Consider the following 72,089-nt stretch of genomic DNA (forward strand, 5'->3'; position numbering starts at 1 on the left):
CAAGATGCACTGCAGCAACTCACCAAGGCTCCTGCGACAGCACCTTCCAAACTCACAACCACTACCACCTAGAAGGACAAGGACAGCAGATAGGTGGGAACACCACTACTTGGAAGTTCCCCTCCAAGCCACACACCATCCTGGCTTGGAAGTATATTGGCCGTTCCTTCACTGTCGCTGGGTTAAAATCCTGGAACTCCCTCCCTAATAGTGGGTGTACCTACACTGCATGGGCTGCAGTGGTTCAAGAAGGCAGCTCACCACCACCTTCTCAAGGGCAATTAGGGATGGGCAATAAATGCTGGGCCCAGCCAGCGAAGCCCACATCCCTTGAATGAATTAAAAAAAATATATATCACCGTGTGGTTTCAGAGTTGCTCTGTTACAGTAAACGCTCAAGAGTTCCCACAGTGAAACACCCCAGATTTATTGTTTGCTAAACAGTTTGGATAAGAAATTGGCATCAAAAGAAAACAGAACTCTGCAGAAGGGTGGGGGGCCTGACGATGTGCTTTCCCTTGCTATCGCTGCTGAATTTTTTTAGAGTTTTCCGGAATCTCAATGTTCCCAATAATAACGAGTCAAAAACTTTATAGATATTTAATTACCAGCTTATGATCATTCTCGGTAATAATTTCACCTTTGCCGCAAAGGTGATTGTTATTATATTACAGAAAAAATCACCGGATCACTCCCGGGTGGTGCACCCTTTAATTCTGGCACTTTGCCCTGAGTTTGCCTTTTGCTGTTTGTGCTAATGGTTTTGGGATGTCCTTCCCCAGTGCGGCACTGGGATCAACGGGGAACGGAAAACCCACACAAGGGAACTGTTCTGAAGCAGGATTGGCAGCAAAGTTCCCCAGCTGAAAACTGCTGAGCGGCTGCCGTTTAACAAGGTTCAGGACGGTTTATCGTGGTGTTCCAGCTAATGGTTCTCCCCCCCCGCAACCAGCGTTACTAAAACAGATTGTCTAGGTCTTTATCCTGCTGTTGTTTAGCTTGCAATGTGCAAAATGGCTGCCACATATTTCGGCGATGCATGTACCTCATGAGTGCTTCATTCGCTATTGGAGGCCTGCATGTCCCGAAGTCACAAATGGTGCTATATAAATGCATATCTTTCACTAGGGATATGTATGACTGTCACTTAACTTTTCCTTTAACATGGTCTTTCACTAGGGTATGTATGACTGTCACTTAACTTTTCCTTTAACATGGGAAACCTAATAGAAGTCAAAACTAACTAACGGAGGATGACTGATGTTAGACACAGCAAAGTGAGGAAGTGAATGAAGATTTGGAAAGACTGTTGCATTGCCCTCCAACCCCGCCCTGGGGATCAGGAGTGCCAGAACTTTCCATTAACAGTGTACCAATCCTCAGTCAGCAATCGGTGGTATTGTCTAGACTTGAAAGGCAATATAAATGCCTTGTTATTTTTTTTACAGAGGTGAGAGTGAGTCACTGGACAGACCTCAGTTTAGACGATTGAGCATGAATTTGGTGACTTGGCTTAAATTGGCTGTGGGATGGCTGCAGAAGAGGGTAGCAAGTGTAAAGGGCATGAGCAGAAGGCCAAGTAGAGGTTTAACTCAGATACCTGCTGACGGCACTGCTCGAGCAGAGGGAAACTCTTTGGGCTTTACCTGTGGAAAAATAAAGACATAGCCTACACTTCTATAGCGCCTTTCACGACCTCAGGATGCCCCCCCCAAAAGCTGTTTCTAGCCAGTGAGGCACTTTTTGAAAGTGTGTGTGGACTCTTGTAATGGAGAAAATCCTGCAGCCAACTGGCGGAATGTTTTCAAAGCTTCGAGGGGGAGGCGAAGTAAGTTCCACTTTACTTAAAAGACGCGTCGCCACAAGAGAGCCGATGCTTTTGGGATGATATTGAAGATGCCGGAAGATAATTTTAAAAGCAAGGAAATACTTCGGAGTGTGCAAACAAACAAAAAGAAAGGGAAGTTTTGGAATTCATTCAAACTCGAGTAAGGATAGCTAAAGGCAATTTTTCAACTGGTTCTTGTGATAAAAAACACTTCTAACAAGTTTCTAACAAGGAAAACGCTCCTAAGGCGTTACATTCCATTCACTTTCCTGTCTGCCTCAGAAACATGGACAAAAAATAAAGACCTGTGGAAGAAAAATGGTCGAAGCCTTTGAAATGTGGATGCTGAGTCGCATGCTAAAAAATTCCACATACGGACCATAAGGCAAATGCAGAGGTGCTGGAAATCTCAAGAGCACAAAGACCTCTAAACATTGACTCCCAGAAAAAAAAAACATGTCAGTATGTCGGCCATTCGATTAGAGCTGAAAAATTACAGAGCTCTCTCTCTCTCTCCTAGAGGACAGGAGGGGTCGACCTATAGGTGTAGTTGGATGACGGACGTCACAGAGTGGTTGCAAATGAGCTCCGCTGGATGGTGAGGATGGTGCAAGACTGATGAGTGTGACATACCACGAGAGATCTCCTGGGAGGAGTGCCTACAGCAGAGACAGATAGAAAGAGGGTAGCACATTCAGAGTAAGTCATCATCTTAGCGACATTAGAAACAATGGTCGCCGCCATAAAACCTGACCCTTGAAGCAGAGGCATTATCTATTTGTTATAGAGTTGATTTTCCAGGCAACTTTCCTTGGTGGAAACGTTGAACTTTATTTACAAGACAGCAACAGCAGCTACACGTGTGCATCCAACTCCATAACTAAAGAAGAACTCTCCCCTAGAGGTTCACGTGCCGCTAACTGATTGGTTAACACAGATCATGTGATCTTACAACACAGGATTGTTCTTAAAGCTACAGTCCTATGTTTAACAAAACTATAATTACTACACTATAACTGTGATGTAGTTCTACCACTTGAACAGATTTGTTTGGAGCATGGGAATATTTATCATTAAAATAACCATTTGAAACCAGAAAGTGCAGCACGATGATTAGCGTTTTATCACGGCAATAAAAACACGGCTGCTAATTCCTTAGCAAGTGAAGCAAACCTGCTGTGTGAGATATTTCTCCTAATATCATTTCTATGATTCAGTAAACTCTTTTTTTGTGAATTCTAAATTCTTTAACATCTATGAACTGAATCGACTGTCAACAACCAGCAGACTGCACTGCTGAGGATGGTTTGAAGTTTTAATTTATCATTTTAAACTGTAGTTACCAAATAGTGTCTAAAATTAATCCTTGAAAATGCGGTTTCGAAGTTAACTCTGGTTAAGCCATTGAACCACCCAGTAAGGAGAGTGGTGTTGCCATCGATTTGATTATTGACTTGACTTAATATGTTTTAGTCTTTTTTTCAGGATAATACGATTCAAGTGAAAAAGATTGGGAGCCACAAATTAGATGTTAAAGAGCGGCAGGTTACAGACCCCTGCTCCATCATTCAGCCTGCAGTTTCAATCGCTTGGCATCGACAAGGATACAAGTACATCAGGAAGGATTCAGAGGAGAATGTAATGCACTCAACGTGAAATATGTGTGATTATAAACTATTTATTTTAAAAGGATTAACATCCTCTTTGCAATATTGCATGGCCAGGAACCATGTAAATAAGTTCACCGCTAAATATCCCAGCCTCAGCTGGTGTTCATCACCCCACTCAGATTTGTTAGAATCAGTGATGTGGGAATTAAGGAGTGTCTATTTTTTTGGATATTGGACGGGGTGGTTGAGCGTGATGCGGTGGGCGGGGTGGCATTGGTGGTGGTTGGTGTTGGGGGTGTGAAGGGTGATATGAACAAGAATGGTGAGGCCTGAGCGCCCACTGGTGAAGATCCAAGGAAGTGAGAAGATAGATTGTGTTGTGGTTATATAGCTCCATTTCTAGGACAGTACTCCCACTTCAAAACCTGTCGCCCTTGTTAATGTAGCTTGTCTTACTGAAGAAAGAAAAGGTTTTCTGCCATACTTTTAGGCCTTAATAGGCTGTGTATGGAAAGACTGGTGAAAGTGAAGAGTTCCACAGTTATCAGTTAGAGGAGGAGACAGTGAGCTGTGTCTCGATTTTAAAAATATAGAAGATGGAAACTAAAGAACTTATTAAGACTTCTCAAAGCATTTTACATCCACTTTTGAAATGCAGTCGCTGTGGTAATGGAGGAAACAAGGCAGCCAATTTGCACACAGCAAGCTCCTACAAAGAGCAATGTGGTCATGACCAGATAATCTGTTTTAATGATGTGGATTGAGGGATAAATATTGAGCAGGACACTGGGAATAATTCCCCTTGCTCTTCTTTGAAATAGTTTTGTAGTACCCGTCACCGCCACCTGAGGGCAGACTGGACCTCAATGTAACACCTCATCCGAAAGATGGTCCCACTGACAGTGTAGCACTCCCTCAGTACTGGCACTGGGATTTTCTGCTCAAATTACTGGAGTGGGGTTTTGAAGTCAGAACCTTTTAACTCAGATGTGCACGTGTTACCACTGAGCCATTATAATGGTGCAACTGATTTGGTGAACCCATTGGGATAACTTTGGCTCATCATGTAAGATAGATGACATTAATTCAGCCGTCCATTCTACATTGCTCCCAATTTTAATTTGCACAGAAGCCGAGGGAAATGAAAGTCACCAGCGATATATATCGAGCTGCTGAATTGGTACCAGCACAGGGCACCTTTTCCCAGTTCTATGGCTTTGTGGCGTGGTGTGTTGGTTAGTTGTTAATGTGGATCGAGTGACCTCTAGAGCAGGTTCAGAAGTATGGGTTACCATGGAGGTAATGCAAAAGTTTATAGGGATGGAGAAAGCAGGCTAACCACCTCACCTTACCAAGTCCAAAAGTCATGGGCCGGGGTTAAATTCCCTGCCCTGAGCAATGGGTACACGTTGTGAGTTAGGTTTGTTCTAAAGGGAATATAACAAAAGAATATTGTAAATTTAGCTTGGCTTACTTGGGAGTATGGATGGTGTCAGGGAAAATGAGTTCCGCTCTTTAAAGCGACACTCTCACCATGATCAAACTTCGTTATATTTCGCTGGAGGAGGTGCGTGGGATGGGTGCATCGTTTTTTTTTTTAAATCACATTTGGATAAAAGGGATTTAGGCGAACATTTTTCCACATGGAAACACTTTCCTAAATGTGGAGGAGCTGAGAGAGGCCCAAGCTCAGAAATCACCAAACCCTAAGTGAATCGGCACAAAAGACAGTTAAATGGGTGAAGGGGTTTTTGGCCTTTATCTGAGGGATGGGAATGATGCTAGAGTTATAGGAAGCTCCTGTTAGACTCTACCTGGAGCCTTCAGCTGGGGGGGCACCATTCTTCAGAAAGGACATGTTGTCCCTGGAGAGCGGGGCAGCAGCTGACCAGAATGATACGGGTTCTGAAAGTACGAAATTATGAGGAGAAGGTACATAGACTAGGCTTGCATTACTTTGAGTATAGAATATTAAGGGGTGATTTAATTGCTTAAGGCAATTAAAGGATTGATAGGTGCGGATAGAGGGAAACCATTTTCTCTGGTGGGGAGAATCTAGAACAAGGTGAGGTGGAATTGCCTTAAAATTAATTCAGGGGTGATGTCAGGAAACACTTCTTCAGGCAAGAGGCAGGAGATGGTGGCATGGTGGGGATAAAGCTGGGCTAGTGATCCAGAGGCCCAGAGACAAATCCCACCACGGCAGCTGGTGGAATTTAAGTTCAGTTAATAAACCTTTAATTGAAAGCTAGTCTCAGTAATGGTGACCACGAAACTATCATCCATCATTACAAAAACCCATCTGGTTCACCAGTATCCTTTGGGGAAGGAAATCTGCCGTCCTTACCCGGTCTGGGCCTACATGTGACTCCAGACCCACAGCAATGCGGTTGGCTCTTAAATGCCCTCTGAAATGCCCCAGCAAGGCACTGAGTCCAAGGCAATTAGGGATGGGCAACATATGTTGGTCTTGCCAGCGACACCCACGTCCCATGAAAGAATAAGGGCAATGGAAATCTGGGATCCTTTTCCCTTTAACAAAGCTGTGGGGGTTGGAGGATCAAGTTGAGATCAATAGATTTTTGCTGCTTAAGGGTGATAGGGGTTGTGGAACCAGGACAGATGGATGGGGTTATGATACATGAGCCAGGATGGTAGAACAGACTCGAGGGGCCGAATGGCATTTTCCAATTCCTACGTTCCCACATTCCTATATGTGTCTAATGAGTTCGAGATGACAGCATCATTTGAAAGTGGATTAGTCATGCATTTAAAAAGGAAGAATGTTAAATGATTTGAGCAAAGTGCAAAGGAAATAGAATTAAAGCCGACAGCTGTAGCTGAAGAGTGAGGACCAGCAGCAGCATGTCAGGCAGAATGGCCTCCACACCTGTGCTGTAATGTCTATAGGGCAGGAGTTTTAGTTCGGTGGCCGTCGCCGATTGGCCCCCGACTGCCAATTAACGGCCGGCCGGCGTGAAAGGCACGTTGAAAGGCTCAGCGTTGCGGGGGTGGGAGGTGTAGGAGGAGGGCGAGCGCTGAATTCAGCGAGGGCACGGGTGGGGGAGCACTCACAGAAAAGCTCCCTGAAGGCAGAGCGGCTGCCTCAGGGAGTTGAAGAGCTTAAATGCCAAAAATGAAGATTGTAAAAACCAGGGTGGGGGTGGGGGTGGGGGTGGGAAGGGGGGAATGCCCACGCATCAGAATCAGTCACCGGAACATATACCGGATGCAAATTCTGCCCAAACATTTTAATTTTTAAAATTAATATCGGAAACCTCATCCCGTGCTTGGACGAGGTTTCCTCAAAAAGACAAAGGCTGCCAGGCCGATTTGCCCACCCGGCCGATTTGTCCACTCAGTAACCGTAGTGTTGGACGGGCAGTGAAAGGTCACAGTTGATGAATACGTTAATGGCCCTAACAGGCCTCTTAACTGTCGGCGGGCGCACTGCTGACTCGCGCGCGCCCATAGACCGAAACATCGTGCGAGTGCGCGATAACTTTGGGACACTTGCTCGACACCATCGCCCGCTATTTCACGCCTGAGCATGTCGGGCGCTGCGCCCCCACACGCTCGAGTGAGAAGTTCTGCCCGTAATTCTCTGATCGCTTGTCAATACTGGCACTACCCCTATTGATGCGATCTCATTATCAACACCAAAAAGATTGCTATGATGAATGCTTTGCTATTTTAAGGATTAGCAATTGGAATTTAACTTGCAGAATAAGTTTATAGGGACAAGAGGTTGGAGGACTGGTGGCCCCGTTCAATAAGGTTAATTTTAGCTTTCCACTCTGGGAGTTAGGTTGGTGAAAAAAAGTGTCCACTGTTTAATAACCGAAACAAACACTACTGCCTTTTACAACTTAAGATGTTCTAAAGCGCTTTATAGCTAATGGAGTACTTCTGAAGTCTAGTCACTGTCGTAATGCAGGAAATGCACCAGCCGATTTGTACAGAGCAAGATCCCACAAGCAGCAATGTGATAATTTTAGTGATGTTGGTTGAGGTTTTTTTTTAATTCATTCACGGGATGTGAGCGTCACTGGCTAGACCAGCATTTATTGCCCATCCCTAATTGCCCTTGAGAAGGTGATGGTGAGCTGCCTTCTTGAACCACTGTAGTGCCTGTGGTACTGGCTAGACGAGCATTTGTTGCCCATCCCTAATTACCCTTGAGAAGGTGGTGGTGAGCTGCCTTCTTGAACTGCTGCAGTCCATGTGGTGTAGGTACACCCACAGTGCTGCTAGGGAGGGAGTTCCAGGATTTTGACTCAGCGACAGTGAGGGAACGACCGATATATTTCCAAGGTAGGATGGTGAGTGGCTTGGAGGGGAACTTCCAGGTGGTGGTGTTCCCATGTGTCTGCTGCCCTTGTCCTTCTAGACGGTAGCGGTTATGGGTTTGGAAGGGGTTCGACAGGTTAACTTTGTTTTTCTCTCTCCACAGATGCTGTCAGACCTGCTGAGTTTTTCCAGAATTTTTCTGTTTTTGTTTGACATTTTATAGTTATAAGGGGCACTCTGAGCTTGATGGTTAACATTAATAGGGGCACGTTGTTTTGATCTTTGCTCACACGGGATGCAGATAGTGGACAAATCTTCCATTCCTCAGTAAAGTCGCTCCTTGCATCGATAGGCATAAAACGCACCACCCAAAAATTAACCATGCACCCTCAATCAGGTTTCTAGCCCTGGAGCCTCCAGGAATGAAGGATTAATCATTGGGATACTGCTGCGTAGGAAGAAAAATGAACAGAGTAACCGAAACAAATTGTAATTTATGAAATAATTTGTTTGTTTAACCAGCTTTAGAAGAATTGGAGACTGGGAGAAAGGAGGTTTGACTGGGTCAAGGAACATCCAATCAGATAATGAAGATTGTGTTCATTTTCCAATTACCTCCACTTTCCCCATTCCCCGTCAGGGTATTGCCCCTTGAGCCCCACATTCCCTTCCCTGCCAGGGTGTGAGGGTGGGATTCCTGGGGGCAGGAAGCCATGTGTAGACACTTCAAGGAATATATCAAATCATAATTGTCGACTCAAGCCCTGAATCATTCGGGCATAGAGTTGGATATTTGACTAAGTATGTTTATTTGCCTTCTCTAAATGGCCTGAAGTCGATGTTGAGACAGACTTATGTTGTTCCCAACCTAAGTAACTGCCTCTGGGAATCATATAATTCTATTCTACTTCTTTGGCTTGGTATCACTGTTTGCTAATTTGTGTGGGTCTTTCATCCTGCAGCCAAAGAAACTGATTGAACAAATTTGGAAACTGAATGTGACAGAGCTACATGCACAATGAGAGATCCAGTGTTGATTTTGACACCAACAATTTTGATCACTATATTAGGAGGGGAACATCTTTGTACAGCTTCTCTGTTTGACACACTGAAGTAAGCTCAGAACATGGGCTTCACAGGGAACTTTGTATAAACAGTTTCATTTAAATTGGAAGTATTTCAAAAATAGACAAAAGCATTGAGATAATGCTTTAAGTGTCCAATTCCAATAAGAAGGATCTGTTAATGTTGATGGTAACTTGTTATCATAACTTTGGAATTTTGTCGAATAATTCAACACATATAATCCTCTAAAACTGGCTGCCTAACTTGCAAAAGTTTGTGGAAGTTTTTAAAAAATTCATTCATGGGATGTGGACGTCACTGGCTGGGCCAGTCTTGAGCGTTTGAAACTTCCATAAACTCTTTAAGATGGAGTCATTCTCAAGCTGAGACCTGCATGCGAATCAACTATGGGCTATGTGAAGAGTTTCACAGGACATTTTATGTAATGTTTCCAAGCATCATCTTAACTCATGAGAACCATTTTCCAGCTAAGGGGTAGAGCCTGAATTTCATCGGGAAATTGTTGAAAGTTCCATAGTTTCCGGTTTATTCATTCTCAGGGTGTGGGCGCCTGGTGAGGCCATAATCCCTGGTTGACTTGAGAAGGTGCCAGTGGCGATTCTCCGTGAAGCAGAAAGCCTCTGCTTCCACCGCCTTTTCAGGAAGAGAGTTCCAAAGACTCATCTGAGACCCTCTGAGAGAAAAAAGTTCCCCTCGTCTCTGTCTTAAATGGGCGACCCCTTATTTTTAAACGGTGACCCCTAGTACTAGATTCTCCCACAAGAGGAAGCATCCTCTCCACATCCAAAAGCTCTTCCCTTCCTTAGAGGGCATTAATGAACCAGATGGGTTTTTACAGCAATGATGCTATGTACATTCTGTGACTAGCCATCAATCCCTTTATTAATTCACTCTCGGGGTATGGGTGTCAGTTGCAAAACACTGACGACAGAAATGTTAACTTTGTTTCTCTCTCCACACAGATGTTGCTTGACCTGATGAGTATTTCCAGCATTTTCTGCTCCGTTTATTCCCCAGCTCCTGCGTTATTTTACTTTTGTTTGAGGTTGATTCGCTGAATTCCTTCGAGTGAATCATAGAAATGTACTGCATGGAAGGAAGACATTCGGCCCATCGTATCCACACTGGGTGATAAGTAGCTATCTAGCTAGCTCCACTTTACAGCTCTTGGCCTGTAGGTTGTGGCATTTCAAGTGCATGGCCAATGAATTTTTAAATGCTGTGAGGGTCTGTGCCTCTGCCGCCTTTTCAGGCAGTGAGTTTTAGATCCTCACCGCCCTCTGGGTGAAAAAAAATTGAATCCCCTCTAAACCTCCTACCTCCGGGTATTGACCCCTCAATCATCCTTACATACGAATATATGAGTTAGGAGCAGGAGGAGGCCATTCAGCCCCTCGAGCCTGCTCCGCCATTCAATAAGATCGTGGCTGATCTGAACCTAACCCCAACCCCACATTTCTGCCTACCCCCGATAACCTTTCACCCCCTTGTTAATCAAGAATCTATCTAGCTCTGCCTTCAAAGTCTCTGCTTTCGCTGCCTTTTCAGGAAGAGGGTTCCAAAGACTCATCTGAGACCCTCTGAGAGAAAAATTTTCTCCTCGTCTCTGTCTTAAATGGGCGACCCCTTATTTTTAAACAGTGACCCCTAGTTCTAGATTCTCCCACAAGAGGAAACATCCTCTCCACATCCAAAAGCTCTTCCCTTCCTTAGGGGGCATTAATGAACCAGATGGGTTTTTACAGTAATGATGCTATGTACATTCTGTGACTAGCCTTCAATTCCAGATTTATTAATTGAATTTAATTTCCACCAACTGCTGTGGTGGGATTTGAACACATGTCCCCAGAATACTAACCTGGGCCCCTGGATTACTAGACCAGAGGCATCACCACTACAATACCATCACCCCCAAGGTGAAAATGGTCTTCTTATCCACTCTATCGAGACCCCTCACAATAAAAGCTAAACCAATTTCTGCCTGGGACAAAGGTCACTTTGACTAAAGTTAATTAATGGCTCTAATCTGGGCCTGGGCGATCCCCTGGATTAGTTTTGATCTCCTAAGGGGCAGTGGAGGGATTTCCCGATTTCCTTCTCTCATCCTGGCCTGGATTTTGGTCTGGTTCTTTGCCTCTCCCAGGAAGGCTTTTGATGGATTGGGGAGTCTATATATCGTGATACAGAAGGCACTGCAGTTGTGTGGGATAGGCTGCAGGGAGCAGAGCATGTTTTCCAGTCTGTTATTGTTCAATTCCACCTTTAGAAATAGTCAGTAGGGACTGTTGTGATATTGTTGCAGTGTGAATGGTCATGGATATTAATTGTATGTTCAGTTGCATTCAGCCGGCAGGTATTAACTGGGGAGTCACTTGTGCTGCTATATACAGAAACAGGCTGAAATTGTGGCTGGATTTGGAGGTACATGTTTGCAATGTGTGTCACTGCAAATAAATGTTATAAGTGTGCAATGTTTAGGCTCCGGTTTTATCTTTCCCTGTCTAGTTATTGTGAATAGAACCATGGGATCTACCTTGGCCTGTTTCAGATGGACTAGATTAACTGGGAATACAGAACCCTCAACTCACATTGCTTTTGAGACCGATATCTCAGTTCCTGCACAATCTCACACCCAAATGTGACTTACATTGACTCAGCCGTGCACGCCAACTGATGAGGTGTCATTGTTCCATAAAATGGTCACCCCTGGTGAAACTTGGTTACGTAGAAAATCCACAGTAAATCACAATCTGTGTATATGCTATTTCCATTAGCCTCCAGATCAATAACAAGCCTTGAAGACTGAATTATACCAGCAATAGCACATACACACAGGACAACAATTTACTTCTGTCTAGAGTGGGGCTTGAACCCACAAACTTCTGACTCAAAGGCAAGAGTGCTACCCACTGAGCACAGCTGACACCTTAACAAGCCAGGTGAATTCACCAAGAAACGTGTCACAGGTAAGGCCATTACTGCTTTCAACAACTATCCAAACAGGTGTCCCCCCCTGGTGGAGATCCCTGGATGACAATCGGGAGCTACACTTTTTAAAAAAAATGTTATTTTCCCCTCTTCACTCAGTGTTCATTTGTAGCTTCTCCACTTGGAGTCCAGTGCAGTCCAGGGGTAGAATGCTGCACCTTCTGCTTGGCGTTGCTGGGTGCAGTGAAACATGTGGACTGCATTGGCGCACTGAACCAATGAAAGCTTGGAGTTTGAAACTGGCCAAAGCAGAATGCAGCTGGCTAAAATCAGGGCATCTGTTTATAAAAAAAAAAATATGGTATGGCAAGATCCCAGGGACAGATATATCTTCAAATAAGTATTTTGCCAGTGCTTAGAGCCAAGAGGTTTATAAAGAAACCCTTCCAATTTCACTTTATTGGTTCGAGGAATCATTGTACTGACAAATTTACAGCACATCTGTAGTCGATGTAGATGGTCCTTTGGAGTCGATTGGTTTGCATTCCATGATCTATTTTTATGGTTTAAGGGTGGAAACTGGGCAAATGTGCCAGAGTGAAGCAACTTGTGGGAGGTCTGCATACAAGAGGGTGGAGTCACAGTCCTGGAATGCCTGAACTCTGAACTGAAGATCCACCTTGGAAACAGACTAGCGCCAACACGGAACGTGTGAGGGAAATATCATGACTTTGGGTAATCTACCGTGTTTCAAAGGCTCTTGTTGTCGCTGAAGCGTTTTATTTGCCATCGGTGCAACAGTCAGATTCTGCAGAGAAATAGAGGTTGCAGCATATGACACCCAGCACATTTCAAAAGCGCTACATGTTCCATTAGCGTCTAGGAATCCTCTTGAGCCGCCAGCAAATAAAGATTAATATCCAGGCCACAGCTGAGAGCAACATTCAGGAGAAGAATGATAGCAGGCATTAGAAAACGGGCCTTTCTTTCATTTCCATTGAAAGCTTTGAAAGTTTCATTTTATCATTGTGATCTGGAGCTCGGTCGGTCGCACTCTTGTTCCTGAATGATAAGGTTCCGGGTTTAAGCCTTACACCAAAATTCAAGGCTGACGCCCCCAGTGCAGTTGAGGGAACAACGCACTGTCGGAGGTGCTGCCTTCTTGGATGAGACAATAAACCAAAGCCCTCATCTGCTTGCTTGGCTTGGCTGTAAGAGACCCCACGGCACTATTCCGAAGAAGAACAGGAGAGTTAACCTCCAATGTCCTCGTCAATATTTATCCCTCAATCAACATCCCCAAAACAAGTTATCTGCTCATTGTCATGTTGCTGTTTCTAGGATCTTTCTGTGTACAAATTGGCCGCCATGTTTCCTACATTACAACAGTGACTAGAGGCGGGATTTTCCGGCCCCAACACCGGTGGGACATCGTGGCGGGCGGGACGGGAACATTCGGAGAGCCATTGACTTTTAACGGCTCTGCGAATTTTCCCGTCCTGCCTGTCAAGATGGCCGCTGTTGTTGGGGGTGGGGGGGGGTGGGGGGGCGGAACATCCTGTCCAATGCTTCACAAGTCCTCCAATGGCTGTAAAGCGCCTTGAGACATCCCCGTGGTTGTGAAACACGCTATATAAATGCAAGTCTTTCTCTTTCTATGTCTCAAAACATTGGAGATGGGCAACGTGGCAGGGATGACACAGTCAACAATTATCCAATTGGGTAAGAAAGAGTCTGTCAGCGTTCCAATTGGTGGGGAAAGTGTTCAACAATGATGGTGGATTCTAGGCGATCGATGAGGGGCATGCGGGGGTGGGGCATTTGGAGACAGGGATGCACATGATCAAATTTCCAGGAATTGGTCCAGTCAGAGTTGGTGACCCAATGTCCAATGAGGATGGGCTGTCTTTGTGCTCCTTAGCAGTGGTAGCAAACCACAGGAAGGGCAACAGCCCATCAATGTCATATCTCAAAGCTGGCTCCTCCTGTCAGGTTGAATGGCATGAATTTACTCTAGTTACTCATTCTTGGGATGTGGGCCTCACTGGCAATACCAGCCCCTAGTTGCCCTGAGAAGATGGGGGTGAGCCGCCCCATGAGCAGTTTTGATCCAAATGACAGGTTTTGCTAGGCCACTTCAGAAGGCAGTTCAGAGCCAACCACATCGCTGCATGCCTGGAGTCACCCATAGGCCAAGCTGGGTGTGTTCCCACCCCGAGGAGGGACCAGTGAACCTGTCGGGTTTTTACAACAAGCCAAACGGCTTCATGCTCATAAAAGCAAAATACTGCAGATGCTGGAAATCTGAAATAAAAACGGAAAGTGCTGCAGGAAAATTCAGCAGGTTTGGCAGCGTCTGCGGAGAGAGAAACAGAGTTAATGTTTCACGTTGAATTTGACTCTTTGTGGTCAGTTCCACTGATTCCAAACTTTTCATTTTTATAAACTGAATTGATATTCGCAAATTGTCATTTGAACTTATGCTTCATGTACTATTGGTTTTATACATTACGAATACACTCCTAACCTGCATTTAAAAAAAAAATCATTTATGTGATGTGGGTGTCACTGGCTGGGCCAGCATCTATTGCTCATCCCTAATTGCCCTTGAGAAGGTGGTGGTGAGCTGCCTTCTTGAGCCGCTGCAGTCCATGTGGTGTAGGTACACCCACAGTGCTGTTAGGGAGGGAACTCCAGGATTTTGACCCAGCGACAGTGAAGGAACGGCGATATATTTCCAAGTCAGGATGGTGAGTGGCTTGGAGGGGAACTTGCAGGTGGTGGTGTTCACATCTATCTGCTGCCCTTGTCCTTCTAGATGGTAGTGGTCGTGGATTTGGAAGATGCTGTCGAAGGAGCCTTGGTGAGTCGTGCTGTAGACCGGAGGACCCTCAACCCACCAAAAGTACTCTAAGCCAAGCCCTACAATTTGCAGAGGCTGCCAGAAGGTTCTTACTCAATGGGGCACAGTCTGAATGACATTCCAAATTAGATGGCCAAACCGATACCTGAGAATTAATGTAAAGTTTTGATGAGAGGTCATTGACCTGAAACATTTGGCGGGATTTTCTGGTCAAGCCAGCAGCGAACATCATCAAGGGCGGGACAGGAAAATTTGGAGAGTGGCCAAAAGTCAATCGACGATGCCTGCAACTGGAGGGGACCGGAAGATCCCGACTAGTACACTCTGTTTCTCTCTCCACAGGTGCTGCCTGACCTGCTGAGTATTTCCAGTGTTTTCTGTTCTTATTTTAATTATTGTGAATGATCTCATCTCTGACTGTGAAAAGTGTGACCCTGCGAAAAACAAGTTTCTTATAGTTTGAGGTCTTTCCAGCAATGAAGAGTAGGATTAGTGTTGGTATTTTAAATTTCCAATGTTACTGGGAAAACTGCACAGGCTGTGGGAACTACTGTCTCTTTACACGCAGAGTTTCAGAGTTCTTTTTCTGTGAAGAAGTGCTTCCAGTAGATGTTAGAAAAGATTGCACTCACTAGACAATATACTCAAAATTGTGAGATACTCTTCATTTATCACTGCACATTGCTCCCCATGGACAAGAGATAAAACAGGCAAGAAGACTCAACCATGGATTACAAAAGAAATTAGGGATAGTGTTGGATCCAATGAGGAGACGTATAAAATTGCCAGAAAAAGCAGCAAGCCTGAGGATTGGGAGCAGGTTAGAATTCAGCAAAAGTGGACAAAAAGATTGATCAAAAAGGGGAAAATGGACCATGAGAGTAAACTTGCAGGGAACATAAAAACTGACTGCAAAAGCTTGTGTAAATATGTGAAGAGAAAAAGATTAGCGAAGACAAATGTAGGTCCCTTACAGTCAGAAATGGGGGAAATTATAATAGGGAACAAAGACATGGCAGAAGAATTGAACACATATTTTGGTTCTGTCTTCACAAAAGAGGACACAAATAATTTCCCAGAGATGTTAGGGAACAAAGGGTCTAGTGAGAGTATTAGTAAAAAAATGGTGCTAGAGAAATTAACAAGGTTAAAGGCTGAAAAATCCCCAGGGTCTGATAATCTACACCCAACGTACTAATGGAAGTGGCCCTGCAAATATTGGATGCATAGGTGGTCATCTTCCAAAATTGTATAGATTCTGGAGCAGTTCCTACAGATTGGAGGGTGGCAAATGTAACCCCACTATTTAAAAATGGAGGGAGAGAAGAAAGGGAGACTTACAGACCAGTTACCCTAACACCAGTAGTGGGGAAAATGTTAGTCTATTATAAAAGACGTGGTAACAGAACACTTGGAAAGCATTAACAGGATTAGACAAAGTCAGCATGGGTTAATTAAAGGGAAGTCATGCTTAACTAATCTACTGGAGTTTTTTGAAGATTTAAGTAGTAGAATAGATAAAGGAGAACCAGTGGATGTGGTATATTTGGGTTTCAAGAAGGCTTTTGATAAGGTCCCACATAAAAGGCTAGTAGGCAAAATTAAAGCACATGAGATCGGGGGTAATATACTGGCATGGATTGAGAATTGGTTGACAGACTGGAAACAGAGAATGGGAATAAGTGGGTCTTTTTCCGGATGGCAAGCGGTGACTAGTGGTGTACCGCAGGGATCAGTGCTTGGGCCCCAGTTATTCATGATATATATCAATGACTTGGATGAGGAAACAAAATGCAATATTCCCAAGTTTGCTGATGACACAAAACTGGGCAGGGTTGTGAGGAGGATGCAAGGAGGCTTGAGGGTGATTTAGACAAGTTGTGTGTGTGGGCAAACACATGGTAGATGCAGTATAATGTGGATAAATGTGAAGTTATAAGCTTCAGTGTGAATGGTGATATATTGGGAAATGTGGAAGTACAAAGGGATCTGGGTGTCCTTGTACACCAGTCAATGAAAGTAAACAGGCAGGTGCAGCAAGTGGTTAGGAAGGCAAATGGTATGTTGGCCTTCATTGCAAGAGGATTTGAGTTCAGAAGTAGGGATATCTTACTACAGTTATACAGGGTCTTGGTGAGACCACACCTGGAGTATTGCGTGCAGTTTTGGTCTCCCTACCTAAGAAAGGATATACTTGCCATAGAGGGAGTGCAGCGAAGGTTCACCAGGCTGATACTGGGGATGGCAGGACTGTCATATGAGGAGAGATTGGTTCGACTGTGCCTGTATTCACTTGAGTTTAGAAGAATGAGAGGAGATCTGATTGAAACGAATAAAATTCTAACAGGGTTAGACAGACTAGATGCAGGGAGGATGTTTCCCCTGGTTGGGGAGTCTAGAACCAGGGACCACAGTCTCTGGATATAGGGTAGGCCATTTAGGACTGAGATGAGGAAAAAACTTCTTGACTCAGAGGGTGGTCAACCTGTGGAATTCTCTACCACAGAAGGCTGTGAAGGTCGGGACACTGAGTATATTCAAGAAAGAAATTGATCATTTTTTGGCTATCAGGGGCATCAAGGGGTATGGCGAGAAAGTGGGGATATGGCGTTGAGATAGAGGATCAGCCATGGTCATATTGAATGGTGGAGCAGGCTCGAAGGGCCGAATGGCCTACTCCTGCTCCTAGTTTCTATATGTTGTCACCAGTACTTTCAGTGAGTGGTAAACCTCAAAGTGCTCCCCCAAGACAAAGCCCATGTTTGCAAAGACCAAGCCTGTAATTTGTCTGCCGTTTGCTTTCACTGTTCTAGTAGACACACAACGAACATTTTCTACACCCACTCTGTTCACTGAAACCGTAGTGAGGACCTAAGAACGTTATGATGATAGGATGAGATGATGCAGGATGGAAGGAAGTTTTTAATTCTTACATGGGATGTGGGCATCGCTGGCTAGGCTAGCATTTATTGCCCATCCCTTGTTCAGAGGGCATTTAAAAGTCAACCATATTGCTATGGACCCATAGTCACATGTCGGCCAGACCAGGTAAGGATGGCAGATTTCCTTCCCTAAAGGACATTAGTGAACTGGATAGGTTTTTACAACAATCAGAAATGGCTTTGTGGTCATTAGGCTTTTAATTCCTGATTAATGTTGAACTCAAATTCCACCAAATGCCACAGTGGGATTCAAACCTAGGTCCCCAGAGAATTACCTGGTCCCCTGGAGTATTAGTCCAATGACTATACCACTATGCTACCACCACCTCATAAACACCAACACAGAGCAGCTGGGCTGAATGGCCTGCCTCTGTGCTTATGTGATATAACCATTTGACTCATAGAATCATACAGCACTGAATGAGGCCATTCAGCCCATCAAAAATAGCAATCTTATTGGCCCCCATTTCCCTGTAATTCCCCATAGCCCTGGAAATATTTCCATTTCAGGTATTTATCCAGTTTCCTTTTGAAATTTTCCTATTGAATCTGCTTCCTTTCAGGTGGTGCATTCCACATCACAACAACTCGCTGTGTAAAATTCCCCTCAACTCCTCTAATCCCCTCTAATCCCTTTGTCAATAACCTTAAACCTGTCTCCTCATGTTACTGACTCCTGCCACGAGAATCAATTTCTGATCTGTATCGAAACTTTGCATGATTTTGAGCACTTCTATTTCCTCTTGAGCTGTTCTGTTCTAACAATCACAGCTCTTGTCTCTTCAACAGCTGAGGCCCCTATTCCCTCCTCACACTCGAGTACATTTACTCTGCATTATCATTTCTAACACCTTGCAATCCTTTCTAAAGTATTTTGCTCAGATTCGGATGCAGTATGCTCTGGTGACCCCTCTGAATGAGGTTCCTCTTTTCGCCAGTTGTGTGTTGTGGGTGAAGACTCATTGGGAACTGGGTGTCACTGAACACATTTGTTTAACTTTGGCTCTTTATAGTCAGCAGAGGATGAGACCTCTCAGCTGATAAGGTTGGTTTTGAGTTCAAACACAAGTTCCTGTGCATAAAGGGCAGTGCACTTAAATCAACAGAGCAGGCACCTCACCACACGTCACTAATGCGGTAAGTATTATAACCAATTGCCAAACAATTAAACTCGGTGTGTTCCTGTTGACTATTTTTGGGATTATTGTACATGTACTGGGCTCGGAGTTGAGAGAGGTTCTACATTTAATTGCACCGACCTTTCACCACCCCTGAACAGCCTAGCTCTGCTTTTAAGGTTATGCCCCCAGTATTCTGAACCCCCCACCCCAACCAGAGGGACTAGCTCTTCTCTATCTACCCTATCAAATCTTATAACTACCTTAAACAGCACAATTAGATCACCTCTTAATCTTATATACTAAAGGAAATGAAAGCCTTGTCTATGAAGCCTGACTTTGTAATTTTATCCTTTCAGCTCTGGTATCATTCTGGACAATTGCATTTAAGGGGTATTTCTACGTTAAAGGCAGCGCTAATCCATTGAACAGGTTAGATGAGTGAACAGAAGGATGATGCAAGCTTGTGCTCAGTATTGATCTGCTAAAATTGCCTACAACTGGTTGCTAGGTTAGTAACCTTTTTTTATTCGTTCACGGGATGTGGGCTTTGCTGGCTGAGCCAGCATTTATTGCCCATCCCTAGTTGCCCTTGAGAAGGTGGTGGTGAGCTGCCTTCCTAAACCGCTGCACTCCATGTGGTGTAGGTACACCCACAGTGCTGTTAGGGAGGGAGTTCCAGGATTTTGAGTCAGCGACAGTGAAGGAATGGCGATATATTTCCAAGTCAGGGTGGTGAGTGGCTTGGAGGGGAACTTCCAGGTGGTGGTGTTCCCATCTATCTGCTGCCCTTGTCCTTCTAGGTGGTATAGGTCGTGGAAGGCGCTGTCTAAGGAGCCTTGGTGAATTTCTGCTGTGCATCTTGCAGATAGTACACACTGCTGCTACTGTGCATCGGTGGTGGAGGGAGTGAACGTCTATGGATGGGGTGCCAATCAAGCAGGGCTTCTTTGTCCTGGACGGTGTCGAGTTTCTTGAGTGTTGTGGGAGCTGCACTCATCCAGGCAAGTGGAGAGTATTCCATCACACTCCTGACTTGTGCCTTGTAGATGGTGGACAGGCTTTGGGCGGGGGGGGGAGGGGGGGGGGGGTTGGTGGGAGTCAGGAGGTGAGTTACTCACTGCAGGATTCCTAGCCTCTGACCTGCTCTTGTATCCACAGTACTTATATGGCTGGTCCAGTTCAGTTTCTGGTCAATGGTAACCTTCAGGATGTTGATAGTGGGGGATTCAGTAGTGGTAATGCCATTGAACATCAAGGGGCAATGGTTGGATTCTCTGTTGTTGGAGATGGTCATTGCCTAGCACTTGTGTGGTGTGAATGTTACTTGCCACTTGTCAGCCAAGCCTGGATATTGTCCAGGTCTTGTTGCATTTGGACATGGACTGCTTCAGTATTTGAGTACCTAGGAAACCTCACAACTGACACCAGGCATCACGAATTGGAATCAGTTCTCCAGCACATGTCGAACAAGGAAAAAAATCTCCACTTGTCGCCATTCCCCCATTACACATCAGCTCATAACTGCTCCTTGTGCGTCTCCCTGAATCCTGGCCAAAGTCATCCACTTGCCGTGACCTTAAATGCCGGTGTGGGAAGTGCAGACATGGTTGTCATGTGTCGAGGAGTAAGAGGGATTGAGTTTGGAGTGAAAGAATAAGCTATCATTTTGAATCATCAGGTCAGTTTCTCTCTCTCTCTGTGCAGGATTGAGGGGGGAGCTGAGCAGAAGCCAACGTGGGTGATGAAATGCTGTCCCATTGGATCTGAACTAAGTTGAGATCCAATTCAAAAGACAGAGATAGCAGCTCACTCCTCCAGCTTAATTAAATAGAAACTTGGCACAGATAGAAGGTTCCTTTGTGCTTATAATTCAAACTGACCAGACTCCAGTTCGGACTCGATTGGACTATGTGCAACCGCTTTTCCCAATGGTCACATCGTCTCAGAGCCCTTGGGCCCCGGAGTTAGGCTGGATGAAAGGGTGTTCCTGGTTGAGTTGTCTTGTTTGTTTTCTTTTTACATCTGTACAGCATGTTCATAGTTTGTAAAACATGTGAACATAGACAGACATCAGAGAAAGTATGACAGAGACAGATCTCCGACTTATCATTATCCTAAATGGTTGCTGCCAGGAATCAGATGAGGATGATAGATGGTGCTCATAATTAATCACAGAAGATTGAAATGCAGTCTTCTGTACTTAATTATTATTATCTCTTAAGGATATAATGCTACAATTTGTTTCTTTAAAAAAATATTTCAGTCCCCATTATCACAAATGCCTAGTACTTTGATGTCCTCCCCAGTTCCTTTGTCCTCCAAGCCACACACATTTGGTCATAATGATCTCCAGTCCTTTACCATGTCATTGTGAGGCAAGTCAATTTGATGGGCAAGAAAGAGTTCCACGGATAAGTCTCCTTCGAAATTTATATTGTAGCACCCCAGGTGCCCCTTCCCCTGTGCCCCCAGACTGGTTTGGGAGGTCATGGATGGGAATGAAGAGTAGCAGGGTCTATTCTGCACCTCGCTGCAGAATAAGTTGTTTTTGTGCAACACTGCGTGTAAGTTGTTTACCTGGGGTAATGTTGAAGCAATGTGATATAATTATTCATGGGTGGAGGAAGATGAGCTTATTGCAAGTAACACTTGAGAGGTGGCAGCTCATGGGGCCAGTGGGAGTGAACATGATTTGCATGTGTGAGTATGTGAAGGCAAAGTTCATGGTGTCTTCCTGGACCAGTCTGCTTTCTAGAAGAGCCCTAATATTGAAAATCCCTAATTTTGCCCCAAACCCTCCCTGATTTCCACGGGCTGGATTTTACGTTTCTCGGCAGGGTGAGGGAGGCAGAATGGAAACTCGCTGTGCCCCCGCCATCTCATCTGGTCCAGTCAAGTGTTGGATGGCCAATTAGTGACCTTCTGGCAGGAAGGAGGCCAACTGGAGGACCAAAGGGTTTGCCCTGCGCCCAATCGGGATGGTAGGCCGGGATGTCATGTGACAGATGTCATGCCACGAACAGGAAATCCGTCGCGACTATAAGTTTAAAAGCTCCCTGCTCTCAGAATCAGTCTTTATTTTTGGTGGAAGGGTCTTAAAAGATAAGAAGTGAGTAAGAAAAAACAGATGCTGCCACTTTCCCCAACAGAACCTGCTGCTACATTTGGCCATGGTCCCTAGGGCGGGGTGGGCAGGCCTTTTTCCCACCCTTGTGCCACCCTGTCATAGCGATGTCCGAAAAATACAGCGGTGTTGTGGCACAGCTGGTGGTAAATGCTGAGTTGTTCAAATCCCAAAGGGAAACTTGAAACAACTGCCACAACTTGTTTTGCAATTTGTATACATTTCGAGATGCGGGCCTTGAATTCAGTAGTAATAAGACCACCAAGTCTTAAAGGTTTTACAGAACCAGATTAAACATTTATTAATAAGAGAAATGATTTTCAAATACATACATAGATCTACAAATTATTACTAAGATAACTTCTAAATCTCCTAATCAATCTAACTCCCAGTTACACTTTTGTTAAGGCAACAGTAAGACACACAGATTTTAAAAGACCCAGGCAAAGAAACATGATACCCTGAACCAGTCGAATTCAAAATGAGTTCTCTTCACTTCAGTCCTTGGAGACGGCAGCTTGAGGCTTTGAAGCTGAAGGCTTTTTCACACACTTGTAAGATGTTAAAAATGCCTTACCTTGCAAACGGTCTTCTCTCCTTTATACACACCTTCCTCTTTGAATGCAAATACCCATTGTTTCACTATGTCTTTGGACTTTATCTCCCTGATAATAAAAACCTCTCATAGCACTAAGTTTTACCACAAATTTTTGGGAAAAATAAGCACACTTTTTCTAAACTTCACCTGGCTAGGTAACACATTTTACTCCCTCTTTTGAAAACAATCTAGTCTGGTATATTTAAAAATGCAAATGTTCCCTTCACATCTATGTTTCTAAACTTCCCCATGTTTACCTAATTTAACATTTTAAGCCTAACTTCTCTTCTTACATCAAAGCACCCAGGCTAGCTGCCTCTAATACAGTTAAATCTTCCACACACACACACAACACACACACACCACACACACACACATCCCACTATTACTCTATTTTACAATAAATTCCAATAATATTGTGAAAATTGTTATATCTTCCTGACAAGCGGGCAATGAAAAATTGCAGATGATTGGGTCATTAACAAGCTTAATAGATTGTGAATTAATAATTTCAGAGTGGTGGGTGGGCTCACAATTTGTGTCCTGCCCGATTTGCGATGTAAAAGGCAGTGGCTGTGGTTGGAGGCAGAAGGTCATGTGATGAATCCTCCTGAAATGTGTCCAATCTGAGTCAGTAACCCTACTGGCATCCATACCTGAACTACATGGATAACACATAATACCCTCTGAGATGAACTAACAAGATAAGGCACCTCAATCTTCTCTCTCAGAGAACCAAGAATGGGCAAGGAACGCTGCATGATAATGTTGCCCACATCCTGAGAATGCATTTGTTTTAATGTGCTAAATGCTAATTATGGATTGTCAGGGCATCTATGGAAAACTTTGTACTGTACAGTGTTCTGTCCACAGCATAAACCAAATATGGTGTAACAGCAGAAACAGGTGAAGAGGGCACACAGTTCCACCATGCTGGGTTCCCGCAACAATATTACAATTACGCAACTCTACTTTCAGGCTTTTCCCTGCCTCTGTAGCTCAAAGCTGAAAAAAGAAACCTTTTTAATTAAGACCTCCCATCTCACTGAGCAGGCTTCAGGTTAATCCACACTCAACAACCTGCTCTGAAAACTCTGCTCACAGTTTGACAGCTGTAACGAATTCCACCACAGCAGCTGAGACAATCCACAACAGATTAAAACAATGACCAATGTCCTAAGTAGAACACCCACAACGTTCTTAAACAATTCATCCTACCTCCCAATGTTAAGGGATGCTTTAGAGAATTTCAGGGTCTGGATGAGGATCCACATCTTCTTCAAAGAGGAATGGGCCGTACCCTATTTGTGTAGCAAGTCCTGTTGAACTTTGTCCATTATTTTTTGAGATGTATTGTTTACAGACTAACAGGCTAATAAACAGGGGCTAAAACAATACTTCTGTCCACCTTCAGTAAAATAAATACATAAGTTAGCCATTTTATTAAAATATCACCAGAAAGGAATTCTACACAAGCATGCTAATATGTTTACTCTTAATTTTGCACAGCATGATGCTAACACTGGCTATCGCAACAGGTGACTTCTCCAATAAGCAGCAGAGTTTTTGGGATTTTTAACTTAAAGTGTGGCTGACCTGGGAGCCCATTGTGATGGATCTCCCTCTGAACCCTTTCCCCACTGAGCTCCTCGAGCAGATCAGCGGCCAATATCAGTAACTGTATGAGAGGAGTACAATGAAGACATCAATATACATAACAGTCATGTCACGCCAGTGAGTATGCGCCTTTAAGGCCGGAATTTTCCAGCCCTTGAGCCGGTGGGATCTTCCAGTCCTACCGATGTGAACGGAGATTTCAATGGTTTGCCGGCCCTGTTGCGGGGGAGGAGGGTGGGGGGAGGGTGGATAGGTGGGGTGGGGGTGGGTGGGTACTGGAAAATCCTGGCCTAAGTGTCAGCCGTGGCTCAGTTGGTAGCACTTTCCCGCTAAGGTGTTGCTCGATAATAACATCCCGGACCCTAAGCAGCAGAAAAACTTTTAGAATTGAAAAGCAGAGAGGCCATGGTAAACACATGTAGCACCTTAGTTAGGCCACTCATCGAGTACGGCGCACATTATGTGATCTCCATATCACACAAAGGGACAGTGATGCATCGGAGAAGATGCGAGAAAGATTTACAGGGCTGATAGAACGGAAAGACTGAACAGGCTGGGGCTCTTTTCTCTAGGAAAGAGGCGGCTGACGGGTGGCCTGATGATAAAGGTTTTAAAATAATGGAGGAGCTTTGATAGGATAGACATGGATAGACATGTTTCTATTTGCAGGGAGATTCAAAACCAGGGAACAGCAGAGTCATGAACAGAAGGGAATCCAATATCAAGCACTCCAGGAGAACCTTCTAGTTAGAATGTGAACCTCACTATCATATGGAGCAGGAGAAGTCAGTAACATAGATGCATTCAAGGGGAAGCTGGATAAGCACATGAAACTCTTTCGAGTTATCAACAGTCACAGATTGCAACTCTTTCGAGTACAATCACAGTTCTTGGTTTCTGGGAGTGGGACATGAACCCACAACCCTCTGATTCAAAGGCAAGGGTGCTATGAACTGAGCCACAGCTGACACCTCCTGATAAGCACATGAAGGTGAAAGGATTAGAAGGGTATGCTGATTGGGTGAGATGAAATAGGGTGGGAGGAGGCTCATGTGAAGCATAAACACCAACATGGATCGGTTGGGCCGAATGGCCTATTCCTGCGGTGTAAATTCTATGTCGTTTCACTATGGCTTTACTGTATGAGAATGTGGAATGCATATTCCTGGCTAATATTTTCATAACTCTTTGGTAATTAAAAATAACATTTTTAAAGAAGGGTTATAAATGGACCAAAATAAATCTCAAATTTCCTTTTTTTTTTGACCTTGATGGCAGTAACGTTGGTCTAGTTAACCAAGGCATTGGTTTAGGATGGAGGCCGTTGTTTCTGGTGAGGTCCTACTCCCTCACACACCTTGCCCTGTCTGAAGCAGGCAACGAACAAGAGATTAGTGCTTTGCTTTAAGGCAAAGGCTCCGTCCTCCCACTTTCCCAGCGGGCTCCCAAAGTGTCTGTGCCATTTTACCCCTTTATATGGATAAAACAAATCATTTACAAGCACCCAGCAGCTAACTAACCACATAACAAGTTGGAACATGCCGCCAAACAGATCAACTCACACCCTGACTTTCTTTACTGCATCAGATATTGTGACAAACCTTCCTTTGTGGCTTACAACCTTTCCAGTCTTAACTAGCTCATACCTTCTTTCTAAGTTTGAAAGCTTTTTAATTATTTGAATGTTAAGGTTGGCACCCAAATTAAAAAAAAAAAAAATCTGTCCTCTGGTTGATTGGTGAGAGTCAAGGCAATTCTTTCTCAGTAGGTGGGCATCGCTGGCAAAGCCAGCATTTGTTGCCTATCCCTAATTGCCCTTGAACTGAGTGCTTAGCCTTGTCAGAGGGCAACCAAGAGTCAGCCACATTGCTGTGGGTCTGGAGTCACGTGTATCCTTCCCTGAAGGGCATCAGTAAACCAGATGGGTTTCTAGACAACGCTAACTTCATGGTCACCATTACTAAGATTAGATTTTTGCAATTCCAAATTTATTAGTTGAATTTAAGCCCACCAGCTGCTGTGGCAGGATTTGAACACACACTTCGCCCCCCCACCCCCCACCCCCCACCCCCCACCCCCCACCCCCCAAAGCATTAGCCTGGAATTGCCGGATTAACTAGCCTCATGACATCACCACCGCACCACAATCTTGTTGCAAACCATCACTGGCACATTTTAAATCAGGTGAGCAGCTTGGTCTACTGCAGAACTCTACTAGGGAAGAGGTAGGAAGTACCTAAAGGAGAGAGAGAGAGAGAGAGAGAGAGAGATCAGCCCCTGGAGGGAGGATGAGGATTTTAAAATTGGAGACAATGTGGGTCAGCAAGTACAGAAAGTGATGAGTAAATGGGACTTGATGCGTTTTTTTGGAACAGGCAGATGTTCCATTTCCCAACGCTAACTACCCGTGACCTTAAAGGTTGGAAAAAAGATACAAACTAAACAATCCGGTGTTAAAGTAACGTCACTGGCCCAGATAGTGGTCTCGACAATGGATGCAGCACTTTGAAATACACAGTGAGACATCAGAGCGTTCACAGGCAGAAAGTTTATGAAGAAAGGGTTAAGCATTTATAGCCGAAGATCTGGAAATCTTTCTGATTGAGGTATGACTCCCTTGGCTGTGTTTATCACTTCATCTTGTTTTATTGACATGAGCGAAACAATATTGTGATGAGCTGTTTGCAAGGGGTTTGCTTTAAAAATATAACTTACCTTATAATTTTCCATGGATGAAAACCATTCTGACTGGGGGAGGAAGGTATAGTGGTAATATCGCTGAACGACTCATCTAGAGAGCAAGGCTAATGCTTTGAAGACATAGGTTCAAATCCCACTGTGGCAGCTAGTGAAATTTAAATTCAATTTATAAAATCTGGAATTAAAAGCTAGTCAGTAATAATAACCAGTAAACGATTGTTGTAAAAACCCACCTGGTTCACTAACGTCCTTGAGGGCAGGAAATCTACTACCATCCTTAACTGGTCTGGCCTACATGTGACTCCAGACCTACTGCAATACGGTTGACTCTGGAATGGCCAAACAAGCCGCTCAGTTCAAGGGTAATTAGGGATGGGCAACAAATGCTGACTTTGTCAGTGACGCCCACACCCCATGAAAGAATAAATTAAAAAGAAACTATTTGCACCAAGTCATCAGGAATGGGCGGCAAAGTCCAGGTGAATATATGGCAATGTAGAGTTTTGGAAATAGACTCTGATGCCTTGTTAGCAAGATGGCTCCAAATAGTAACACGCATTCTAAACAAAGCCACATTCATGGCTTGTGCGTGAGAAATATTCTTTGTGGTTTTAAAAAGGTAAGTAACTTAAAATGGCAATGCGGTGAAATTAGCCTCTGGGAAGAGTCATAGGAACACAGCCCTCTAGCCTGTTCCACCATTCAGTTAGGTCATAGTTGATCTAACTAGCCGTCTTAACTCCATCTATTGCCTTAGTTTCCATAACTTTTAATATGCTTGCCTAACTAAAATCTACCAATCTCAGTTTGAAATTTTCAATCAAACTAGCCTTGCGTTAGTTCCTTGTCTGGCATTACCTCAATTTAAAAATTCTCATCCTTGTTTTCAAATCCCTCCATGGCCTCATCCCTTCCTATCTCTGTACAGTAATCGTCTCCAGCCCCCCCCAACCCACCCTCTGAGATCTCTGCATTCCCCCAATTCTGGCATCACGTACATCCCCGGTTTTTAATCACTCCGACCTTTGGCGGCCCTGCATTCTGGGCTAGGAGCGGTGGAGTTCCCTTTAAACCTCAATGCTTCTTTACCTCCATCTTGTTTCAGATGCTCCTCAAAACCTAGCTTTCTGATCCTACTTTTGATCACCTGCCCTAATATCTCCTTACGTGGCTCAGTGACAAATCTTGTTTGAAAATGTGGCAGTGAAATGCGTTTATGATGTTCTACTATGTTAAGGATACAACATAAATACAAGCTTTGGTTTTTTTGTGGTCGAACTTCGCATTGCTTCTTCAAGAGTGTGTCAATGTTTGCAGGAAGCCCCTGGGAGAGTGTGGGAAAAGCCACTTTAATCACAGGAGATCCTGTCTTTAGGTGATGGATCTTGCTGCAATGTTGAAATGATGTTTTCATTCAGATTGACTCACACATTCTGCTTCCCAGCCTCACATGCTGGGAAGCATCATGCACTCCCATTACCGGATTAAGTGCTGGGTTCTGTTTGAAGAACTCGCTAATGGATTGCACTCCAACATTGATGGAACAATTATGGGCCTCAGAAGGGACTCTCCTCTAGTCTTAGAGACTCCACCAAATGGAGTATTTTGTCTCTGCTCTTATAGGTCAATGAGTTAATATTCTTTCTCCAGTAACCAAATGGGTTTTCTAAATGGGAGGAAAAGGAAGTTGGATCACTTTGGTCCTAATCAGACTATTTTGCGATCAGTCTAGTTTATGTTGGCAAATCGCCCACCAAAAACAATAGCGTGATAAAACTGCTTTCATCAAAGAAAGGGGAATATATATATATATATATATACACTTAACTGGAATTGTTCAATAATCTGCCCATCTCTATTGCTTCATTTCTGAACATGTGCACTATAGTTACCTATGAAATCTCTTGAAAGGCTAATCATTTTGCCTGCAGCCAATTCCGATCAAGAATTAACCCGCTGACTGTTAACCGTGTCAGTTTTGATGCTATCTCTGGACACTGCTTTTCCCGGCAATAACTCATTTTTCATTTTAAGAATTAAATCATATCCATTTTAGTCATGATAATCAAGCTATTTACTATAATGATTCTCTAGTAGTGAGGTCGACTTTGGGGGAGGCAATGGCTTAGCAGTACTGTCACTAGCACTAGCAATCCTGAGACCCAGTGTCATGATCTGGCAACCTGGGTTCAAATCCCACTACAACAGTTGTTGGAATTTGAGTTTAATTAAAAACTGGAATTAAAAGTCTCCTGATTGTCATGAAAACACATCTGGCTCACTAATGGAAGGAAATCTGCTGGTCGGGCCTACATGTGACTCCAGAACCCACTGCAATGTGGTTGCCCCTGAACAAGGGCAATTAGGGATGGACAATAAATGCTGGCCTAGCCAGTGGTGCCCACATCCCATGAATGAATAAAAAAAAAATTCAGGTAACTATTATTTATGCTGAGCAGCAGGAGAGGATTGAATTGGTAGAGGTGGGTGAATATCATGTGCTCCCAGCATACAACTTAAACCATGACCTTTTGACACAGAGACAAGCCTTCGGCCAACTGAGCCAAATTGATTCATAAGACCATATTCAAGATTTATTGCCAGACAACTATCTTCTAACGTAATCCTGCAATGGTTAATTGTCAAGGCTGCATTCAGCTCTCCAACAATGCATTAAAGGACGGATCAGTAACTAACGTCAATGGAACTTCAGTGCTTGTTTTCTATCTGGCTTCTTTTGCGAGTTATCTTTGCTGGTCAGTTGGAAGAGTGTTGATGGAGAGCTACAGGTTCCAGTTATCTTCCTATGTCACATGCATCCGCATCAACTCTTGGGGTTTAGCTTTTCTTCCTGCTAAAATGATGATGGGAACACAGAGACTAAATTTACTATTGGCAATGTCCAAAAAAATTCAACTTGCCACTGCTATCACTTCCTGGAGAGGTAACATATTGTGGACAAAACCCGACACTTGAACAGAAAATATGGACTTTGGAGAAAGATGCAACTCGCATTTCTGAAGTCTGTTTGAAGTGTAGACCCTGTTGTAATGTAGGAAACACAACAGCCAATTTGCTCACAGCAAGCTCCCACAAACTGAACATTATAACAATTAGATAATCTGATATTTAGGCGTTGCTTTTTTAAAATTCATTCATGGGATGTGGGTGTCACTGGCTAGGCCAGCATTTATTGTCCATCAGTCCCTAATTACCCTTGCCCAGAGGGCATTTTTTAAGAGTCCAGACCAGGTAAGGACAGCAGATTTCCTTCCCTAGAGGGCATTAGTGATCAGATGGGTTTTTACAACAATGGACTATGGCTTCATGGTCATAATTAGACTTTAAAAAAAAAATTGAATTCAAATTCCATCATCTACCATGGTGGGATTCAAACCTGGGTCACCAGAGCATTACCCTGGGTCACCAGATTACCAGTCCAGCAATAATACCACTACATCACCATCTCCCCTTAAAGGGGGGGCTTGAGGAATAATTGTTGGCCTGGACACCAAGAAATCTCCACTTCTCTTCTTCATATTACACCCACATGAGAGGGCAGATGTTTGGTCTAACATCTTATCTGAAAGACAGCAGCTTCCCCCTCAGCTCTGGCACTGTGCTCAAGTCTCTGGAGTGGGACTTGTACTCACCACCTCTGACTTGGAGGCAAGAATGCTACCATGTGAGTCATAGCTGGTGGCTGAACATTCATTAGCCATGAAAATATTAATAGTAACATTGCATTTTATAGTTGTGAAATTCGTGAATAATTAGCTTTCATTTTCACATTGCAATCTCAGGGAGTAATTCTTGTGGTTTCCAATGCCTTTCCAGTTAAGCATGGCTGGGAATTATGTACTAGGGCTACAGTCAGAAGCTGCTAATTAAGCCAAAAGCCATGAAAGGTTAGGGGTGGGTCTGACACTTGGACTGTATCTCGACATTACTGAGAGCCAAATCAATGTCTCACTCAGCACTAGAACAATGCCATTTGGCATAATCATCTGTTTAAATTGTTTTACATGGTCCCGCAGCTAAATGCAACATCAAATTAAGATGTCCTGATGATAATGTCGGGAGATTAGAGAGATTATGCACGGAGTAAAAGCCAATCTTGGGATAACATTTTATAATTATAGGATCACAGAAGTGGAAAAATCAGATGGCGTAGTAGATTAGCACACTAAACCTTACACTTCTCTGACCATGTGTGGGCTAAATTGATGAAGTAAGGAACGTTATCTTTGATAGTTCCAAAGATTCTGGCTGGGTTTCAGCATAGCTGCTTGAAAAGAAAGACTTGCATTTCTATAGCACCTTTCACAACCTCAGGATGCCCCAAAGCACTTTACAACCAATGAAACACTTTTGAAGAGTATTGACTGTATGGAATGCTGCAGCCAATTAGTGCACAGCAAGCTCACATAAACAGCAATGAGATAAATAACCAGACAATCTGTTTTTTCATTCGTGTTGGTTGAAGGATAAATGTTGGCCAGGACACCTTGCTCTCCTTAAAAACGGCACTGTGGGTTCTTTTACCCACCTCATACAAAAGAGAGCACCCCTGACAGTGCAGCACTCCTCCAGTACTGGCAGTGAAACTTCGGATCTTGTGCTCAGGTCTGTGGAGTGGGACTTGAACAAAGCTTCTGACTCAGAGCTAAGAGTGTTACCCACACAGCCACGTTGATATGTGAAGCCACAAGCCAATCTCACGCATCACATCACTATGAAGCAATGGACCAACAAGCAATATTACTGCATTTGGGACATCATCATTTCTTGCTACTTGCCAGAAGAGGCCACTTTGATGGCTAGCTTGAGAAACAGTGCTGGAATAATGAAAATGAAGAAATATGAAAGACCAATAATTTTTTACCCAATTCATCGCAGATAGAGCTAGGGGTTGTGACGTTGTGAGTCTGATGATTGACAGCATTGTGCCAACTGCGCGTTAGCTTTACTGACTGAGGCTGGGTTAAAATACGCATGGAATCAACAGGAAGTGTTACGCTTGCTGTTAGCTTATGAAAGGTTCCATCAGTTTGTGAATAGCTGCATCATTATTGCTGAAAAGGACTTGGTCTAATTGTTTGACTTGCAAATGACCATCCTTATTGATTACAGGAAGAATGACGTAAAGAAATATGACCTATTTCTGTCCTATACACAAGATGTATTTACTTCTCTCTTTCATGTGCAATTAAGAATACCGGGCTAAATGTAACACAATGAAGAAGCTGATGAGGATATTTAGGCTCACTTGGCATGATTATTAGACAAGGATGTTGCCTTTCAGATTCCCTGTTGTTAGATCTTTTGCTTTGTTGTCAAAATGTTATTTTGCCATTGTAAGACTCAGGACCAGAGGTGACATGAATCTGATAATCAAGGTGCTAAAAGCTGAAATGAAAACAAAAACGCTGAGTGTTTCCAGCACTTTCTGTTTTGATTTCAGGTTCCCAGCATCTACAATATTTTGCTTTTGCACGAGGAGATGTGAGATCTTCAAAGGATCACAGAGATATCGGCCTCACACGAAACCAAACTGCTCTTTAAGTTAATCTGGGAACCGTAGAAGGGAGTTAACATCAACAGGCAGTGTCTTTGACAAATGGATTTAGATTGTAATCCCAAAATGTTTGTGTAAAGAAGTGGTGCCACATATTTCTGAGGGGCACAGAGAAATGAGGAAGATGGGCCAAAGGGAGCCCAGAATAACTCAGGCCCTTACACACAGGATGTCCAAGTGCTGATCCAGCATAAAATAGCAGCCAAACTAACAAAATCTCACCCAGTAACACATCAAACAGTTGATACCAATATATATACTTTTTTTATTCTTTCACAGGATATGGGCATCACTGACAAGACCAGCTTTGTTGCCCATCCCTAATTGCCCTTGAACTGAGTGGCTTGCTAGACTATTTCAGAGGGCAGTTAAGGGTCAACCACATTGCTGTGTCACATGTAGGCCAGACCAGGTATAAGGAGAGCAGATTTCCTTCCCTGTGAACAAGATGGGTTTTTATAACAATTGACAATGGCTTCCTCCTCACCATCACTGAAACAAGCATTGGATTCCAAATTTGTTAATTGAATTTAAATTCCACCAACTGAAGTGGGATTTGAGCCCATGTCCCCAGTGTATCAGCCCGGGCTTCTAGATTACAAGCCCAGTGACATTACTACTATGTCACTGTCTCACCTGGATGGAGGGTACAGGGGGACACTCACTAGCACTATCCACTACTCAGTTTACCCAGAAATGTGTAGAGTGCCCAACAATGTCCAAAGATGCTGATAAGTTGCGTGAAAGCCATTATCGGCGGACATGGAGCATCCAACACCTTGGTAGGGGTGCAACACAGATCCACCAGGTTGAAAGGGTAAAGATATTAGGGCAGGTTACATAGACTCAGCTTGTACTCCCTCGAGTGTGGAAGATTAAGGGTTGATCTAGTTGAGGTGTTTAAGATGATTAAAGGATTCATAGGGTAGTTAGAGAGAAGCCATTTTGTCTGGTGGGGTGTCTGGAGTAAGGAAGCAGAACCTTTGTAGATGCTCCCTTACTTCAACAAGCACAAACACTTTAGTTTAGTTTGTGTATTAGTATTTGGTGATGGTCCCTTAACAATTGGAATTCATTAGGTTGAACTAGAAACACAGTGGGAAGATTAAGAATTCAGCAAGCCAGGGTTTGTAAGTAGGGACTGAGCCGCTGAATGTTATTTTATGTAAAATTGGTTTAAGCTATATAAAACATTTTTCATTCTCATACATGCTGGGTTCCGATGAATTTTTTTTCCCAATTTGTGTGCTCCCTAAGTGTCCTGGTATTCGACAAACTACTGTTATAGAGCTTTTTTTTTTAATGGTTGATTTGATGTTTGAAAAGCAAGTCCAATTAAAGAAAGATAGGAGCTTTAGACTTCAATATATTTAGTTGATTATAAACATGTGTAGAATGGTATGAAAGCAATTAAACAGCAAGGGGAAACCATAGATAGCAGTTATCAGAATATGGGTCACTTGCTGCTCTCTAAGAGGAATAAAATCTGTGCAAAAATAATTTGAACAACATGGAACAAACAGAAGAGAGCAGATAACAGAAAACATTGCAGATTCTGGAAACCTCAGCAGGACTGTGCGCACCTGAATTTGCCCTGAGCTTGCTCTGTTGTCTGGGATGACCTTGGCGGGCGTCCTCTGGAGGGCCCTGGCTTACTTTGGTTCTCCTGCTTTGGGGCAGCTGCTCCCTCTGTGGTCACAGAGGATGAAGCTGAAGAGGTCACAGACAAGGGAGATTCCAAAGGGCCAGATACTCTCAGAGTTCCGATTGGAGGTCCCAGGGGTGTCCAAAAGCTGCTCCTACTCCCTTTGGGTGCTCAAGGGCCCCTTTATGACTCCTTGGGGAGAAGAGACACCTGGAGGGAGGGCGAGGTATCCCACACCCCTCTCGCATAGCCACAGCAAGATCTCACCCACGGCTACAGCGATGGAGCGCAGTTCTGCACACATTTCCGACAGAAACTTGGCATTCTGCTGGACAATGTTCTCCATGGCACGTCATCATACCCATGGAGGCTTCCATGCGTGCACAGGTCAGAGCCACTTCATCAGAGAAAAGGCAGATGGACTCCTTCGCCTCACATGCCACTCTGTTAAGGGCTTCCGCCACGTCTGCCTGATATTCCCCTGCCTCTTGCTGCATCTCCAGCATTTCATGCAGGGCCAATCCAGGAGGCTCGTCATCCAACTCGAACATCACAGATGCCTTTTCCCCAGCAGTCCTCCGAGTGCTGGTGAGCACGGCTGACCCTGCCTCCTCCTGCTGCAGACATGTGTCCGTGCGGTGACCACCGATATGTGAAAACCTGCCTGTATTAGATCTAGTACCCGCTGAGGTGTGTGTCTCTGGGCTGGTGGAGGGTGCAGGTGACTGCTGTGATGGCTCTACAGGTGCACTTTCTCTCTCCTCCCCAATGTCCTCAGTCTTTTGTGGGCTGGGAGTACTGCTAGACAGGGCTTCTTCTGGCCTTCCCCACTTCCTGCTGGCACCTGCAAGTGAGAGAGGAGAGAGTGAGTGACTACATAAGCTGCCTCCAACGCAGAGGAACGCACGACCATTAGGTTCTTGTGTGACTACATTATGCATGGATCCTTACTGGATGGAAGCCATCCACCAACCTCTCCATCTACACAGGCTCAGTCCAGTTCTTCTCCTCATAGATGCAAGATTTGTGGAGGATGATGAGGAGATGCAGTGAGGACAGTCCTGACATCCTTACCCTGCATCTGTGAATGTTTGACTCCTGTGTGGCTGATGGCAGCGCAGATACCCTCAGTTCTCAGTCTCAGTCATGGAGACGCCCTAACAGTCGCTTGATTCCAGGAGGATGATGACAACATGCAGTGAGGACACTCCATAGATCTTCAGAGAGCCTTTGAGAATGTCTGACTCCTGTCTGGCTGAGGGCAGCTCGCTTGTGCTCTGTGATCAGGGTCATATCATGGAGACACAGCCATGAAACTTTAAATGCACCTGATCCTTTGTCTGCCTTCAGTACCTGACCCCTTCAGGAGCACAGCATCACCAGTCACAGATGCTGAAGAGAGGGGAGCCAGTCCCACCTCAGAGGTGCTGGGAGCACACAGAGAGAATGAGGGAACTCTGTGACACCTGCCCACAACATTCTGGTAGCAATGACCAGCGCAGCCGAGTTACAGGCATCAGTAACGTGTCCAGTGAGTGTGAGGCTGGACCATCATTTTGGACTGAAGGCTGCACAAAGCACAGGGAAGAGGCCCTGGACTGAGACACCTGCCTTTATCTTGTGTAGAAAGGTTTCACATCTGAGTGACAAGAACACTGCTCATCAGAACAAGGAGCCATAGGCAGGGAAACATTCTTGGGAGTTTATCTACAACAGTGAAGATTATGTACAAGTGATTAACACCCGTGCCCAGGCTGTGCAACTACATCTCCTTAACTGTTGCTATGTTTTGGTGCTCCCCCGATATCCACAGCGGAGTTGGAGGCAGCCTGCTGACTGCTACACCCTGTCTGTGGGGACCTTGGCGAGGGTCCTCTGGAGGGCCGAGACCTGGAGGGCCCTGGCCTGCTTTCAGGGTCCTGCTATGCGGCAGTGGCCCCCTCCTCGGCCTGTGGAGCTGGTGCTGCTGGGGTCACGGGAAGAGGGGATTCGGATGGGCCGGACACTCCCGGAGTATCCTGAGTGGATGGCCCCGGAGTGTGCACCTGCTGATCCTCCTCCCTATGGGTGCCTGAGGGCCCCTGGCTGACTCCTTGAGGAGAAGGGGAAGCTGGGGTGAGATCGATCTGCCCGGCACCTCTCTCGCTTTGACACTGTTGGAGGCAACTATGGCGTCAGCGATGGAGTTCAGCCCGCTGGTGGAGGGTGTGGGTGACGGGTCTGGGTGAGGGTGTGGGTGACGTGGTGACGGGTCTGGGTGAGGGTGTGGGTGACGGGTCTGGTGGAGGGTATGGGTGACGGGTCTGGTGGAGGGTGTGGGTGACACGGTGACAGGTCTGGGTGAGGGTGTGGATGACGCGGTGACGGGTCTGGTGGAGGGTGTGGGTGACGGGTCTGGTGGAGGGTGTGGGTGACGGGTCTGGTGGAGGGTGTGGGTAACGGGTCTGGTGGAGGGTGTGGGTGACGGGTCTGGTGGAGGGTATGGGTGACGGGTCTGGTGGAGGGTGTGGGTGATGCGGTGACGGGTCTGGTGGAGGGTGTGGGTGACGGGACTTCAATGAGGGTGTCATCAGATTCTTCTTCTGAGGTATCTTTGGGGCTTGAGTCGAGGACCTGGCTTGTGGAACCACCCCCCCGGCCGCTTCTCAGATGTGCCTGTGAAAGTGAGGAGAGATAATTAGTGCACGGCAGGGGACAGCGGAACAGGGGAACTCACTCACAGCCTGGTTACCTGATGGATGTTGCACTGCTGGATCCTCACTTAGTTGAGCAGCGCTGACCTCACCATCAGCACAGGAACAGTCCAGATCCTCACCAGCCAGCTGGATGGCTCTGTTTTCAAAGTCTGTGAGGACCTTGACTTCAGGCATTCCTCCACCAGCCTGCGACCTCTCCGCACTTAGCGCAAATCGGGGACTATTACACCCATTGAATTGTCTGTGTAGATCTCAGATCACAAAATTGTTACAGGACAGAAGAAGGCCATTCAGCCCACCATGTTGGTATAAGCTCTCTGAATGAGGAATCCACCCAGAGCCACTCCCCTGCCTTCTCCCTGTAACCCTGCACATTCTTCCTTTCCAGATAATAATCCACTTGAATGCAGAATCAGAGTCAGAATCATAGAAATGTAACAGCACAGAAGGAGGCCATTTGGCCCATCTTGTCTGCACTGGCTTCTTGATTGAACAAATCCCTTAGTGCTATTCTCCCACTTCCTCCTCGTATCCCTGCACATTCTTCCTCTTCACATAACAGTCTAATTCCCTTTCGAATGCCTCAGTTGACCCTGCCTCCACCACACTCTCAGGCAATGACAGAGGAGTTGAAAAAATGTTTGCATCAGTCTTCACGGTGGGAGACCCTAATAGCGTTCCAAAAATACTAAATAAGCAAGGGACAAAAGGCGTGGAGGAAATAAATACAATAATTATCACTAGAGAAAAGGTACTAGGGGAACTAATGGGGCTAAAGGCCGATAAGTCCCATGGACCTGATGGGTTGCATCTGAGGATATTAAAGGAAGCAGCTACAGAGATAGTGGATGTACTGGTAGTGATCTTCCAACAATCCTTAGATTCTGGAAAACTCCCAGAGGATTGGAAAACTGCCAATATAACACTTATTCAAAAACAGAAGGAGACAGAAACCAGGTTATTATAGGCCAGTTAGCTTAACATCTGTCATTGGGGAAATGTTAGAGTCTATTATAAAGGATGTAATAGCAGAGCATTTAGAAAAGCATAATATAATCAAGCAGAGTCAGAATGGCTTCATGAAGGGGAAGTCATGCCTGACAAATTTATTAGAATTCTTTGAGGAGGTAATAAGCAGGATAGATAAAGCTAACATATTTGGATTTCCAAAAGGCGTTCAATAAGGTTCCGCACATAAGGCTACTTAATAAGATAAGAGCCCATGGTGTTGGGGGTAGTATATTAGCATGGATAGAGGATTGGCTAACTAATAGAAGACAGGGAGTTGGGATAAGGGGGACATTTTCAGGATGGCAACCTGTAACTAGTGGAGTGCCACAGGGATCAGTGCTGGGACCACAATTATTTATAATATATATTAATGATTTGGATGAGGGAAATGAATGTACTATCGCCAAGTTTGTGAATGACACTAATGTAGGTGGGAAGGCAAGTGGTGAGGATGACACAAGGAGTCTACAGAGGGATATAGACAGGTTAAGTGAGTGGGCAAAAACTTGGCAGATGGAATATAATGTGGGAAAATGTGAGGTTATGCACTTTGACAGGAAGAATAGAGGAACTGAATATTATTTAAATGGAGAAAGATTACAGAAGGCTGCAGCACAGAGGGGTTTGGGGGTCCTCATGCATGAATCACTAAAAACTAACATACAAGTTCAGCTGGCAATAAGGAAGGTAAATGGAATGTTGACCTTTATTTCAAAAGGAATGGAGTATAAAAATAGAGAAGTCTTGCTAAAACTATACAAGGCACTAGTTAGACTGCACTAGAATACTGTTTTGGTCCCCTTATCTAAGGAAAGATATACCGGCATTGGAGGCAGTCCAGAGAAGGTTCACTAGGTTGATCCCGAGTATGGAGGGATTTTCTCTTGAGGAGAGGTTGAGTAGGTTGGACCTGTACTCATTGGAGTTTAGAAGAATGAGAGGCGACCTTATTGAAACATATAAGATTCTTAGGGGGTTTGACAGGGTAGATCCTGAGAGGTTGTTTCCCCTTGTGGGAGAGTCTAGGATCAGAGGGCATAATCTCAGAATAAGGGGTCGCCCATTTAAGACAGAGATGAAGAGGAATTTCTTTCCTGAGAGGGTAGTGAATCTGTGGAATTATTTACTGCTGAGGGCTGTAGAGGCTGGGTTGTTAAGTATATTCAAGGCTGAGATAGACAGATTTTTAATCAGTAAGGGAATCAAGGGTTATGGGGAAAAGGCAGGAAAGTGGAGTTGAGGATTATCGGATCAGCCATGACCTCATTGAATAGTGGAGCAGACTTGATGGGCCGAATGGCCTACTTCTGCTCCTATGTCATAGTCTTATGGCCTTCCTCTGCCCCTCTCATTCTCACCATTCCCTCCTACCACGCCCAACCTCAGTTCACTCCTCAGGAGGCAGTCATTGACAGCACCGACCCCTCCCTTGCACCTTCACCTGGACATCCCCCACCATGAATCCCTGCTCCACCCTTACTCCCTTCTTCCCCCTGACACCTCCCCCTCTCTGAACTCCCTCCTCCCCCTGGACAACTTATCCCCCCTCTGAACTCCCATCCTTACACCTTCCTCCCCCATTACACCGAACTCCCTGTTACCCTCTCCTCCCCCCTCTCAATTCACCCCCCCACCACCGACACCTTCATCACAACCCCTCCCAACCTCACGCTCCCTCTGACACCTTCATCCCGCTGCCTCTCAAACTCACCACCCCCAACCCCAGAACACCTTCCTCTCCCACTTACAGCTGGACCATCCTCTCCCTCCCCACCGCCTCGCCGATCATCCATAGCAGCCCACGGCCAAGACCGTGATGTTCCGAAGCAGACCCCAAAACATTAACGGAGACCTCCCACATTCCGTGAGCTGCTTCGTGGGGGAGTCACATCCAGGAGAGTCCACCCAGCAGGCGATGATGCACGTGTTCCTCCAGGGCCCGGTAGCTGTCGAGCTCCAGCGTCTCCTGCTCCTCGGATGTCCGCCATCTCAGCAAGGCCCTAATGGTGAGTCCCGGCTTTGGAACGTCACGCTTGTCCGGACGCATTCCGGGTCAGCGAGTTTTCCCGCCGGCGAAATGGGAAATCGGGCATTACCGGGGATGCAAAATGGGTTCACGCTGGCCTCCAGCGGGATTGACGTTCGGCCAAGGCGGACACCATCGGATGATCCCGCTGTGAATTCACGCTGGCCTGAAACCGATTTTTGGCCTTCCCGCCATATTGTACCCCTTGACCGCCCCCCCTCGCCCGCCACGATGACCGATGCCAGCGGGGCTGAAAACCTCCGGCCCCCTGAGGGGACAAAATGAGTGGAACGTATCATGGCTGATCCTTCTCAACAGGCTTCCTCTTCAGTCCCAAAGAAAGCTCGCTCTATCCCAGTGCTTTTATCCCAAAGAAAGCTCACTCTGTCCCAGTGCTTTTATCCCAAAGAAAGCTCGCTCTATCCCAGTGCTTTTATCCCAAAGAAAGCTTGCTTTGTCCCAGTGCTTTTATCCCAAAGAAAGCTCACTCTGTCCCAGTGCTTTTATCCCAGAGAAAGTTTGCTTTGTCCCAGTGCTTTTATCCCAAAGAAAGCTCACTTTGTCCCAGTGCTCCTGGCTCTTTTTGCAGTTACTCAGCTGCCCCTTGTCTCTCAGGGTGGGGGGGACCAGACGTCCATCCAGAGTCATCCCCAACTGCGGCAATGGGAACGTCCACCAAGCCATTGGCAAAGACAGCCGTGTGTCTGCTCCATGAGTATGTCTTTGAAGGACTCCTAACCACATAATGAGAAAATAAGTTCCTATTTACCCATCAGCCAAATGAAGTTTGGGCCCATCAGGGATTTAATGAATGTGGAAAAACAGTGCAGATAACAAATGATGGATTCATGGCAATTTTAAGGTAATTGGGCAAAGACCCAAAGACAACTTGAGGAATAAACTGTTTACACAGCGAGCTGGAATGCACTGTTCATCAGTGGTAATTTTCAGAATGGAATGAGATAAATACTTGAAGGGGGACAAGTTACAGGGTTTATAGGAGGAGAGCAAGAGGGAGTGGAGACCGGTCGGATATCTCTTTCAAAGGGCCATCACAGGCACAATGGGCTGAATGGCCTCCTTCTGTACCATTCTATGACTCTATGGGCCGAATTTTTCGACCTGACCAGGTGTAAAATGGCGCGCGATGGCGTCAGGCGAGCGTCCCGCGTCACTGTGCACCGGTGCCATGTTTCACTCAGAGGGCGCGTGCCTGTGCCTGTGCCTGTGCCAGTGCCTGTGCCTGTGCCAGTGCCTGTGCCTGTGTCTGTGCCAGTGCCTGTGCCTGTGCCTGTGCTTGTGCCTGTGCCAGTGCCTGTGCCTGTGCCAGTGCCTGTGCCTGTGCCTGTGCCTGTGCCTGTGCCTGTGCCAGTGCCAGTGCCTGTGCCTGTGCCAGTGCCTGTGCCTGTGCCTGTGCCTGTGCCTGTGTCTGTGCCTGTGCCTGTGCCTGTGCCTGTGCTTGTGCCGAAGTCACACCCGTCATTAATTAACAGGCCAATTAAGGCCATTCACTGTCCAATCGACGGGGATTTTTCATTGCCTGTTGCGATTTTGCGCTTGTCGCACGGGTAAAACAGGCAGGCGGCCAGGGGACATTTTCAAAGACCTCATCCACGGGCGGGATGAAAAGGGTCAGTGGCATTGCCAGTGGGAGGAGTGAGGAGTTTGGTAGATAGTTTGCTGCTGGTGATTTACTGGCAGCTTCATCTCTGTTTGGGGCTTCATTCTTAGCGTTTCAGGATTTCTTGGTATCTGAAAGGCCCCCAGAGGATTCAGACCGTGTGGACCCTTCCAGGTGTCAGACACCTTCCCTCACCCTGGGAATGGGGACTGTGCCCTCCGCTGGTGGCACCTCCTCTGAGGAAGGAGAGAGGGGCAGAAGGGAGAGGAGGCCAGGTGTCCCAATGTAGCTTCCTGGGGAGGGACCTGTGGGAGGAGAGCCACAGGCACAAGGGGTGCAGGGCCAGCAGCTAGTCCAAGGTGGAAGGGGCCGCAGAAGATGCCACTATCCTGCTGCCAGGGTTTACAGGCAGCGAAGCAGCTACCTCAATATGTCTGAGATGCAGAGCTGAAGGAAGCTCCGCCTCTCAAGGGAGACCGTGACCTCCATTCGACAGATGATTGGGCCTGAGATCAGCTCCGACTGTGCGGGTGGACACCCCATGCCAGGGGCTCTCAACCTCTATGCCTCCGGCTCTTTCCAGGGATCTGTGTGGAATCCCCCAATCAGCTGTCCACAGTTGCATCAAGCTGGTGACAGAAGCTCTGACCTTTATTCTTTACCGTATGGACGAGGCCAGCCAGGCTGAGTGAGCCAGAGGCTTTGCAGTGATTTGCAGGGGCTCCCCTGTGCCCAGGGTGCCATCGACTGCACACATGTGACCAATGGGTGAGCCGGGTGCCTTTGTCAACAGGAAGGGATTCCACTCCATGAACGTGCAGATAGTGTGTGACCACAGGATACAGATTCTGCAAGTCTGTGCAAGGTACCCTGGCAGCTCCTATGACGTTTACATCCTGAGACACTCCCAGGTGCCGGGGCTCTTCAGTGCTCCAGCCCGACTGGGCGAATGGCTGCTGGGTGACCAGGGCTATCCATTGAAAAGGTGTCTCATGATGCCTCTCTGCCACCAAGAACAGAGGCAGAGCAGTGGTACAATAGGAGTCAAGCCTTCACAAGGGCGGTGATACTGAGGACCATAGGTCTTCTCAAAATGAACTTCCGATGCCTGGACCGTTCAGGGGTGCACTACCCCAGAGCGGGTATCACTGATAGTGGTTGCATATTGCACTCTCCACAATCTGGCACTGCCAAGGTGGGACCCACTGGAGGAAGAGGATCTTGACGCAGCTCCACAGGCCACAGAGGATGAGTTCAGTAGTGAGTCAGAAGAGAAGCATGATGAGGGGAACACTGAGGGTGTGGAGCCAGACCTTGGTAACCTCCAGGGAGGCAGGGATACCAGGGATGGACTGACCACCTGAGATCATTGCCTGTGTGAGGGCTGCAGGTCCGAGTGCAACCCCAGGAACTCCTGACTCTGTCCCTGGAGCTGCCTCTCCCTGAGAGTCGCCACTCTCTCAGTGGAGGAGGCAGTGCACTCGGCCATGAGGGTCACCCAGTGCTCATGCTCCACAGGGGACTCCTCCACAACAGAGACCATGGCACGCCTAACCTCGTGGATCTCCACCAGACCCTCCCGCTGGACGTCCAGCATCTGCCGCCTAATGGACGACTCCAGAGGCTCATCATTTTTCCCTCGACAGAGCATTGTCCTGGTCCCCAGGAGTCCTCTGACTGCCCATGCCCTGGGCACTCTCTGCCTCCGCCTGCACCTCAAGTGAGTGTGAGGTGCCCTCACCAATGTGCACCGAGATACTAGCTGCCGATCTAATGCCCACCGAGGTGCTGGTATCTGCGCTGGTGTCTGCTTCAGAGAGCGGGTGCAACGTGGGTACAAATGAAGCCCAGTGGTCCTACAGCGTCAGGGGTGGCCCTTCAGGGTCCAGAGAGCGAGCGTGTGCTGGTGAATCTAAAAGGGAAAACAAGGACATGTCATTAGTTAAAGTCATCACACTGTCACTGTGCATGCCAGGCACCCTGGTGAGACAATGGAGATTTGCATCATGGTGCAATCTTCTTTCAATGGTCAATGGGGACTCCAGGTTTGAGGCTCCCATCAATGAAGAGACTACACTAGAATGGTCGCACAATCCGAAACTCTCACCTCCGTGCACTGCATTCTTACCTTCGTCTGGCACCCCCACCTCTCCACGCACGGTTGCATGTGGAGCCTGCCAACTCTCCAGCTCAAGAGCTGAGCAGCAGGAGGTTGGGCTGCACTCCGCCTGTACGTAACCTCTCTGCCTGGTTATGGCTCATCTTCTCCTGAAAGGACAAAGGAGCATGGATTAGTTCACTCTCTACCTGCAGCACCATTGCAGTCTGGCCAACCCCAGCTGAGGAACACTTTGCAGGGCACATCCAAGTCGTGGCCCCCAAGCCGCAAGGCACTCAGTCCAAGCAGCCAGGACTCACCCCCTCGACCAGCTCCGGTGTGATTGACAGTTGGCACTCAGACTCTAACACCCCTGAGCTCCACAGGGGTAGGGGGGAAATGGCCAGACCTTAACGCTTCTGCACACTGACCCATGCCAACGCGGCACTCACCCTTCCTGTGTGCAGCAGGTCATTGAAGCGCTTCTGGCACCCGCACCGCGTCATGGCTGCCACCTCCTCCTATGCCCTCTTGGTGAGGTCCGGTGTCCTCTTCCTCCCATCCCTGGGGACAAGGGTATCCCTCCTTGGCAGGCACCTCCTCCAGCAGGACCCACCCAAAAAGCGGGGAGGGGGGGTGCTGAGTGCCCACTCAACCTGCCCTCCCACCTGGCATCTTCAGCCGCACGCGACTCCATCGTTACAACACCAGGTGGGCATCTCTCCATCGTTACAACACCAGGTGGGCATCTCTCCATCGTTACAACACCAGGTGGGCATCTCTCCGTCGTTACAACACCAGGCGGGCATCACTCCATCATTACAACACCAGACGGGCGTCACTCCATCATTACAACACCAGGCGGGCATCACTCCATCATTACAACACCAGACGGGTGTCACTCCATCATTACAACACCAGGCGGGCATCACTCCATCATTACAACACCAGGCGGGTGTCACTCCATCATTACAACACCAGGCGGGCATCACTCCATCATTACAACACCAGGCGGGTGTCACTCCATCATTACAACACCAGGCGGGCATCACTCCATCATTACAACACCAGGCGGGTGTCACTCCATCATTACAACACCAGGCGGGCATCCCTCCATCGTTACAACACCAGACGGGTGTCACTCCATCATTACAACACCAGGCGGGCATCACTCCATCATTACAACACCAGGCGGGTGTCACTCCATCATTACAACACCAGGCGGGCATCACTCCATCATTACAACACCAGGCGGGTGTCACTCCATCATTACAACACCAGGCGGGCGTCACTCCATCATTACAACACCAGGTGGGCATCACTCCATCATTACAACACCAGGCGGGCATCACTCCATCATTACAACACCAGGCGGGCATCACTCCATCATTACAACACCAGGTGGGCATCACTCCATTGTTACAACACCAGGCGGGTGTCACTCCATCGTTACAACACCAGACGGGTGTCACTCCATCATTACAACACCAGGCGGGTGTCACTCCATCATTACAACACCAGGCGGGCATCCCTCCATCGTTACAACACCAGACGGGTGTCCCTCCTGCGCCTGCCTTCCAGGGGTTGCCTGCAGTGTTTTTAAGCCAGCTGCCGGGCCGGGTCGCCATTGGACCCGGCGGCCGGACAGGCCCCCTGCTCCCCGCTCGGCCCCTCCTGACCAGCGAGGAGCTGCCTTTCCCGCTGGGCAGGGCCTCAGCAGCAGGAAATGGTGGCCGGGGGGCGGGGGTGGGGGCGATCGCGGGCAGTGGGCCATTTCCCAGCCACCCCCCGGGCCCGCCCACCCGACCTCAAAACCCTGCCCGATGCCTCAACAAGGAGAATAGCTCCCAGTAAAACGCCAGCTTCTCGATCTGAGCCGGACATCAGGCCCTGGCTCTTCATCGGCCTTCGATCTAGATAAGCAGCAGAATTCGAACAATTCTTATCAGCTTGGCAACTACCCAAGAGCCAATAGTGCCAAAACTGAATTGAATTTATTAACTGGCCCTTGGCAGTGTTCTGATGCTGAACTTACCCAAGAATATTTAAATTAGCTTTCTAAAATATTTCCAAAACATTCTTTGGATTGTCAGACGCTGCCTGGTAAAGGTGCCTTCCCCCATAACTTGCCACGGGTCTGTTCCCTTATTCAGACATCGCGAGTTTTGCCTAGGCTTCCGATCTGTTTCTCTCTGCAGGGTTTTAGCAGCTGGTTATCGTTCTCGCTTGAGCACCTGAATCCAGGCCGGTACGTGGGTGCAGTACTGAGGGAGTGCTGCACGGTCAGAGGGGCTGTTTTGGATCTGGCGCGAAGCTAAGGTCCGACGTCGCTATTTTGACGAGAGCCGGCGAGGTGGCCGTTATTGTACATCCCCCCCCCAACTGACAATCACTTTAATCTAAGCAGGTGTCACATTGCTGCTTGTGGGATCTTGCTGTGCGCAAGTCGGCCGTCGCGTTTCCTACAGCACAACGGTGACCACACTTCGAAAGGACTTCGTTGGCTGTTAAAACATTTTGGGACATCCTAGGTTGTTTTACCCAATTTGGCAACGTCCTGGCTCTGTCCCTTTGGGCTCGTTGACAGGAACCTGCACTTAGCAGCATCTTGCCTATCCTCAGACCTGATACAGTCCAGACAATTTGAAAACCTTTGAACATTTTAAGTGGTTCCTCCTGTTGAGGCTCTGCTGAATACATCAACAACACCAGCGACAGGCTAATAATCCCGCCACGGCAGTTTGAGAACTTGAATTCGATTTTTTTAAAAAACCATCAGGAAGCAAGGAAGTGATTGTTATAAAAACCCAACTGCGTCATTCACGATCTTCTTAAGGAGGAGAACCTGCTGCCCTTGGCCAGAATCGAAGAGATTCCATTGAGAATATGTGACTCCAGTCCCACATATACGTGGTCGACTCCTGATTGTCCTGTGAGGTCTCCCAGCAGACTCTCAGTTGTACCAAGCGACTAGCAGTTCCAGCGGGTCCACCATCTGGTGTAGTGCTGTCGGAGCGCACTGGACTGCAGCACTCGGTGACATCTCCAGCCAGGGCCCGGGGAGCAGAGTGTGCAGGAGCGGAGGCCTGGGGCCCCGGAGAAGGGAGGCTGGCTGTGAGGCTCGGGAGTGAGATGCTGTGGAACAGAACCTCAGGTCAAGGGCGCGGAGGGGGGTGGGTGCGTGGGAGGAAGAAGCTGACTGCTGTATGCATGGGAGTGGGAGTGAGAGTGTGTGTGTGTGTGGGAGTGAGAGAGAGAGAGTGTGTGGGAGTGAGAGAGTGAGTGTGTGTGTGGGAGTGAGAGAGTGAGTGTGTGTGTGGGAGTGAGAGAGAGAATGTGTGTGTGGGAGTGAGAGAGTGAGTGTGTGTGTGGGAGTGAGAGAGTGAGTGTGTGTTTGGGAGTGAGAGAGTGAGTGTGTGTGTGAGAGTGAAAGAGTGAGTGTGTGTGTAGGAGTGAGAGAGTGAGTGTGTGTGTGGGAGTGAGAGAATGTGTGTGTGGGAGTGAGAGAGTGAGTGTGTGTGTGGGAGTGAGAGAGTGAGTGTGTGTTTGGGAGTGAGAGAGTGAGTGTGTGTGTGGGAGTGAAAGAGTGAGTGTGTGTGTAGGAGTGAGAGAGTGAGTGTGTGTGTGGGAGTGAGAGAGAGAATGTGTGTGTGGGAGTGAGAGAGTGAGTGTGTGTGTGGGAGTGAGAGAGTGAGTGTGTGTTTGGGAGTGAGAGAGTGAGTGTGTGTGTGGGAGTGAAAGAGTGAGTGTGTGTGTAGGAGTGAGAGAGTGAGTGTGTGTGTGGGAGTGAGAGAGTGAGTGTGTGTGTGGGAGTGAGAGAGTGTGTGTGTGTGTGGGAGTGAGAGAGTGAGTGTGTGTGTGGGAGTGAGAGAGTGAGTGTGTGTGGGAGTGAGAGAGTGAGTGTGTGTGTGGGAGTGAGAGAGAGTGTGTGTGGGAGTGAGAGAGAGAGTGTGTGTGGGAGTGAGAGAGTGAGTGTGTGTGTGTGGGAGTGAGAGAGAGAGTGTGTGTGTGTGGGAGTGAGAGAGAGAGTGTGTGTGTGGGAGTGAGAGAGTGAGTGTGTGTGTGGGAGTAAGAGAGAGAGTGTGTGTGTGTGGGAGTGAGAGAGTGAGTGTGTGTGTGAGAGAGTGAGTGTGTGTGTGAGAGAGTGAGTGTGTGTGGGAATGAGAGTGTGTGTGTGTGTGTGGGAGAGAATGAATGTGTGTGTGCGTGTGAGTGAGAGAGTGAGTGTGTGCGTGTGTGGGAATGAGAGTGTGTGTGTGTGTGTGGGAGAGAATGAATGTGTGTGTGCGTGTGAGTGAGAGAGTGAGTGTGTGTGTGTGTGGGAGAGAATGAATGTGTGTGTGCGTGTGAGTGAGAGAGTGAGTGTGTGCGTGTGTGGGAATGAGATTGTGTGTGTGTGTGTGTGTGTATCTGTGTGTGGGGGGGAGAATGAGTATGTGTGTGTGTGTGTGTGTGTGAGAGAGTGAGTGTGTGTGTGTGTGTGAGAGAGTGAGTGTGTGTGTGAGAGAGAGTGAGTGTGTGTGTGTGTGGGGGGGGGAGGAATGAGTATGTGTGTGTGTGTGAGACCCATTTGTATCCAGGAAATGGGCCTGGTCTTTCAGGAGTGAGCCAATCCTGACAGCGGCCTCCACTCGGGGGGTCAGGCTGTAGCAGCTGGCATTGTGCTGCAGTCGGCTACTGGAAGTGTTCAAGGGGCAGCTGCCATTGCAGTACGATGTGACGTATGGGAGTGTGTCACCAGCTCACCCAGAGAGAGAAGCACATTCTGCAGGTAAAGCCCTCACTGAGGTGAGGCCCAAGTCAGTCCACTTCAAGCTTGCATTCCCCCAGGAAGCACAATGTACTCTGCTTTTTGATTAATGCCCTTTCTTCCTTGATGTTATCGCAAGTGGGGAGCGAATCAGGAAATGGCCCCGATTATCGAATCTCAGCACCAGGGCAGACACCTCTTTAGGCTTCCAAGGATCAAGGTTTGGGTTGTGTAAAGCCAAATTCTCTTGGAATATAGAAGTTTCTTCAGACCCCAGAAGCTTTGCCAATCACTTCATTTATCCTATTTGAAGCACGACCACAATACCCAAAATAAACAGGCTACGTATTATATCAAACAATGATAGTTGGTCAGAAATGACCTTATTCAATGGATAGGATGGCAGGGAGAAACTAGTTGTGGCTGCAGGCAAAAAAATTTCTCCCTTACTCAAAATGTTGGGAAGTAATGGATTTAATCGGTACCAGTGCTCCTGAAATGATATCCAATTTCCAGGTGGGAGCTGTGGAATTTCACAGCACAGAAGGAAGCCACTCGGCCCATCATTGTAACTGCTCACCCCTCAGGAAGAACTATCCACGTTGTCCTTTTCCCCGTGCTTCTCGGTTTTATAAACCTCAAGATCTGAAACGTGCGATGGATTCTATCCCTGCCACTGTTCCTGATGGGAACATTTCATGTCCTAACTACCCCTCAATTCATGTCAACAGTCATCGTATCATCAGATTCCATTTGGTTGTGAAAATTACTGCTGCAGACAACTTGGTACCTGCTGTAAGAATGGGCTCAAGCTTCAGTTATAAAGACAGGTTTCAGAAATGGAGATTGGAGTGTGCTAGTTGATGGAAATAAGTAATAGGGTAGGAAAATAAAACTATTTAAATATCTAGTCAGAAAATCTTGTTATGTCATTTTCATAAAGAGGAGAGTATATAAACTGAGATCTAACTGTATTCAGGAAGGTGCATAGGAAAAGTAGCCTCAGAAATAAATATTTCACAAAGTATAAAACAATGGCAAGATTGCATATATAGATATCAGATACAGATTGCATATATAGATATCAGATACAGATTGCATATATAGATATCAGATACAGATTGCATGTATAGATATCAGATACAGATTGCATGTATAGATATCAGATACAGATTGCATGTATAGATATCAGATACAGATTGCATATATAGATATCAGATACAGATTGCATGTATAGATATCAGATACAGATTGCATGTATAGATATCAGATACAGATTGCATGTATAGATATCAGATACAGATTGCATATATAGATATCAGATTGCATATATGGGTATCAGATACAGATTGCATGTATGGGCATCAGATACATATTACATATATAGATATCAGATACAGATTGCATGTATAGATATCAGATACAGATTGCATGTATAGATATCAGATACAGATTGCATGTATGGGTATCAGATACAGATTGCATGTATGGGTGTCAGATACAGATTGCATGTATAGATATCAGATACAGATTGCATGTATAGATATCAGATACAGATTGCATGTATAGATATCAGATACAGATTGCATATATAGATATCAGATACAGATTGCATGTATAGATATCAGATACAGATTGCATGTATAGATATCAGATACAGATTGCATGTATAGATATCAGATACAGATTGCATATATAGATAGCAGATACAGATTGCATGTATGGGTATCAGATACAGATTGCATGTATGGGTATCAGATACAGATTGCATGTATAGATATCAGATACAGATTGCATGTATAGATATCAGATACAGATTGCATATATGGGTATCAGATACAGATTGCATGTATGGGCATCAGATACAGATTGCATGTATAGATATCAGATACAGATTGCATGTATAGATATCAGATACAGATTGCATGTATGGGTATCAGATACAGATTGCATGTATGGGTGTCAGATACAGATTGCATGTATAGATATCAGACACAGATTGCATGTATAGATATCAGATACAGATTGCATGTATAGATATCAGATTGCATGTATAGATATCAGATACAGATATCAGATACAGATTGCATGTATAGCTATCAGATACAGATTGCATATATAGATATCAGATACAGATTGCATATATAGATATCAGATACAGATTGCATGTATGGGTATCAGATACAGATTGCATGTGTAGATATTGGATACAGATTGCATGTATAGATATCAGATACAGATTGCATATATAGATATCAGATACAGATTGCATGTATGGGTATCAGATACAGATTGCATGTATAGATATCAGATACAGATTGCATGTATAGATATCAGATACAGATTGCATGTATAGTTATCAGATACAGATTGCATATATAGATATCAGATACAGATTGCATGTATGGGTATCAGATACAGATTGCATGTATAGATATCAGATACAGATTGCATGTATAGATATCAGATACAGATTGCATGTATAGATATCAGATACAGATTGCATGTATGGGTATCAGATACAGATTGCATGTATAGATATCAGATACAGATTGCATGTATAGATATCAGATACAGATTGCATGTATGGGTATCAGATACAGATTGCATGTATAGATATCAGATACAGATTGCATGTATAGATATCAGATACAGATTGCATGTATGGGTATCAGATACAGATTGCATGTATAGATATCAGATACAGATTGCATGTATGGGCATCAGATACATATTACATATATAGATATCAGATACAGATTACACGTATAGATATCAGATACAGATTGCATGTATAGATATCAGATACAGATTGCATGTATGGATATCAGATACAGATTGCATGTATGGGTGTCAGATACATATTACATATATAGATATCAGATACAGATTGCATGTATAGATATCAGATACAGATTGCATGTATAGATATCAGATACAGATTGCATATATAGATATCAGATACAGATTGCATATATAGATATCAGATACAGCTGAAGTTAACTAAAGCCAGAATTGAGTGCCTAAAATGCATTGGGAAAAAAAAACAACCGATCTGTTGGCATCCCATGTTAAAGATTTATATGTTCTGTTGGAGGCCAGAAAAGCCACACAGGCCCTTTGAAAGATTTAGCACAGAAGTTAGGATTGAGGAGTAGGATATGGCTGAAATGTTAAATCTATATTTTATATTCATTTTCACTATTGAAGATGATACATTGGTAGGTTTAGATATTGATTCCTTAAATGTAAATGTATAAACAGCCTTGTCTTGGTTTGAGGCACTGAAGATCGATCAGGTTCCTGGACCTGATAACATTTCACCTCAAATGCTGTAGCTAATCAGAGACGTGATGATGTGAGCCATTAATTTAGCTGACTAATAACTCTTTGAGATCTGGACTAGTTTGAATTGTCTGGATAAAGAGCTTGATGCATGAATGCTTGCACACATGTGCCAAGCCTCATTCAATGACAGCTGGATAGGAACATAGGGTCAAGAGTAGGCCTTTCAGCCCCTTGAACTTGTTCTGCCATTCAGTTAAATTATGGCTGATCTGTATCTTAACACCACCCAATTTTGTTCCATATCCTGTCAGTAAAGTTTCTGTAATTCATGTTTTTAATAGGCTTGAATTAAATCATTAAACTGTTGCATAATGAAATTCTAGCTATGCTAAAGACCACATGGTTCAAATTAAAATACCTATTGGTGTTAATATTTTTCATTTAAAAAGCAGAGTTTTACTGACATCTGGGGACTCAAATGATTAATGCTTAGGAAACAATGTAATGGTAGATTTAGAAATGATATGGCCAACACATTTTCTTAGAGCACCTGCACCTCAAAATTTCCCACTACCCCCATGCCCATCATGCTCTCTAAGGGCAACTAGGGATGGACATAAATGCCTGTGATGCTTACGTTCTAAGAAACAATTTTGGACAAAGACAATTGGAACCTTCTGACTTTGGCTCTTGAACAGCAGCCAGGAAATCCCTGACCTTCGAGTGCAGCTGAGAGGGTTACAACTAAGTTCCAATTTCCTCCCAAATCATTTAAGCACGTGTTACAGACAAACATAGTGGATCTCAAGAAGCTGGACGCCATCCAGGACAAAGCAGTCCGCTTGATTGGCACCCCATTCTCAAACGTTCAATCTCTCCACCACTGACGCACTGTGGCAGCAGTGTGTGTACCATCTACACGATGCACTGCAGCAGCTCACCAAGGCTCCTTTGACAGCACCTTCCAAACCCATGACCTCTACCATCTAGAAGGACAAGGGCAGCAGACACATGGGAACACCACTGCCTGGAAGTTCTCCTCCAAGTCACTCACCATCCTGACTTAGAAATAGATCGCCGTTCCTTCACTGTCGCTGGGTCAAAATCCTGGAACTCCCTCCCTAACAGCACTGTGGGTGTACCTAAACCACAGGGACTGCAGCGGTTCAAGAAGGCAGCTCACCACCACCTCCTCAAGGGCAACTAGGGATGGACAATAAATGCTGGCCTAGCCAACGGTGTCCACATCCCATAAATGAATTAAAAAAACTTCCGGGCCTCTGTATCCATCAAGTCCCCAACCAGTGGAGGAAACTGGCCCCACTTTTACCTCACTAAGCCAACTGTGTTCTTTCACATGAGTGTGAACAGCGTAATCACCCCAACAGCTGAGCCCAATTCAGTATCAGCCAGAGTCCACACACTTCCTCGCTGTCCAGTAGGGGGGGTCACCAACCTCCCTGCCCACCAGCACTAATCCCCTTCCTCCCTCCACCGCAACCACCCAGAGACACTCAGGTCAACCATAAAGAACTTCAAGCGGTCACCTCTGCCAACTCAACACAGTCTGAGAGTTGAAGCCGGGACCAATGTTCCTCAAGTCTACACTTGGCGATGACTCCACAACAAAGTGACAGCCACCATTTTAATCTAAGCTACCGCGTACAAAACTCTGCACCTAGGAAAAAGGTATAAGCAAGACATAGTAACAGGCTTGTGCCTGTTTGTGTACAAAAAAAAAAGGGAAAAGCAAGGCAACTGCTGCCAACGATTTGACAAGCCAAGGGATGTTTACTCCTTGTGCCAGTGTGGCTTTGATCTCCACCCAGATTTCAGAATTATTGCTGAACCTGGTCAAGCCTTGTATGGATTAGTGATGACTGTAGATGATAATCTTCATACAAAATCCAGAGAGCCTTACAGCCTCCAGAGAGGGAGAGAGAGGTATTTACATCCAGAGACTGAAATTCAGAAGCTTCTCTGTTGCCATTCTGCATTGTCAGTGTGCCCGTGATTTACAGCAGAGTTTTGGCAGGAGTGACACTGAGTCAATCTACACTTCAGCTTCCCCCCCCCCAACAACAAAACCTGCATGAAGAAACCAAAATCACATCCAGCCTGTGACCCAGGAACCACCAGCCGCCCAGGGCTGCCAGTTGGACCCAGACTCTACCTTTATAAGACAGCCTTATTGTCAATGTTGAATGCATTCATTGAAAAAAAATTGGAAACATGGAAAATCTCCTAGAAATACATTAAATAAGCTTTTAATTCCAGAAATTCTAATGAAAAGGGCTGTTTGATTATTGAGCTCAATTGATTTTAGTGCAGCAATGTTGCCCTGGTCAAAGAAAGTCTTTTTTTTTTGCTACTTGGCCTCCCCTGCAGAGTAACCTTTCACCACAGCAGAGAATCCTGCCTGGAACCCTAGCACCCTCACAAAACCCAGGCGTTCCCTCCACTGCAGATCTGGTCCCAGGCCAGCGAATTTTAGATTTTTAAACAATGTTTTTAAGATGTTTATGTAAACGCACTGTGGGGTTTTAACCAAACTATGTGATGTTGTTGGATTTGGCCTCACCAGTTCACCCAAAAGACCATTAAGATTTCATCAACCTCAATTGAACAAAGAAACACTGTAATACGTCAGCAACATATTCTATCAGGAATTCAGGAGAGAACACAGTACCAGGCTGATGAAGTTGTGGAACACACAAACACAGGGAGTATTTGAGGCTAGGCCACGAGGGAGAGAGGAATGGAAGGATATGATGATAGGGTAAGGTGAAGAGTAGTTGGAGGCTCATGTGGAGCATAAACACCGGCATTGACTGTTTGGGCCTAATGGCCCATTTCTGTGCTGTAAATTCAGTGTAATATTTCTGGTCTTTGCCTGTTTACTGATATGTTGTGCTTCATCTCCTGGATGGTGTGATAGGAATTGGTTTTGGGGGAGCACTTGTATAATGATCCACCTTCACAGGAATTGATCTTTCAATTACTGCATTGTGGTCTAGGTATTTGTCTTTGTTGGTCTAGATATTTGTTGGCCCAATTGCGTGCAGGAAACGACCCCAGTCCCAGAACGGACAGGCACAGGGGGCACCTGATATTGGGCCTCATTTAAATGACACCTCCTGGGCAACCCCAGGCAGCTCACTCAAATTTCGGGTACATAGGATTACATAGGATACACAGCACAGAAACAGGCCATTCGGCCCGACTAGTGCATGCTGGTGTTTATGCTCCACCCAATCCTCCTCCAATCTTTTCTCATTTAAATCTACCATTGTAACCCTCTGTTCCCTCCTACCTCATATGTTTATCTAGTTTCCCCTTAAATACATCTATACTGTTGGCTTCAACCACTCCCGGTCATAGCGAGTTCCACATTCTCACCGCTCACTGGCTGAAGACGTTTTTTCTGAATTCCCTGTTGGATTTTTTGGTGACGATCTTATATTGACAGCCTCTAGAGGAAGGAGGGAACATTCTCTCTGTATCCACTCTGCCCAAAGCTTTCATCATTATAAAGGTCCCTATTAGGTCAACCCCCAGCGTTCTTTTTTCAGGAGAAAAGAGACCCAGCCTGTCAATCCTTTCCTGATATTTACACCCACCCATTCCTGGTATCATTCTTTTCAGTCTTCTCTGAACCCTCTCCAGTTCCTCCATATCCCTGTTAATAATCTGGCGACCCAACTGCACACATTGGGCAGGATTTTACCGTTGGTGAGCAGGGGGTGGGGCCCGCTCGCCGACGCGTAAAGTGACGCGGGATGATGTCGGACGGAACTCCCGATGTCATCTCGCCTCATTTAAATTTTCAGGAAGGCAGGGGTGCAGCAAAATCAGCTGTGGGCCCGCCGACCTGTCAATGGCCAATTGAGGCCATTGACAGGACCAGTTAAACAATGAAAGGATCTGCCTGTCCAACCTTAAGGTTGGCGGGTCGGCCAGGAGCCCCGGCGGGGAATAGAGAAAACATGAAACCTCATCCACCGACGGGATGAGGCTTCATGTAGGGCTTTAAAATGTTTAATAAAGTTGTTATGGAAATTATGAACATGTCCCCACTCATGTGACATTGTCACATGAGGGGACATGTAAGGGGAATTGTTTTTTTCTATTTTTAATATTTTTGAAAGTAGAGGCGATCTCCCTGAGGCTGCACTTAGCCTCAGGGAGATGTGCGTTCCTTTGTGCGCATACACGAAAGAGCGCACTCTTGATTTTAGGGATTTCCCCCCCACCCCCACTCGCACATGGGAGCGCATAGCACTTCCCTGCGGACGTCACGCTGGGCGGGCCTTAATCGGACCACCCACGTAAAATGGCGCCGTGCCTCCGATCGGGGGGGCGCTGATCGGAAGCACGCCCGCACGCACCAGCCCATCAGCTTCCCCCCCACAATGGAGGGGGAAAATTCTGCCCAATGTGATCTAGCCAAGGGTCGATACAGGTTTCACATGACCTACCTTCAATTTATCACTCTAGAAATAAAGTGAGTGCATGGTTTGCTTTTCCTGTTGCCCGCTAACCTTTGGCACAACTTTTCACGGTACGTGCTTAAAGCAGAAGGGGAGGGGGGGTAGCTGTGATCGTTTTGGGGTGGAGGGTGTGGTTTGAGGGGTCAGGTGGCAATCGAGGGGTGAAGGAGTGGGTAAAGGGAGAGCGAGGAAGAAATAGCTGGCAGAGACGTGCAGTTTTCATGTAGGACCAGGGAGCAGTTTTCCTGCACCTTCCTCCTTCAACCTCCAGGTAGGAACCTTCATTAGCTGAGGCCTCCATTGTGTCTAGCAGTTGAGTCGAGCATAAGAAGAAACTGAAAAGCTCCTCGTTTAATCACCTTGGCAGCACAAAGGAAAGGAAAGATAATTTTCATAAATTGTTTATAAAAATATGGTCAAGAAGCATGCTTCTTTTAATATATGATGCCTTTTTACTGGTTGTTATTCAAAGCACTGGATCAAATATTTATCCAAGAATAGTTTATCATTATCCAATAAATACCATGTTAGTCTATGTTAGTCTTTAATTTGGTCTCCCTTGCCTAATTACATAATCGTAAACAAAGTAAGAAGCAAAGAGACATTTTTGGCTCACACTCCTCATGATTCAGATAAATGGCCTGTGGTGGGCAATACTTATCCCAATTTCCATTTACTGACTCACTATGAATTGCCTTCAGATCACCATTTAAATCTTTCTTTAGTACTACTAAACACAAGTTTTTCTTCACCTTGGACAAAATTAGGCCATCCAAAAATACTTTACAGTCAAATTTAACTACTTTTGAAATGCAGTCACTCTTGTAATGTAGGAAACTCTGCAGCCAATTTGTGCGCAGCCAGCTCCTGCAAACAGCAGTGCGATAATGGCCAGACAATCTGTTTTAGTGATGTTGTTTGGGTGGTAAGTATTGGCCAGGACATTGGGGAACTCCTTTGCGCTTTTTCAAATAGTGCCATGGGATCTTTGACATCCAAACCGAGAGTGTAGATGGAGTCTCGGTGTATTGTCTCATCCGAAAGTCAGCATCTCTGACAGTGCAGCTCTCCCTCAGTACCGCACAGGGAGTGTCAGACTAGATGTTGCACTTGAGCCTCTGGAGGGGGATTTGATCCAAGACCTTCTGACTCCAAGGCAAGGCAGTGCTACCCCTGACACTTGGCCTACATTAACAAGAGATACCAAGTGTCATGAAGCTATTAATGTATATAATATTATTGGAAAATATTTTTCTTTTAAAATAGAGGTTTAGTCCATAGGTATGTCTTAATTGGATTAAAGCCAGCTAGTCTGGGTGCTTTGGTGTGTACTAGTTTTGAGATGTAAGAGAGATAGAGTGCATTTGCATTTTTTGAACAGAGCATTCAAGAAGTGAGGTGAATTCTGGCACCCAGCTAGCAGAGACCAAGCAATATGTTTATATTGCTAATAAAATTTGTACTATGAAAGGGGTTTTATAGTTAGAAGGGGCTGGTGATACAATGAGAATTTACATTCAATGGGCTGTGCTAGGTTTAACAAGACAACTGTTTTGTGTGTGGAGAGCAGAGGCAATGTGAGATCAAAAGGCAGCTGTAAGCCTCCAACTACCTTCACAGGAACCAAAGAGAAAATAACCTAATTTTGAATTCGTAAGGTGAAAATACTTTGCCTGGCGTCTGGTTAAGTCTATGGGTTGCTGTTGCCTTAATGGAGATTAGTTTGGGAATTTGTTAAAAGCTATGATCATAGTCATTTGTAGCCATGTGTATATATTTAACTTGTGTAAATTAACAAAATGTTTCATTTAGTTTAATATAAAACCTCTTGAGAACTGGTGGTCTTATTCCTGAATTTAGGGCTGCATCTCAAACATACTACTTAACAATATAGGTTATGACAGTTGTTTACATGTTTCCCTCTGGGAGTTTTAAAAAGTAACTCAGCCTTTACCAAACCGCATTGGCTATAACACCAACTGTCTTGGCCACTTGTACACATGCTTGTGATTCTGTGATTGTGATGATGGGCTTTCACTTTCTTTGGTTAGAAGTGTCTTTCTTCCAATTGGAGTAATGGCTGATAATAGAAGATTTAATCTTGTTTTTTGCGTTATCGCTAGACAATTAAAATCAGGGATATGTTTAAAAGGGAAGAATCTGCAGTTATAGCTCAAAGGAAAAGGTCTTTTGGAATCAATAGGCCAGAGGCAGAATCAGCCTTTTTCCAAATATTTATATTGCTCAATGGGCATGACATTTTCAGTTTATTTTGGACATGGTTCTAAGCTATGCGTTTACAGTCAAGTTAGTCTTAGGAGGCTGTTAGGTTTATGGCACCATTGTGCTGTTATGTGGTGCTTACATCAGCCATATCTTTACAAAAATCTCCAGCCTTTCCAAACTCAGAAAAACATATGAAATTTAACATCGAGTGTGAATTGATGCACTTTGGAAGAATGCGGAGAGAGGGGCAGTGTTAACTAGTTGGTCCTATTTTTAATGGGCTGCAGGAGCACAGAGACCTGGCGATTCACGTACATAAATATTTGAAGGTGGCAGGACAAGCTGATAAGGTTGTATTTTTTAAAAAAGGAAAGCACACCGGATTCTTGATTTAATTTATAGAAGCAGAGTACAAAGCCAAGGAAGGTAAATTAAACCTTTATAATTACTGGATAAGTCTCTGTTTGACTCCTCCTCCTCCAGGTACCATGTCCTAAGAGGGCGTTGGCGACCATGGACGTCCATTGGATTGGCCCATGATTCTGCTGGGTAAAGTACTGCAGTGGTTTGTCATTGCCCTCCACAGTCTGGCTGAGCAGGAAACTCTCCCGCTCTTTCCGCCTGCCATCAGGCGAATTGGAAGGATTCACAGGTGGATAATCAACCTGTTTGGCCACGTTATGAACGCAGCTTCCCTGTCTGTTTGACTGTTGTGGCCAAATCTGGGCTCCACACTTCAGGAAGGATGTCAAGGCCTTGGAGAGTGCAGAGGAGATTTACTAGAATGGTACCAGGGACGAGGGACTTCAGTTATGTGGAGAAACTGGGATTGTTCTTTTCATAGTCATTTAGGGCACAGAAGGAGGCCATTTGGCCCATTGATTCCATGTCAGCTCTCTGTAGAGCAATCCAGTCATCCCCACTCTTTTGTTCCATCCCCGTAGCCCGGCAACTTTATTTCCTTTAAATGATCATCTAATTTCCCTTTGAAACCATTGATTGTCTCTGCTTTGGCCACCCTCGTAGGCAATGACTTCTGAGTCCTTAGAGCAGAGCAGGTTAACAGGGAATTTAATAGAGGTGTCCCAAATTACGAACATACGAAATAGGAGCAGGAGTAGGCCATTTGGCCCCTCGAGCCCGCTCCACCATTCAATAAGATCGTGGCCGATCTGTTTGTGTTCTGAATTCCACGTTCCCATCTACCCCCGATAACCTTTGATTCCCTTGCCTAACAAGAATCTACCTACCTCTGCCTTAAAAATATTCAATGAACCCGCCTCCATCACCTTCTGAGGCAGAGAGTTCCAAAGTCGCACAACCCACGGAGAGAAAAAAACTTCTCCCCATCTCTGTCCTAAAAGGGCGACCCCTAATTTTAAACCAGTGCCCCCTAGTTCTGGACTCACCCACATGAGGAAACTGAAGGATCCTGATAGAGTAAATAAGGAGAAACTGTTTCCACTGGCAGGAGGGTTAGGAAGCAGAGGACATAAATTTAAGGTAATTGGCAAAACATCCCGAGGTGAGGAGAATTCTTTTGTACACAGCGAGTTGTTATGATCTGGAATGTGCTGCCTGACAGGTCAGTGCGGGCAGATTCAATAGTGAAGTTCAAAAGAGAATCGGATGAACACTAGGAAGGGGAAAGATTGCAAGGCTCTGAGAGTGGGTCTAATTGAATAGCTCTACCAAAGAGCCAACACAGGCATGATGGGCTGAATGGTCACCTTCTGTGCTGTACCATTCTATAGTTCCGTTTTTTGAAAAGCTCGCAGGGCTATGGGAATAGAGCGGCGGGATATGGGACCAGTTGGTAGCCCACCTGAGAGTTAGACCAGGACTGGCTAGTCCCAATTGAGAGTGGTTCCAATTACTAATTATAAATAAAACAGAAAGCACTGGTAAAGCTCAGCGTCTATGGAGAGAGAATCGGAGTTAACATTGAGTCCAATCGACCCATCTTCAAGTCTGGCTACAAACGTTGGGTGGAATTTTACGACAGTGGGATTTTCCGGTCCAGCTGAAGTCAATGAAGTTTAGAACGGCTGGCCGCATTTTACAGCCTCGACGGGTCCGGAACATTCCGGCCGTACACTCCGTTTCTCTCTCCACAGACACTGACACACCTGCTGACCTTTTCCAGCGCTTTCTGTTTTTATTTTCAGGCTTCGCAGCATTTGCAGTTTTTTTTTTTTTGCCTTTTGTTTTACCCCAGTCACCAAGTACTCGATCCTCAGAGATAAAAGCAAAAAACTGCGGATGCTGGAAATCCAAAACAAAAACAGAAACAGAAATACCTGGAAAAACTCAGCAGGTCTGGCAGCATCGGCGGGGAAGAGCACAGTTGACGTTTCGAGTCCTCATGACCCTCCAACAGAACTAAGTAAAAATAGGAAAGGGGTGAAATATAAGCTGGCTTAAGGGGGGTGGTGGATGTTGGGACAAGCAGCCAGTAATAGTTGGAGATAACCAAAAGATGTCACAGACAAAAGGACAAAGGGGTGTTGAAGGTGGTGATATTATCTAAAGGAATGTGCTAATTAAGAGTAGAAAGCAGGACAAGCAAGGTACAGATAGCCCTAGTGGGGGTGGGGTGAAATAATACTAGAAGGGCATAAAAGGTAGAGATAAACAATGGGTGGAAATACATTTAAAAATAATGGAAATAGGTGGGAAAAGAAAAATCTATATAAATTATTGGAAAAAACAAAAGGGAGGGGGAAGAAACGGAAAGGGGGTGGGGATGGAGGAGAGAGTTCATGATCTAAAGTTGTTGAACTCAATATTCAGCCCGGAAGGCTGTAAAGTGCCTGGTCGGAAGATGAGGTGCTGTTCCTCCAGTTTGCGTTGAGCTTCACTGGAACAATGCAGCAGGCCAAGGTGAATTTCCGGCCTCTGTTTTTCTCTTTCTGTAGATGCTGCCAGGCCGGTATTTTATGTTTTTATTTCAGATTACCAGCATCCATGGCATTTTGCTTTTAGATAGACAATTATCTGACTGAATCTCTCTGTTTAGACAATGTTGTTATTTTTTACAAATTAGCACAATTTCAACAACTATAAGACGGCACAAAGTGTTTCTCAGTTAACGGAGCACTCTTTGAAGTGTAATCATGTAGGGAACATGGAAGCTAATTATAAACCAAGAATTATCTTTTGTTTTTCTTACGTTGGTCGAGGGTTAAGATTAGGTTTGTTTGCTGTGGCCCAGTGAGCAGCACTTTTACCTCGAGGTAGAAGATCTTGGAATGGATGCGTGGTCACAAAAGTACAACCTCTGTCGGCACTCCTGGTGTAGCGCTGAGGGGAACAACAGGGAAAGCGCTCAGTGCTGACCAAGTTTGGAACAGACTGCTAACCTCAGGCTCCTCCTGAAAGGTGGCTGTGAAAGATCCCATGGCACTATTTTAAAGAAGAGCAGGGGGAGGTTACCCCCAGTGTCCTGGCCAAAATTAAGCCCTCGACCAACATTATCAATACGCTGCTATTGGTGGGATCTTGCTGTGCGCAAATCGGCTGCTGCATTTCCTACATTGGGAAAGTGACTGCAGTTTCGCAGTTCCTCTTTGGCCTTAGGGCGCTTTGAGCCATTCCGGGGTCATGAAAATTGCTACAGAAATGCACGTCCTCGCTCTCGTACTCGAGCACTTCAACTCCTGCATTACAGTGAAACAGCTTCATTTTGATTCATGTGGTTTTACTCACAGTGCTGCAGGGCCTGTCCAAGTTATACCCAGGGTCAGTGGCAAACTCGCAAGCATGTGAGGATGGAGCCAGATTGAGGGATTTCACAGCATCAAAACCGCAAAGCCAAGCTGCTTTAGACTGTGTCATTGTTTCTCAGGTGTAGTGTCCAAAATTCTCACGATCATCGGGGGACTCGTGACTGTCTTAGAATTCCTTCAAACTCAACGATTAACACTTGGAGTTCCTTCAAATGAGGCTTTGAACCAGATGCACGGCAGATTAGATACAACAAAAGCTTTTCAATTGCAGGTGCCTAAAAGATTAAAGATCAACACAACCCTTTTCCCTTCACTCAGTGAGGGAATTAGAAACCTAATAGAGTAAGGTCTTAGCTCTGGGACATAACTTTGGCTCCTACACGAGTTATGTTTCTCATTAGCCAGTTGAGAATGGTAATGATCATTATTGAAGTGATGATTGACTGTTCTTCATTATTACCAACAATCCAATCACATTTGGTATGTTGGCCTTCATAGCCAGAGGATTCGAGTACAGGAACAGGGATGTCTTGCTGCAATTATACAGGGCCTTGGTGAGACCACACCTGGAATATTGTGTGCAGTTTTGGTCTCCTTATCGGAGGAAGGATGTTCTTGCTATAGAGGGAGTGCAGCGAAGGTTTGCCCGACTGATTCCTGGGATGGCGGGACTGACAGATGAGGAGAGATTGAGTCGATTAGGATTATATTCTCTGGAGTTCAGAAGAATGAGGGGGGATCTCATAGAAACCTATAAAATTCTAACAGGACTAGACAGGGTAGATGCAGGAAGGATGTTCCCGATGGTGGGGGAGTCCAGAACCAGGGGTCACAGTCTGAGGATATGGGGTAGACCATTTAGGACTGAGATGAGGAGAAATTTCGTCACCCAGAGAGTGGTGAGCCTGTGGAATTCGCTACCACAGAAAGTAGTTGAGACCAAAACATTGTATGTTTTCAAGAAGGAGTTAGATTAACTCTTGGGGTGAAAGGGATCAAAGGATATGGGGAGAAAGCGGGAGCAGGCTATTGAGTTGGATGATCAGCCATGATCATAATGAATGACGGAGCAGGCTCGAAGGGCCGAATGGCCTACTCCTGCTCCTAGTTTCTGTGTTTCTATTTCAATATAAGAGGTGCAAAGCTGATCACTCAATTTCCATTGGTGCTGGAACTATGAGGAATTCTGTCCATTTTTTCCCTCAGGAGGGGGAATATTAGGTTTCTAATTCCCTCACTGAGTGAAGGGAAAAGGGTTGTGTCGATCTTTAATCTTTTAGGCACCTGCAATTGAAAAGCTTTTGTTGCATCTAATCTGCCATGCGTCTGGTTCAAAGCCTCATTTGAAGGAACTCCAAGTGTTAATCGTTGAGTTTGAAGGAATGCTAAGACAGTCACGAGTCCCCCGATGACCGTGTGAATTTTGGACACTATGCCTGAGAAACAATGACACAGCCTAAAGCAGCTTGGCTTTGTGGTTTTGATGCTGTGAAATCCCTCAATCTGGCTCCATCCTCACATGCTTGCGAGTTTGCCACTGACCCTGGGTAAAACTTGGACAGGCCCTGCAGCACTGTGAGTAAAACCAGTCATCATATATATAGTATTATATATATCTATTATATATTGTACGTATATATATTATATATCATCCTGGCTAATTTATAAAAAAAAATTATATCTGGACGAAAGACTTTAAAACGACTGAAGCCATGACTGGCTGTGACTCAAACAAAAGGAACTTCCTGGCATTCAGAACAGCTGCCACCTTGTTATCTTTCGGAGGTGCGAATGACCCCTGTGACTGCAGAGATCAAATCCAAGGAAATTGTACCAAAGCCACTTACATTTCTAAGGCCAAGCCCAGCCAACGGAGATGACCAGCCTGTGAGGACAAAGGACCCCTGAAACTTCTCTTGAAATTATTAATGGTTGAAACGTTACCCAGCACAAGGATCCAGACAAAGGAATATACATCTTCTGTGCACACTCAAGTGGAGAAGCGGAAGTCATGTCACATGACACCCCTCCTCCCCCACCCCAAGCTGCTGGAACTTGTACTATTGCTTTGTGGGGCTGCAAACCTCAGTCTACCATTTTCCATAAGACAGATGAGCAGAAGTAGGCCATTCGGCCCATCGAGTTTGCTCCAGTATTCAATGAGATCATGTCTGAGCTAATAATCCCCAACTCCACTTTCCTGTCTGGCCTCCATAAACCTTGACTCCCTTACTGATTAAAAATCTATCTATCTCAGTCTTGATTCTACGTAATGAACCAGCCCCCATAGCCCTCGGTGATAAAGAATTCCACAGATTCACTACCCTCTGGCAGAAGAAATTTTTCCTCATCCCTGTCTCATATGTGCAACCCCTTACTCTGAGATTATGCCCTCTGGTCCTAGACTCTCCCACAAGGGGAAACAACCTCTCAACATCTACCCTGTTAAGCCCGCTAAGAATCTTATATGTTTCAATAAAGTCGCCTCTCATTCTTCTAAACTCCAATGAATACAGGGCCAACCTACTCAACTTCTCCTCATAAGAACACACCCGGGATCAACCTAGTGAACCTTCTCTGGACTGCCTCCAATGCCAATATATCTTTCCTTAGATAAGGGGACCAAAGCTGTTCACAGTATTCTAGGTGTGGTCTAACTAGTGCCTTGTATAGTTTTGGCAAGGCTTCCCTATTTTCATACTCCATTCCCTTTGAAATAAAGGCCAACATTCCATGTGCTTTCCCTACTGCCAGCTGAACTTGTATGTTAGCTTTTTGTGATTCATGCATGAGGACCCCCAAATCCCTCTGTGCTGCAGCTTTCTGCAGTCTTTCTCCATTTAAATAATATTCAACTCCTCTATTCTTCCTGCCAAAGTGCATAACCTCACATTTTCCCACATTATATTCCATCTGCCAAGTTTTTGTCCACTCACTTAACCTCTCCATATCCCTCTGTAGAGTCTCTGTGTTATCCTCACCACTTGCCTTCCCACCTATTTTTGTGTCATCTGCAAACTTGGCGATAGTACATTCACTCACCTAAGTCAGTAATATATATTGTAAATAATTGTGGTCCCAGCACTGATCCCTGTGGCACTGCACTAGTTACAGGTTGCCATCCTGAAAATGCCCCCCCTTATCCCAACTCTCTGCCTTCTATAAGTTAGCCAGTCCTCTATCCATGCTAATATACTACCCCAAACACCATGGGCTCTGATCTTATTAAATAACCTTATGTGCGGTACCTTATCAAACGCCTTTTGGAAATTCAAATATATTACATGTGCTGGTTCCCCTTTATCTATCCTGCTTGTTACCTCCTCAAAGAATTCTAATAAATTTGTCATGCATGAAGCCATGCTGACTAGGCTTGATTAGATTATGCATTTCTAAATGCTCTGCTATTCAATCCTTTATAATACTCTAACATTTTCCCAATGACGGATGTTAAGCTAACTGGCCTATAGTTATCTGTTTTTTGTCTGTCTCCCTTTTTGAATAAGGGTGTTACATTGGCAGCTTTCCAATCTTCTGGGACTTTTCCTGAATCTAAGGATTCTTGGAAGATCACTACCAGTACATCCACTATCTCTGTAGTTACTTCCTTGAACATCGTAGGATGAAACCCATCAGGTCCAGGGCACTTATTGGCTTTTGGCCCCATTAGTTTCCCTAGTACTTTTTCACTAGTGACAGTTATTATATTTATTTCCTGCACCCCTTTTGCCCCTTGACTATTTCGTATTTTTGGAATGCTATTAGCATCTTCTACCATGAAGACTGATGGAAAGTATTCATTCAACTCTAGCACCATCTAGCAAGCAGCAGCATAGAAAGGGCTCTGTCCAGGTTTTTGAATGCCTGACACCAGCCCCCACCCCCCACCCCCCACCACCCCCCACCCCACCTACACTGTTTCTACTGGAACTTCTGAACTTCTGTACTAGCGCCTACAAGACTAATTCATCTTTACGTGCCTAACGCATTGTGGAAATCATCTCTACTGGAAAAGTGGATTATCCAGCATCAGTCTTCAGCCTGCTGACTCTGTGAAAGAATACACCACTGGACTTTGATTCTGGACTCTGGGCCCACGTGAAACAATAATTCTTATTTTGCCTGTGATCTTTGCCTTGTACCTCTTTCTTTTCTCTATCCCGCCTTCATTGCTGCTACCCTCCTCTGGAATTTGAGTGTGTGCAAACAAATTAACCTTTTTAGTTCGTGTTTGCTGTGGGGTTATTATTAGAGAGTTGGATCACACCAAAACTGGGGGTTTGGGAAATACACCACTGCTTAGAAAGGGGGAAGCAAATCAGAAATCAAAAACACCTTTCTGTTTACAGAGAGGAGAAATCAAGGCTTGTTTATATTAAACCCCCCTCCTGTCCATAACAGAACGTTCATCCAGATATGGTGGTTGGAGTGGAGGGGGGTGTCACAATTTCCATGACGAATGAGTCATTGCCAATTTTGACAGGAGGCGAGAGACATTCACAGGCCCAAGCCCTTGGTACACTGCTCTCAAAGAGGGAGAGAGTGTGACAGGAGTCTCACAGATAGAGGCAACACTGACTCACTGCTGCTGTCTCAGGTCCCAACAAAAGCCTGTCTGGACTGATCGAATTAAAGTTGGTGCAAGGAAACCGGTACAAGAATGAAATAGCTGATAGTTTGACGGTGAGAGACCGGTATGATAAACATAAATCCCTTGGAGTGAAGTCCCAGGTGTTGCATAGGTAATTGAAACCTTGCTAATCTGCACTATGATGAGCAACGTCTGCAAAATTGTCAGGACAATTTTATTATCAATCGGCTTAAATAGCATTTTTGGCACATAGGTTGGTGCATTCATGTCCAATTCCTGTTTGTGCTGTATAATGTTTGCTGATGATTGCACAATGTTTAGCACCATTCGCGACTCCTCAGATACTGAAGCAGTCCATGTCCAAATGCAGCAAGACCTGGACAATATCCAGGCTTGGGCTGACAAGTGGCAAGTAATATTCGCGCCACACAAGTGTCAGGCAATGACCATCTCCAACAAGAGAGAATCCAACCATCTCCCCTTGATGTTCAATGGCATTACCATCACTGAATCCCCCACTATCAACATCCTGGGGGTTACCATTGACCAGAAATTGGACTAGCCATATAAATACTGTGGCTACAAGAGCAGGTCAGAGGCTAGAAACCCTGTGGTAAGTAACTCACCCCTGACTCCCCAAAGCCTGTCCACCATCTACAAGGCACAAGTCAGGAGTGTGATGGAATAAAAACAAAAAATGCTGGAAAAGCTCAGCAGGTATGACAGCATCTGTGGGGAGAAATCCATCACATCTGCGTGATGGGAATACTCACAACTTGCCTGGATGAGTGCACGTCCCACAACACTCAAGAAGCTTGACACCATCCAGGACAAAGCGGCCTGCTTGACTGGCACTCCATCCACAAAAAAAAACTCACCCCCTCCACCACTGATGCACAGTAGCAGCAGTGTGTACCATCTACAAGATGCACTGCCAGAATTCACCAAGAATCCTTCAACAGCACCTTCCAAACCCACAACTGCTATCATCTAGGAGGACAAGGGCAGATAGGTGGGAACACCACCACCTGGAAGTTCCCCTCCAAGTCACTCACCATCCTGCCTTGGAAATATATCGTCGTTCCTTCACAGTCACTGGGTCAAAATCCTGGAACTCCCTCCCTAACAGCACTGTGGGTGTACCTACACCACATGGACTGCAGCGGTTCAAGAAGGCAGCTCACCCACCACCTTCTCAAGAGCAACTAGGGATGGGCAATAAATGCTGGGCCCAGCCAATGACGCCCATATTTTCATGAATGAATTAAACAAACCTTGACAAAACCCAAAAGGTGTGGCTAACATCTGGAGTAGTGCTAATTGGGAAAGTGAATGGGATGGAAGAGGGAAGGCGTGTAGTGAGAAAGACAGAAGAGTCAAGGGGCGGAATGGAGGGAGGGAGGGAGGAAGGAAGTCAGTAAACAACATTTGTAGTGCCTTTCATGATCTCAGGATGTCCCAAAATGCTCCACAGCCAGTGAAATATTTTTGAAGTGTAGTCATTATTTGCACTTGGGAAATTTCAATAATCATTAATCAATCATAATTCAATAATTGTGTGAGCTCACAAGACCCCTGAAGGTTTCTCGCAGGAAGAGGTATGAGGCAGTGGATGAATTGAATTCTAACTTCACAACATCTCGATGCAGAACTGGTGGTGAGAGGGATGGGGTAAAGAGAGCTGGGTTTCTGGGGGTGGTAGAGATGGGGCAAAGAGAGATGGGTTTCTGGTGGTGAGAGAGATGGGGTAAAGAGAGCTGGGTTTCTGGGGGTGGTAGAGATGGGGTAAAGAGAGATGGGTTTCTGGTGGTGAGAGGGATGGGGTAAAGAGAGCTGGGTTTCTGGTGGGGAGAGAGATGGGGTAAAGAGAGCTGGGTTTCTGGTGGTGAGAGAGATGGGGTAAAGAGAGCTGGGTTTCTGGGGTTGAGAGGGATGGGGTAAAGAGAGTTGGGTTTCTGGTGGGTAGAGGGATGGGGTAAAGAGAGCTGGGTTTCTGGTGGTGAGAGGGATGGGGTAAAGAGAGTTGTGTTTCTGGGGGTGAGAGAGATGGGGTAAAGAGAGCTAGGTTTCTGGTGGTGAGAAAGATGGGGTAAAGAGAGCTGGGTTTCTGGTGGTGAGAGGGATGAGGTAAAGAGAGCTGGGTTTCTGGGGTTGAGAGGGATGGGGTAAAGAGAGCCGGGGTTACTTGTTTCAGGAAAATTCTACGCATCTCGGGATGAATATCCAACAATTCCACTTGTTCTTACAGAGGTTATCAGGGGGTAGATGGGAATGTAGACTCGAAACACAAACAGATCGACCATGATCTTATTGAATGGGGGAGATGACTCGAGGGGCCTACTTCTGCTCCTATTTCGTATGACACAACACAAGCTCTTGAATTCAGGTCTCTACAGGATGGGCACAGAACCCTGGCCTTGCTGGTAAATCCCCATGTTCTGGGAATGAACGAAAGGAGCACATTCCATAATGTTCCCAGTCCTTTTACAATCTTTAATTAACTCGGCACTTGACATCCTAATGCTTTTTTCACACAGCCTTGTGCTATGACCTCTGTGTAACAAGACGTACTTTACACCTATTAAAATCCCCCTAACATCTAGTTAATCCTATCAGCTGCAGGTTTGTGAAATGATTGAGGTCATTTGAACTTTTCGCCTCGACATCTCACTCCGTCACCGTTTGTTTTGGCTCGGCTATAAAGGGACCAGTGTTGCCTTCTCCGGCCAGTTTGCAGGTTCCAGTGGAGATGCCCCCCGACTGGTTACCAGACCTTCTCTCTCTCAGATGTTGCCCGACCTGCTCTGCATTTCCAGCATTTAGCGCTTAACCCATTTGTTCCCATTGTTACCGTTATCCTCTCAGTAAAGCTTTACACACGGTGTTTCAGTGTAGCTGTCCTTTTACGACCCTGCCTAGCGCCAGCGCCAGCGCCAGCGCCAGCGCCAATGGCCTTCACATCTAGCCAGGAAGACCGCAGTCTCAGCACTGGATATGCCACGTCAGAATGATCTCTCCATGGGTGGTTTGTTGTTTTTACAGTCAGCACTTTGCTGAACCCTTGAGCTCAAAACAATAATCCTCTTATTTGGGGTGGAGCGAAATCGTGTGTAAACGTCTCCAACAATCCAATAGCACTGTTGGTTTTTTAGTGGCGTCAATGCTGTTCTGTATAAACGATCGCAATCTGTACGGGGAGGGAGAAGTGAACAGGAGCTTGGTGAAGACTGTAGGTTTCATAACTTTCAGCTGTGTCCAACTTTTAAAACTTGCATTTACATAGCACCTTCCACAACATCTGGACCTCACAAAGCACTCTACACCCGATGAAGTGCTTTTGAAATGCAGTCACTGGTGCACTGTAGGAAACAAAGCAGCCAGCTCATGCACAGTAAGCTCCCATAAACAGCAACGCAATAGTGACCAAAAGACCTATTTTAAGTGGCGTTTGTCAAGAGGTAAATATTGTCCAGGGCACCTGGGGGGAACTCCCCCTGCTCTTCTCTGAAATAGTGACACGGGATCTTTTCTGTCCACCTGAGAGGGTAGACAGGCCCTTGGTCTGACATCTCATCTGAAAGACTGCACCTCTGGCAGTGCAGCACTCCCTCAGTTTAAATTGCAGGTTCACGTCACTGCAGTGGGTCTTGCCAGAGGAAGAGGATGCAGCGACGTGTCTGGCTATCCCATAACGCCCGCCAGGAAGTGCCCACCTGTGGAGCTGACAGAGAGTCTAGCCTCGGGAAGACCTCTCAGTGCTTGGGTTGATACTCGGAGGAGGTTGGTGCAGCCAGTCTCTGTACCTATGGCTGGCAGAGGAGGGAGAGTGGAAAAGAAAGATCGATCAACAACATTAAACAATAAAAGCACCACCTGACATCTCACAGCGATATTTCAACATGCCCCACATGCAATGAGATTGGCGGGAGATATCGAACGGCAGTGTGAACTGTTCGTCAGTCAGCCTCCCATTGGAGTTACCCCAACCCATTGCGAACCTTCCCTCCTCGAAAATTCCAGACAATTGTGGAGTGTGCAGTTTTCCTGCAATTGTCAGACTTGCTTCCTGTTTCATTCCATGACACTATTTCCATCAGTATACCCTCCCAGTTTAATATTCCTGGTCATTATTCGAAGCTGTGATTGAGTCCCCTCAGCCCCGCTCAGCCACCAGGTGACACCGTGTCATGAAGAAATTGACCTGACTCCCTTGTGATTGGCTGGGAGTTCACCATCTGATCAGGCGTAGTCCTTCCAGCCAGGATCCCTACCTGTGCTTCGTGTGGTCTCCCCTCCTAACCTCCCCCACCTCAGCCACCACATTTTCACTCCCACTAGGCAAACATAGGAAATGTGTGGTGCTTATTCCCCCAACCATCCCCAAATTGGGCAACTGGTCTATTTTTTATTTAATTTTAATTTTTTGGAGGCATGCATTGTGACAGGGTGATGATATGCAATACTTTGTCCTATTGGGTTTAATGCTTGCAGAGCATATGCAGCAGCACATTTCTTAGTTTTCGGTATTTTGTTACAATATTGATGTGGTGTCAAAGACCAAAAGAAAATGGATAGCGCTGCACCCCCCCCACCCACCCCAACGAAGAAGACTTGCATCCTATATCGCCTTTCATGCCCCCGAGATGTCCCAAACCAATTTGCAGCCAATGAAATACTTTTTGAAGTGTAGCCATTGTTGTAACGTAGGAAACACAGCAGCCAATTTGCACACAGCAAGAGCCCACAAACAGCAATGTGATAATGACCCGATAAACCCGTTTTTGTGATGCTGGTTGAGGGATAAATATTGGCCAGGACCCTGGGGATAACCCCCCCTGTTCTTCTTCAAAATAGTGCTGTGGAATCTTTTGTGGAGTTCCAGATCTCCTCTACCCTTTGTACGAAAATTGCTTCCTGATTCCATTCCTAAATGGCCGACTTTACCACCATCTTGCTAATGTCATGGTGATGTGACTTGGGCATGAGCGATATCAATCTGTAATTTCACTGGCTGATCAAGTATATATTGAACTGTTTAAAAAGGACTTTTTAAAAGCAAGAAAAGACTTAAGATGGCTGCCGTAAGTCACCTGACACCTGGTGTTGCAGGTTGGCCAGTTTTCTGGGAAGTTCCAACGTGAATTACAATTCAGAAATGCCACAGCATCCTTCTCTGGAATTTCACACCTGATGATATGAAGAGCTACTTCAAAAGGATTTACTGAAAACTACACAGGGCCTCACACTTGCATTTCTATAAGGCTACCTCTCAGGCGGAGACAGAAAGTCTACTGGGACAATAGCTACATGGAAAGTTGCTCTGCCTATCTCATCAAGATGGATAGTGGATATTCAGGAGTTAATTGTTGGGACATTATAGAATCTAATTGCCCAGGCCATGAAACAAAAGCCAAGTCGGTTCCAAGATTAGCTAAACAGCCACCTTCTGCAATCATTGGGGGAAGAGAGGTCATGTGACTGAAGTAACCACTTTTGAACTTTTTTAACACTGCACACAAGCTGCTAAAACAGTAGCCTGAAAAAAACGTGACAATGGGCACTAATATTCTCCCCCTTCTCTTCTTTCCCAAGCGAAGGCCCTATCTCTTACCGTTTAAAAAAATCCTGCACAGA

This window comes from Cetorhinus maximus, chromosome 28 (genome assembly GCF_964194155.1).
Source record: "Cetorhinus maximus chromosome 28, sCetMax3.hap1.1, whole genome shotgun sequence".
Lineage (NCBI taxonomy): Eukaryota > Metazoa > Chordata > Chondrichthyes > Lamniformes > Cetorhinidae > Cetorhinus > Cetorhinus maximus.